Source organism: Bos indicus x Bos taurus, chromosome X (assembly GCF_003369695.1).
Source record: "Bos indicus x Bos taurus breed Angus x Brahman F1 hybrid chromosome X, Bos_hybrid_MaternalHap_v2.0, whole genome shotgun sequence".
NCBI lineage: Eukaryota > Metazoa > Chordata > Mammalia > Artiodactyla > Bovidae > Bos > Bos indicus x Bos taurus.
The window spans coordinates 95,547,881-95,619,969 of NC_040105.1; the positions used below are offsets into that span (position 1 = coordinate 95,547,881).

The window sequence follows — 72,089 nt, forward strand, 5'->3', positions numbered from 1 at the left end:
TCTTTTGGAAATCAAGACTTTGTGGTATCTCAGCAAAATTGGTAGGTTAATTCTGAGAAAACTGTCGTTGTTGGCTTTTGAAAGAGCATGTGGAGAACTGTTGCTCTCCTGAATCCTTCTGAAAAAAATCTGTCTTATACTTTCCTAACTGTTCAGAAGGCATAGGTCTTATCATGCCAAATGTGTTATGAATGACTAGAGAGCAAAGAGGATAACCTATCTGCCATGCTACACTGTCTAGCAGAGTGAAATACTGGGTTCTTCATATTTTGTTAATCATATTGGTTTAGCAGTTACCCTAAACTGACATGCCCTGATACAGAGACACTCTCAAAGAGGGAAGTAGTCTGGAGGAACAGGAAATGTAAAAGACCAACCTCAAACTATTCTGATTTGAAGAGAATGTGATTTAGCATAAAGTGAGTGAAAGTTACTCAGTTGTGTCTGACTCTTTGCGACCCCATGGACTATACAGTCCATGTAATTCTTCAGGCCAGAATACTGGAGTGGGTAGCCTTTCCCTTCTCCAGGGGATCTTCCCAACCCAGGGATCAAACCCAAGTCTCCTGCATTGCGGGTGGATTCTTTTACCAGTTGAGCCACAAGAGAAGCCCAAGAATACTGGAGTGGTTAGCCTATCCCTTCTCCAGGGGATCTTCTCAACCCAGGAATTAAACCGGGGTCTCTTGCATTGTAGGCGGATTATTTACCAACTGAGCTATCAAGGAAGCCCTTGATTTAGCATAACCAAAACATCAAAAGCTATTAGTGGGAACATGGGGGTTTAAATCACAGTGGTACATCAGACAGACACACAGGGCTAGAGCAACATTTCTGTGAAGAAGCAACCCTGCCCCAAGGGATAGATTTCAGTGGACACAGTGAATTTTTGGTCAGCATGCCACATGGGCCCCTTTGCAAAATAAACAAGCTCAAATCCCTGTGTTTTATTTGTAGCTAGCCACATTGCTGTTTTTTACTGTCTACTTTGGCAACTCAAACCTAGCTAGGGCCTGGACCCTAAATCCCTTACCTTTGGCAAGTGTCTTATTCTTGGCCCACTGACGACTGATGTGGGTATGAGCCTGAATTGTATTTCAGTAGCCAACATCTCTGTAAGACCAGCGGAAATACTGCTGTCAGTGGAAAATTCAGAATGGCAAATGATAGCAACAACGGGGAAGGATAAATATAAATAATATATTCATATCACTATTAGACAGAGCTCATCTCAGCACTATAGACTCGCTGATTTTTATTTGTTTACTTGTTTGGGTTGAGGGATTTATTTTGGTTTGGCTGTTTTCCCTTGGTTCAATGTGCTTTTCTCCCTCTCAGTCTTTTTAGCAAGGACAATAGGTCCCAGTGTCAAATAAGTGATTAAAAGAAAAAATAGGCATATGGGTGTGTGTGTGTGTGTGTGTTAGTCGCTCAGTTGTGTCCAACTTTTTACTACCCCATGGACTGTGGCCCACCAGTCTCCTCTGTAAATGGAATTCTCCAGGCAAAAATACTGGAGTGGTAGCCATTCTCTTCTCCAGGTGATCTTCCTAACCCAAGGGGGATCTCCAGGGGATCGAACCCAAGTCTCCTGCACTGCAGGCAGTTTCTTTACTCTCTGAGCCACCAGAGAAGCCAGACAAATGGGAGCTAAATATCAAAGCAGTAAGTATTCAAGTGACTATTCACTCATTAAGCTACAAATGCCAGAATTGACCATTAATCTGAATTGCTGTCCTTGGGTAAGTAGTTTTCATACAAGTTAGTTAAAGATACCAGAGGAGACTTAGAAGCAGGACTTTGGAATGAACCACAAACAATATTTTTTGCGTATACTTTCATACCTGGTTTTAAATATGGAGCCACTTTTCTGTCTTGTTAGGGAACAGCATGTTGTCAGCAAAATTAAGTCCTGGAATGAAACTTCTTCAAAAAAAGAAAGCCAAAATGAAATCATTTTTAAGGGTATAAATAAAATAGTTACACACATTTCCTGACAGTGTGAATGAGAAGGTCCATATTTATCTCAGTAAGCTTTCAGCGTTAGACTTTAGGAGCCAAAGTGACAGTTTTGGACTCAGCAGACAGTAAGCCTTATATATAAAGACTCAAAATAGATTTCCTTTGCCCCTAGTCCTGCCAAAGAGCCATTTTAGGTGCACAGGAAGGCGCTGAGCGCACTGGTGCATAGTGCCCTCTGCTGAGTAGGGCGGTGGGTAGCCCTGCTTCACCTGACCCCTTTTGACTGGGATCTAGATTCCGAAAGAATCTGAAAGGCGATACAGTCTTCATGATTTCACAGCAGATGTGCTTTTTGCCTTTTTTCCTTTTTATGCATGGAATCATTGAAAATTGAGAAGAAAATGCAAATAGCCTGCATTTGTATGAAGGAAAGAGATAATTGAGCTGTGGGCCATCAACAATGCTTTTGATCATTCTGGGATTAGAGGAATTCTTCATACTTGTAGAACCAGACTGTGTCAAAAGATAAGAAGTGCAAATATGGATTTAAGTAAGATAAGAAATTTCATCCTAAATTTCAACAGAACTCAAATCCAAGTTTTTGTATTGACATTCTGAAGAGCCTTGTAGCTGTGGTCTTTTGCAAATTCCTCTTTTTCTTCTACCTTCTTCTCTCTCTTCTTTCTTGCTTTCAATTAAAATTCAAAGGCCACTTATATGCTTTTGATACTGTACTGGGTTCTGAACAGAGAAAAATGGGAGAGGGTATGGGCTGTTTTTTAAAAAAAGAATTTTCAGGGTAAACTCATGTGTAAACAGTATGTGCCCTGAATGATATATTAACCTAAACAGGCATAGAATAAAATAGAGAAGACTGAAGTTTCATGTTTGGGTAAAAGGAAAATGGGATTTTAAAATATCTTCCAATTAGTAAGAGGAAGCTCTATAAAGGAAGTGGGTTGACTGCACAAATAGAGCACGAAGCCAATGTACCTGCGATAAGCAAAAGGGGAAGGGAGGATAATGGGAAGATAAAAGTGATATGAGATGGTGGTTAAAGATGGTTTGAGGAGGATTATTTGAATACAAGTTAGGCCCGATCTTTAATATAGTAAGTACTATTATCAACTTTCAGGAAAGGAAATGGCATTTATAAAATCTATAAGTGAAAAATCCACTTTGTGTAAAAGCATTTATTCTCGTTTCAGTCTGTAGCCTGGGAACTTGAGCAAGGAGGAGGTTGTAACAGCTATGTGAAGAAATAACCTATGGCCTGGACTAGAGCGTAATTGAGGAGTGGTTTAGGAGGATAAGCTGAAAGTATTTGGTGAGCTACTGGAGTAGAGGATAGGGATACATTAAAACAAATATAAGGTCACTTCTTGTGATGGGAAGGAAGGGTGGTGGAAGAAACAGAGGCAACTCTAGCTTCAGTGAGGTTGGTCTGAGTGAAGTACAAGGCATGATATAAGAAGTCCATCTGTTCATGCCTTGTTGTTGTTCAGGGGCTCAGTCATATATGACTCTTTGTAACCCCTTGAACTGCAGCACATCAGGCTTCTCTGTCCTTCACCATCTCCTGAAGTTTGCTCAAACTCATGTCTCTTGAGTCAGTGATGCCATCCAACCATTAATCCTCTGTCACCCCCTTCTCCTCCTTCCCTCAATCTTTCCCAGCACCAGGGTGTTTTTCAATGAGTCAGCTCTTCATATCAGGTGGCCAAAGTATTGGAGCCTTGTTTCAGCATCAGTCCTTCCAATGAATATTCAGGGTTGATTTCCCTTAGGATTGACTAGTTTGATCTCCTTGCTGTCCAAGGAACTCTCAAGAGTCTTCTCCAGCACCACAATTTGAAAGCATCAGCCTTCTTTATGGTCCAGCTCTCACATCCATATATGACTACTGGAAAAATCATAGCTTTGACTATATGAACCTTTGTCGATGAAGTGATGTATCTGCTTTTAAATACACTGTCTAGGTTTGTCATAGCTTTTTTGCCAAGGAGCAAGCATCTTTTAACTCTTTCTGACTTCAGTTTTGCACTTTTCTGGAGCAGCCGTGAAGAGATACCCCACGCTCAAGGTAAGAGAAACCTAAGTAAGATGGTAGGTGTTGCAAGAGGGCATCAGAGGGCAGACACACTGAAACCATAATCACAGAAAACTAGCCATTCTGATCACACAGACAACAGCCTTGTCTAACACAATGAAACTAAGCCATGCCCTGTGGGGCCACCCAAGATGGACGAGTCAGGGTGGAGAGGTCTGATAGAATGTGGTCCACTGGAGAAGGGAATGGCAAACCACTTCAGTATTCTTGCCCTGAGAATCCCATGAACAGTATGAAAAAGCAAAATGATAGGATACTGAAAGAGGACCTGCCCAGGTTGGTAGGTGCCCAATATGCTACTGGAGATCAGTGGAGAAATAACTCCAGAAAGAATGAAGGGATGGAGCCAAAGCAAAAACAATACCCAGTTGTGGATGTGAATGGTGATAGAAGCAAGGTCCGATGCTGTAAAGAGCAATATTGTATAGGAACCTGGAATGTCAGGTCCATGAATCAAGGCAAATTGGAAGTGGTCAAACAGGAGATGCCAAGAGTGAACGTCAACATTCTAGGAATCAGCGAACTAAAATGGACTGGAATGGGTGAATTTAACTCAGATGACCATTACATCTACTACTGTGGGCAGGAATCCCTTAGAAGAAATGGAGTAGCCATGATGTCAACAAAAGAGTCCAAAATACATTACTTGGATGCAATCTCAAAAATGACAGAATGATCTCTGTTCGTTTCCAAGGCAAACCACTCAATATCACAGTAATCCAAGTCTATGCCCCAACCAGTAATGCTGAAGAAGCTGAAGTTGAATGGTTCTATGAAGACCTACAAGACCTTTTAGAACTAACACACACAAAAAATGTTCTTTTTATTATAGGGGACTGGAATGCAAAAGTAGAAAGTCAAGAAACACCTGGAGTAAGAGGCAAATTTGGCCTTGGAATACGGAATGAAGCAGGGCAAAGACTAATAGAGTTTTGCCAAGAGAACGCACTGGTCATAGCAAACACCCTCTTCCAACAACACAAGAGAAGACTCTACACAGGGACACCACCAGATGGTCAACACTGAAATCAGATTGATTATATTCTTTGCAGCCAAAGATGGAGAAGCTCTATACAGTCAGAAAAAACAAGACGGGGAGCTGACTGTGGCTCAGATCACGAACTCCTTATTGCCAAATTCAGACTTAAATTGAAGAAAGTACGGAAAACCACTAGACCATTCAGGTATGACCTAAATCAAATCCCTTATAATTATACAGTAGAAGTGAGAAATAGATATAAGGGACTAGATCTGATAGACACAGTGCCTGATGAGCAACGAATGGAAGTTCATGACATTGTACAGGAGACAGGGATCAAGACCATCCCCATGGAAAAGAAATGCAAACAAGCAAAATGGCTGGCTGAGGAGGCCTTACAAATAGTTGTGGAAAGAAGAGAAGCAAAAAGCAAAGGAGAAAAGGAAAGATATTCCCATTTGAATGCAGAGTTCCAAAGAATAGCAAGGAGAGATAAGAAAGCCTTCCTCAGCGATCAATGCAAAGAAATAGAGGAAAACAACAGAATGGGAAAGACTAGAGATCTCTTCAAGAAAATTAGAGATACAAAGGGAACATTTCATGCAAAGATGGGCTTGATAAAGGACAGAAGTGGTATGGACCTAACAGAAGCTGAAGATAGGTATGGATCTAACAGAAGCTGAAGATATTAAGAAGAGGTGGCAAGAATACACAGAAGAACTGTACAAAAAAGATCTTCACGACGTATATATCATGATGGTGTGATCACCGACCTAGAGCCAGACATCCTGGAATGTGAAGTCAAGTGGGCCTTAGAAAGCATCACTACAAACAAAGCTAGTGGAGGTGATGGAACTCCAGTTGAGCTATTTCAAATCCTGAAAGATGATGCTGTGAAAATGCTGCACTCAATATGCCAGGAAATTTGGAAAACTCAGCAGTGGCCACAGGACTGGAAAAGGCCAGTGTTCATTCCAATCCCAAAGAAAGGCAATGCCAAAGAATGCTCAAACTACCACACAGTTGCACTCTTCTCACATGCTAGTAAAGTAATGCTCAAAATTATCCAAGCCAGGCTTCAGCAATACGTGAACCGTGAACTTCCAGATGTTCAAGCTGGTTTTAGCAAAGGGAGGGGAACCAGAGATCAAATTGCCAACATCCACTGGATCATCGAAAAAGCAAGAGTTCCAGAAAAACATCTCTTTCTGCTTTATTGACTATGCCAAAGCCTTTGACTGTGTGGGTCACAATAAACTGTGGAAAATTCTGAAAGAGATGGGAATACCAGAGCACCTGACCTGCCTCTGGAGATACCTATATTCAGGTCAGGAAGCAACAGTTAGAACTGGACATGGAACAACGGACTGGTTCCAAACAGGAAAAGCAGTACATCAAGGCTGTATATTGTCACCCTGCTTATTTAACTTATATGCACAGTACATCATGAGAAATGCTGGGCTGGATGAAGCAAAAGCTGGAATCAAGATTGCCAGGAGAAATATAAATAACCTCAGATATGCAGATGACACCACCCTTATGGCAGAAAGTGAAGAGGAACTAAAAAGCCTCTTGATGAAAGTAAAAGAGGAGAGTGAAAAAGTTGGCTTAAAGCTCAACATTCAGAAAATGAAGATCACGGCATCTGGTCCCATCACTTCATGGGAAATAGATGGGGAAACAGTGAAAACAGTGTCAGACTTTGTTTGAGGGGGCTCCCAAATCACTGCAGATGGTGACCACAGCCATGAAATTAAAAGACGCTTACTCCCTGGAAGGAAAGTTATGACCAACCTAGATAGCATATTGAAAAGCAGAGACATTACTTTGCCAACTAAGGTCCATCTAGTCAAGGCTATGGTTTTTCTAGTGGTCATGTATGGATGTGAGAGTTGGACTGTGAAGAAAGCTGAGCGCCGAAGAATTGATGTTTTTGAACCATGGTGTTGGAGAAGACTCTTGAGAGTCCCTTGGACTGCATCGAGGTCCAACCAGTCGATCCTAAAGGAGGTCAGTCCTGGGTGTTCATTGGAATAACTGATGCTAAAGCTGAAACTCCAATACTTTGGCCACCTCATGCAAAGAGTTGACTCATTGGAAAAGACCCTGATGCAGGGAGCAATTGGGGGCAGGAGGAGAAGGGGACGAGATAGGATGAGATGGCTGGATGGCATCACCAACTCGATGGACATGAGTTTGAGTGAACTCTGGGAGTTGGTGATGGACAGGGAAGCCTGGTGTGCTGCAATTCATGGGGTAGCAAAGAGTCGAACATGACTGAGTGACTGAAATGAACTGAACTGAACTGACTTCAGTTTTGCAGCCTAAGAAAATAAAAATTTCCACTGTTTCCACTTTTCCCCCATGTATTTGCCATGAAGTGATGGGAACACTGCCATGATTTTAGTTTCTTGAATGTTGATTTTTAAGCCAGCCTTTTCACTCTCCTCTTTTGCCCTCATCAAAAGGCTCTTTAGTTCCTCCTTGCTTTCTGCTTTAGAATGGTATCATCTGCATATCTGAGGTTGTTGATATTTCTCCTGATAATCTTGATTACAAATTGTGATCAAACCAGCACAGCATTTCACATGATGCACTCTGCACAGAAGTTAAAGAAGCAGGGTGACCACATACAGCCTTGACATACTCCTTTCCCAAGACTGAACTAGTCCATTGTTCCATGTCTAGTTCTAGCTGTTGCTTCTTGAACTGCATATGGGTTCCTCAGGAAGCAGGGAAGGTGGTCTGGTAATCCCACCTCTTTAAAAACTTTTCACAGTTTGTTGTGATCCACACAGTCGATGGCTTTGGCATAGTCAATGAAGCAGAAGTAGTTTTTTTTTTTTTTTTTTTTTTTTAATTCACTTGTTTTCTCTGTGATCCAACAGATGTTGACAATTCGATCTCTGGTTCCTCTGCCTTTTTAAAATACAGTTTGTATATCTGTAAGTTCTTGGTTCATGTACTGTTGAAGCCCAGCTTAAAGAATTTTGAGGATTACCTTGCTAGCATGTGAAATGAGTACAGTTGGACAGTAGTTTGAACATTCTTTGGCTTTTCCTTTCTTTGAGATTGGAATGAAAATTGACCTTTTCCAGTCCTGTAGCCATTCCTGAGTTTTCCAAATTTGCTGGCATATTGAGTGCAGCACTTTAACAGCATCATCTTTTAAGATTTTAAGTCAGTCAACTGGAGTTCCATCACTTCCACTAGATTTGTTCATAGTAAAGCTTCCTCAGGCTAACTTGACTTCACATTCCAGGATGTCCAGCTCTAGGTGAGTGACCACACCATCATGGTTATCTGGGTCATTAAGTCTTTTTGGTATAGTTCTGTGTATTCCTGCCACCTCTTCTTAATATCCTTTTCTTCTGTTAGGTCCTTGCTGTTTCTTTTATTGTGCCCATCTTTGCATGAAATATTCCCTTGATTATCTCTAATTTTTTTAAAGAGATTTCTAATCTTTCCCATTCTTTGTGTTGTTCACTTAAGAAGGTTATCTTATCTCTCCTTGCTATTCTCTGGAGCTCTGTATTCAGATGGGTATATCTTTCCCTTTCTCCTTTGCCTTTCACTTCTCTTCTTTTTTAAGCTATTTGTAAGGTCTACTCAGACAAACATTTTGCTTTCTTGCATTTCTTTTTCTTGGGGATAGTTTTGGTCACCACTTCCTGTACAATGTTACAAACCTCTGTTCATAGTTCTTCAGGCACTCTGTCTACCAGATCCAATCTCTTCAATTTATTTGTCACCCCCACTGTATTCATGCCTTGAACAAGGGGTAAAAATCTATGATGGGAGAGTGATACCATACTTTCTTCCTGTTTAATATGACTTAGGCCTATGTGAGTGGTAGACTTATGTATTTGGGTCTGTTTGCTATTTTGGTTTGTGTTTTCCTAAGCATGAGATGATTTGGGTGCTTTTTTCCAGCATGTCCTTGTATTTTCCTTTAAAATTCGTGATCTGCTTCATTAAGGGGATCCACATGTTCTCAGTATGAAGTTATCTCAGTGTGAAACATGTGAAGTCTAGGTATCGCATTTGAACAAGAAATGCTTCCTGAATTAAAATAATGTGAGTAGGAACTCTTAGCTCTCACATATGATATGAAAACTTCTTTTAAAAAATTGATTAATTTATTTTAATATGAGGCTAGTTACTTTACAATATTGTAGTGGTTTTTGCCATACATTGACATGAATCAGCCACAGAAGCACATGTGTCCCCGATCCAGAACCCCCCTCCCACCTCCTTCCCCATCCCATCCCCAGGGCCATCCCAGTGCACCAGCACTGAGCACCCTGTCTCATGTATAGAACCTGGACTGGCAATCCGCTCCACATATGATAATATACACGTTTCAATGCTACCTTCTCAAATCATCACACCCTTGTCTTCTCCCAGAGTCCAAAAGACTGGTCTTTACATCTGTGTCTCTTTTGCTGTCTCACATATAGGGTCATTGTTACCATCTTTCTAAATTCCATATATATGTGTTAGTATACAGTATTGGTGTTTTTCTTTCTGACTTACTTCACTCTGTATAATAGACTCCAGTTTTATCCACCTTATTAGAACTGATTCAAATGCATTCTTTTTAATGGCTAAGTAATATTCCATTGTGTATATGTACCATAGCTTTCTTATCCATTCGTCTGTCGATGGACATCTAGGTTGCTTCCATGTCCTGGCCATTGTAAACAGTGCTGCGATGAACACTGGGCACATGTCACTTTCAATTCTGGTTTCCTTGGTGTGTATGCCCAGCAGTGGGATTGCTGGGTCATATGGCAGTTCTATTTCCAGTTTTTTAAAGAATCTTCACACTGTTCTCCATAGTGGCTGTACCAGTTTGCATTCCCACCAACAGTGTAAGAGGGTTCCCTTTTCTCCACACCCTCTCCAGCACTTCTTGTGTGTGTATGTGTGTCTGCACACACATTTAGCATGTCATATACAACTGTAGTTAGTTGTGCATAAGTTTCTGTATATGGGCTTGTATATTTGGCATGTCTTATTTTTCTTGGACAATAAGGAGTATGCCTTCTACTTCCTTTGTATCCCCCACAGAACATAGTGTGTGTGTGTGTATATATATAAAATAATGTAGATTGCATCGAATAGAGCATCTTAGGAATTTAAAATTATAGGTCAATCTTAAAAACAAAAATTTTATTAAAAAATGATAGAGAATGTTGTAAAGTCCGTACAACCTCAGATTAATTTTATATCTTTTATATTTTTCTATTTCAACTACAAATTAATGCCTATTATGATAATTGAAGTATTCCAAAATTCTCAGATGACTTCTAAATCATTAATAAAACAGTAAAATACTTTTAGTGATGTTGCATTGTCAGATATGTTTTACTATGCTCTCATCCTGTGAAAATTGGTAATCTAAGTATGGTATGTATGGTAATTATGAATTAATGACTGATTAATCTTAACTCAACCTTGGGCAAATATGCTTCTATGTGCTTTCTCAGCTGTTAAACGGGGGAAAATGACTGCTGGCTCACAGGCATCCAGATGAAGATTTTACTCTTTTAAAATAGAATGTGCCAGACAGGTATTTCATGACACAATAACTTTGAAGTTTAGCAATGATGGGACTATGGGTTTCCCCGGTGGTGCTAGTGGTAAAGAACCCACCTGCCAATGCAGGAGATGCAGGAGATGGGGGTTCTATCCCTGAGTTGAGAAAATCCCCTGGAGGAGGGCATGGCAACAAACTGCAGTATTATGGGCCTGGAAAATCCCATGGACAGAGGAGCCTGGAGGGCTACAGTCCATAGGGTTGCAGAGTCGGACACAACTGAGCATACACACAGTGAAAGGACTACCTGCCAGTGAAACTAGAAGGGGTGGCAGATGAGTAGAACAGGAATTTTGAAACTAGAAATGGCTGGGACTCCAAGTTTAACATGACCCTCTAACCACTTCTTCTCTCCATTTTGGCCCTTTTCCCATTCCCAAGCAGAGTATCAAATGATTAGAAATTAGGCCTTACCCCTCCTTTAAGAAAGTGCCATACTGCTAGTTTCTTGTGGTTTTGGAGGAAAAACAGCATTCTATTGGACTCCTCACCTCAGTAATGTCCTATAATGCCTGTTTCTGTGAATGATATTTATGGGTCCCCATTTTCCAGGCTTATTGCCTTGGAAGTTACATAATCAGATCTGAAAGTTATAAAGTGTTGAATTTGTCCAAAATTGAGCTCTTATTCACAGGAGGAGAGCCTGGGACCATTTTTGCTAGGTTAGCTTTCTCCTTTGCTGAGTCTGAGCACTTGGAGTATTTTAGTGTTGGCCTGCTGTGACTCACTGCCTGTCCAGTGGCTTAAGAGATGCTTAACTAAGTCCACAATAGGTATCTCAGATAATGAAACACTGGGATATGCACAAAAGGACATGGTTTTAGGCATTAGTTATGGGGCCATTTTATCATCAGCCCCTATTTCCACTTTCTCAATGCAGCCCAGTAAAATACAATATTTGAGAATCTTTATGCTTTGCCCTTTCTTACACCCCAAACCTGATGAAGTGCAAGTTTTCATCATCTTCCACGTGAGGCAGATCTGCTCCATTCATTGCAGGAAATATTCTTAGCAAACACTTACCCAGTGTGTTCAGCAGCAATCAGGCCATTGATGATGATGTAGAAATTTATTAGAACATGAAGAGAAGAATTACCTACAAGCAATTCCGGAGTATTGGCTACCAGGAGCCAAATGCCTCATAGGCAGAAATTCATTGAATAGCATGCATTTGTTATATGTTGGGTGCCAGAAGTTTAAGCACTCGAGCTCAGACTTGCTATTAAACCCTCCCTAGCATGCGGGCCACCCACCAGTTGCAAGGCATGATGACACGACAGATAACCCGCCCTCCTTGGTAGCAATATGGATACGGGTAGTAACCTAGTAAAGGTTCACAGACGCGGCGACAGTAGCGGTTGCCTCGACGGCAGTAAATACAACAGTAACCTCTCTCATCCAACATGGAGTCGAATTCTATTCCATTTTCAGTCTGAAAGAAGAAGAAACCAGTGTTGGAGGGGAAGAGGTCTGCCAAGCAGGGGAGGAATATGAAACTATAGAAGTTGGGGCCTGGTGAGTAATTAAGTTCCTGAGCCTGATCTTGGAGATATATCAATGGACTAGATCAAGATTGATTTTAGTTTTCTTAATTTAAAATTTTTTTTAAAAACTTAGTTTTATTGAAATAGAGTTGACTTACAATGTTGTGTTAATTTTTTTCTGTACAGCAAAGTGATTCAATTATACATATATTTATATATATTCTTTTTCATATTCCTTTCCATTATCATTTATTGTGAAATATTGACAAGATTGATTTTGAATGAGCCTTTTAGGTATTCCAAGTTTCTTAAATACTTTTTTTGTTGTTGTTAAAACAATGACCAGTCTCCTTTCAGTGACTTTGATCTGAAAAATAGTGAGATTTGTGAAGGCTCTTTGTCTTTTTCCTCTAAACAAGAATAATGTGCACAGAACTCACATAGTCATTGATTGGGAGTTCTTCCTCACTTGCTGCTTGTCTGGCGTGACGGGTCTTCTCCACCTTCACTTGAGGGACCACCCACTGCTCGTTTTGTTCAATGCCTTTTTTTTCACTGGTAGGAAAGTGAAGGTCTTCACCATCCTCCTCAAAGTCCTGTAACTCTGAAACTAAGGTAATACACACAAAGTTGTGATGCAACCACTTTGCTTGGGGGACTAGCATTGGGGGATAGAGATTTTCATTGTGTCTTCTCACTGTCCTCATTTAGGTATGCATGAACCACTTTTCCAGGGTTCTGTAGCTGACATTTTAAGGTCTTCCAAAAGAGATCTGACCATTCCTATGTACACAGACACCTTTGCTCATTTGGCATCAGACACTTACTGTTTTGCTTTATTAGCATGTTAAATTAAAAATTGAGGGCAGGATACTTTGGTGTCTCCCACAATGATTTTACTCATGGTCGGTGCTCAGTAAATATTTTTGGTTGCCTGATTTGATATAGTGTCCTCTGTCCTCCTTCCTCATCCCTTCTCTTTTCTGTGTTAAATGCTTTTTTATTAAACTTTGTATTTAGAAATTATCTTAGATTTATAGAAGAGTTGCTAAGGCGGTACAGAGTATCTGTATATCTTTTCACCCAATTTCCCCTAAGGTTAACATTTTATATAACCACAGTACAATGAGCAAAACTAAGAAATTAGTATTGGTACAATAGGTTGTTGTTGTTTAGTCACTAAGTCATGTTTGACTCTTCGTGATCCCATGGACTTTAGCCCACCAGGCTCCTCTGTCCATGGGATTTCCCAAGCAAAAATACCGGGGTGGGTTGCCATGCCCTTCTCCAGGGGATCTTCCTGACCCAGGGATTGAACCCATGTCTCTTGTATTGCAGGCATTGGCAGGCAGATTCTTTACCACTGAGCCACCAGGGAAGCCCTTTATAGGTACAATAAAATTAACTAAACTACAAACTTTACTCAAATTTCATCATTATCTCCACTAATGTCATTTAAGAGAAGGATGTTGAAGCAGAAGTTGTAGTGTCCAATCCAGGAAACCACAATTGCTTTTTTTTTAAGGTCAAAGAGTACCAATAGATGCCCGCATTGATTAGATCCTTCTCTCTTGGGCAATATAGTGATCTATGCTGTCCAGAATGAGGGAGGCCAAATTTTATGCTAGTTAGGCAGAATAAGATGTCCAAGGACATTTGCCCTCTCTGTGGGCTGACTGGAAGTTGAGATCTGGAGTCTTTAACTCTACCTTTAGCATCCAATTGCTTTTATACTGATTCCTAAAATAGTCACAAAGAAATTGGTATTGCAGTGACCGTCCTTTCTTCTGAGGAGAATGCCACCATTTGACATAGAAAATCCTTCTTGAGACAATAGGGCATTATTTTGGCTCTTCTCTCCTCTGTTCTTGGGTTGGGCACATAGTGGTTTGAGCCATAGTTTGGTAGCTCGACTGCAATGAATATAGATGTACAAAGAGAGACAGATTAGCTTTTTGCTATCACTGCAAACATTGGGGTGGCGTTACCTTTGATGGGATATTTAATAGCCTGTCAGCATTAATTTATCTGATTTATAACTTGGCTGTGAAAAATCTCCTCCTCACTGGCTGTCAGCATATACAGTTTCATCTAAGAAGATACAAGCTTATCATTTGTTTTCCTAGAAATGTAGTCTCTGAATGCTGGTAACATTAACCCGTTACTGATTTTGGAAAGCAGAGGATGAAGAGGAGGAGGAGAAAGAGGAGGAGGGTGAAGCCATACCTGCTATTAGAGTGGGATTGATCCAATACATGGTCACATTATCACAAATCTCCAGAATTTTGGAATTTTTAAGAAAGTCTCGGTTTTCAATAGGTTTTTCTGCTGGGACCCAAATCACTGACTGTTCAAAGAAAGTTGTGGTAATTTCTTCATTCTGAGAGAAGAAAGTTGTTCAGGGTAGGGATAGGCAGAGAAATTAATAAAGTGAGTGAGAAATTATGGGATACTGGAAAACACCATATTTCAAGTCTGAATAATAATTATAGTCCCAGAGCTTCCTGTGAAGTAGCTCTGTGCCATGCATACAGTAGGTGCCTTTGGGAGAGTTAGCAACTGGTTCCTCCTCCTCCCCTCTAACTGTAAGTCTGCTCACTGAAACAGCAGCCTTCTCTGCTTAATTTCTCTTAAAGTCAGGAAGGCTCTCTGTCATTTTCTAGGTCTCTCACTGGGCCAAGTATGTTTTAATTTGGCCTTCTGGAACCTTGAGTGACTTATGTTTGTTTTATTTTAAATGGATGTTGTGTGTGCATGCTCAGTCACTTGGGTCATGTCTAACTCTTTATGACCACATGGACTGTACCCCACCAGGCTCCTCTGTCATGGAATTCTTCAGGCAGGAATTCTGGAGTGGGTTGTCATGCCTTCCTCCAGGGAATCTTCCTGATCCAGGGACTGAACCTGCATGTCCTGTGTTGCTTGCACTGCAGGCAGATTCTGTACCTGTTGACCCATGGGGGAACCCCTTGGTGTTGTGAGTGCCTGCCTTATTTTAGGCTTATGACTAGGATTGCAAGTTTAATTTGATCACAAGCTGAAAAACACTCCTATAATCCAAATTGGTGAAATCAGTTAAGTAGCACCAGGACCTAATATTTTGGCTTTCAAGATTGCCTGTTAATGGTATAGTTGTAGTACCAAAGATGTCTTTATTTTTTATTTGTTTGTTTTGAAGTCAAGTCTCTAACTTGTGACTACAATGCCCTGACTACTGGTTTTACTCCTTTCATTCTAGATGCTTGGAGTTTGTCTGACAGAATGGTTTTTATTTAGGCAATCTTTCTTTTTTATTGTCAAGAGCACTACCTACTTTTCTGTTTATAATGTTGGAAGTAGTTGTCGTGTATACCTAGCTCTTTTTAAACATATATATATATATTTAAATTTACTTGTTTGGCTGCATCAGGTCTTAGTTATGTCACACGAGATCTTTGATCCTCTTTGAGACATGAAAACTGTTAGTTGAAACATGTGGGATCTAGTTCCCTGACCAGGGATCGAACTCTATGCCCCTGCATTGGGAGTATGCAGTCTTAGCCACTGCACCACCAGGGAAGTCCGGTATACTTATCTCTTAATCTCCTGGGCTTTGACAATTTACCCATTTCTCTTAATTAGGTTTTTCCTTTTCTCTTTTGTTTCCCTCTAGTTTTATGGTTTCACTGTTTTTATTCTTTGAAATATGGCTATGTGTAATTTTTCTCCTAGTCATTTAAAACTCTTCATCTTAGCTCCTTTGTTCAGAAGTCTGTAAAGACCTTGGTATGCACTGAAAGGGACTGTATAGAATGAGGTTGGTACACTGACTAGCTTTGTTAGAAAAATCAGGGCTATTTATATAACTGTTCTGCATGTTTAACATGTGCAAACTATGGATGCAATGGTGAGGGAAGTACAGAATAAAAAGTTTTTGTCATTCAGGATCACAACTTTGTCTCATAAAAAAATCTGTAGCCTAAGTACAAACAAATAGGATTTTCTTGAAGATAAAGCAATTTCACTATCATGAGATGAATACTTAATGTTATTTAGACAATCTGGCAAAATTAACTGAAAAATAAATTATGGCCAAAATGAGACACTGTGGGCCTTGCAATCTCAAAAACGACAGAATGATCTCTGTTTGTTTCCAAGGCAAACCATTCAATATCACAGTAATCCAAGTCTATGCCCCAACCAGTAACGTTGAAGAAGCTGAAGTTGAACAGTTCTATGAAGACCTACAAGACCTTTAAGAACTAACACCTAAAAAAGGTGTCCTTTTCATTATAGGGGACTGGAATGCAAAAGTAGGAAGTCAAGAAACACCTGGAGTAAGAGGCAAATTTGGCCTTGGAATACGGAATGAAGCAGGGCAGAGACTAATATAATTTTGCCAAGAAAATGCACTGGTCATCACAAACACCCTCTTCCAACAACACAAGAGAAGACTCTATACATGGACATCACCAGATGGTCAACACCGAAATCAGATTGATTATATTCTTTGCAGCCAAAGATGGAGAAGCTCTATACAGTCAGCAAAAACAAGACCAGGAGCTGATTGTGGTTCAGACCATGAACTCCTTATTGCCAAATTCAGACTGAAATGGAGGAAAGTAGGGACAACCACTAAACCATTCAGGTATGACCTAAATCAAATCCCTTACGATTATACAGTGGAAGTGAGAAATAGATTTAAGGGCCTAGATCTGATAGATAGAGTGCCTGATGAACTATGGAATGAGGTTCGTGACATTGTACAGGAGATAGGGATCAAGACCATCTCCATGGAAAAGAAATGCAAAAAAGCAAAATGGCTGTCTGGGGAGGCCTTACAAATAGCTGTGAAAAGAAGAGAAGCGAAAAGCAAAGGAGAAAAGGAAAGATATAAACATCTGAATGCAGAGTTCCAAAGAATAGCAAGAAGAGATAAGAAAGCCTTCTTCAGCAATCAATGCAAAGAAATAGAGGAAAACAAAAGAATGGGAAAGACTAGAGATCTCTTCAAGAAAATCAGAGATACCAAAGGAACATTTCATGCCAAGATGGGCTCGATAAAGGACAGAAATGGTATGGACCTAACAGAAGCAGAAGATATTAAGAAGAGATGGCAAGAATACACAGAAGAACTGTACAAAAAAGATCTTCACGACCCAGATAAACACGATGGTGTGATCACTGACCTAGAGCCAGACATCCTGGAATGTGAAGTCAAGTGGGCCTTAGAAAGCATCACTACGAACAAAGCTAGTGGAGGTGATGGAATTCCAGTTGAGCTATTTCAAATCCTGAAAGATGATGCTGTGAAAGTGCTGCACTCAATATGCCAACAAATTTGGAAAACTCAACAGTGGCCACAGGACTGGAAAAGGTCAGTTTTCATTCCAGTCCCAAAGAAAGGCAATGCCAAAGAATGCTCAAACTACTGCACAATTGCACTCATCTCACACACTAGTAAAGTAATGCTCAAAATTCTCCAAGTAAGGCTTCAGCAATATGTGAACTGTGAACTTCCTGATGTTCAAGCTGGTTTTAGAAAATGCAGAGGAACCAGAGATCAAATTGCCAACATCCGCTGGATCATCGAAAAAGCAAGAGAGTTCCAGAAAAACATCTATTTCTGCTTTATTGACTATGCCAAAGCCTTTGACTGTGTGGAAAACAATAAACTGTGAAAAATTCTGAAAGAGATGGGAATACCAGACCACCTGGCCTGCCTCTTGAGAAATATGTATGCAGGTTAGGAAGCAACAGTTAGAACTGGACATGGAACAACAGACTGGTTCCAAATAGGAAAAGGAGTTCGTCAAGGCTGTATATTGTCACCCTGTTTATTTAACTTATATGCAGGGTACATCATGAGAAACGCTGGACTGGAAGAAACACAAGCTGGAATCAAGATTGCTGGGAGAAATATCAGTAACCTCAGATATGCAGATGACACCACCCTTATGGCAGAAAGTGAAGAGGGACTAAAACGCCTCTTGATGAAAGTGAAAGTGGAGAGTGAAAAAGTTGACTTAAAGCTCAACATTCAGAAAACGAAGATCATGGCATCTGGTCTCATCATTTCATGGGAAATAGATGGGGAAACAGAGGAAACAGTGTCAGACTTTATTTGAGGGGGCTCCCAAATCACTGCAGATGGTGACTGCAGCCATGAAATTAAAAGACGCTTAACTCCTTGGAAGGAAAATTATGAACAACCTAGATAGCATATTGAAAAGCAGAGACATTACTTTGACAACAAAGGTTCGTCTAGTCAAGGCTATGGTTTTTCCTGTGGTCATGTACGGATGTGAGAGTTGGAGTGTGAAGAAGGCTGAGTGCCGAAGAATTGATGCTTTTGAACTGTGGTGTTGGAGAAGACCCTTGAGAGTCCCTTGGACTGCAAGGAGATCCAGCCAGTCCATTCTGAAGGAGATCAGCCCTGGGATTTCTTTGGAAGGAATGATGCTAAAGCTGAAACTCCAGTACTTTGGCCACCTCATGCGAAGAATTGCCTCATTGGAAAAGACTCTGATGTTGGGAGGGATTGGGGGCAAGAGGAGAAGGGGATGACAGAGGATGAGATGGCTGGATGGCATCACTGACTCGATGGACGTGAGTCTGAGTGAACTCTGGGAGCTGGTGATGGAGATGGAGGCCTGGCGTGCTGTGACTCATGGGGTCGCAAAGAGTTGGACACGAGTGAGCGACTGATCTGATCTGATCTTTCTGGGGGGCAGCACCACATGTGGAAACTTGGTTCCCTGACTAGGGATTGAACCCATGCCCCTTTCAGTGGAAGTGCAGAGTCTTAACCACTGGACTACCAGGGAAGTCCCTGCCTTTAACTTTTTCAGAAAAGAAATCTTGTCATGTCAGTTTGGAATGTCATTGTTGGCTGGCCCAACTCAAAGTCTTACATTATTTTCTGTAAAAAGCAGTATGTGATACTGGATATAATAGCTTTTAATCTTATTCATTCTCCTTTCATCTTATTCTTGCCTCCTATAGTAGTCTCTAATATCCTAGAAGTTGCTCTGTTCCTCGGATGCATCCAAATTGAGTGTGTGTTATTAACTCAGTCATGTCCGACTTTTGTAACCTCATGAATTGGGGCACGCCAGGATCCTCTGTCCATGGGATTTTCCAGGCAAGAATACTGGAGTGGGTTGCCATCCCCTTCTCTGGGGGATCCTCCCGATCCAGGGATTGAACCTGGGTGTCTTGCATTGCAGGCAGATTCTTTACCGTCTAAGCCACTAGGGAAGCATCCAAAATAGGCTTATTTAAAAAAAAAAAAAAAAGACTCCCAAACTTTTCACTTGCCATAGACCTTGGGAGCAGAGCATCGTCTTTGGGGGAAATCCTTTTCTTGGAAATTCTAGGAACTTCTGTAACTTCTGTAAGAGTCTGTAACTTCTCTGGAAGTTACTGGTTCTGTGGGAACCAGCGACAGCCATGAGACTTGGAAAATGGAAAGTAAAAATGATCCCCACACCACCTCATCCCTGCAAATAATAAATAAAAGTAAAAGAAAAAGGTAAATGGGTAGATGAGAATTAAGATGGAGAGAGTTGGGCAAGAGAAAATGTAAAAGAACCTAGGAAAGAGAGAAGAAAAAGAAAGAGGTATTTATAGTATATAGAGCGGTCTCTGTGCTATTGGGATAATTTCATTTCAGATTTGCCAGTTAAGCACTAAGAAAACCAACCCAGCCCATTTGTTTCTTCTGGCTATAGTCACAATACATCCTTAGCTAAGGTTCCCCTCCTTCCTCCACTGACAGCAACATACCATAATTATTGTCAGAATATCATGGAAAAATGAAGAGTCTCCTGGGCTTTATTGATGGCTGTATTTTAAGCAATAATCCTCCATCTCCCACTAGGCCTACAAGGGCCACTAAGCTGTTGCCCTGATGCACTAGGTTATCTTACCCTGACCTAGGGGTGTGCTTTCAGAGAATTTGTATTACACTGTACTTCTAACCTTCTTTGCTTTTTCTTTTCTTAGTGATATTAAGGATAGATTATTCCATTAGCAGCCCAGCATAAAATGGTAAGATGAATGAACTGAAATATTTTTTAAATTTTTAAAAATATTTATTTACCTGGATGTGCTGGGTCTTAGTAGTGGCATGTGGGATCTAGCTGCCTGACCAAGGATGGAACTCAGGCCCCTTGAATTGGAAGTGTGGAGTCTTAGCCACTAGGCCACCAGTGTTAGTTGCTCAGTTGTGTCCCTCTCTTTGCAACTCCATGGACTGTAGCCTGCCAGGCTCCTCAGTCCATGGAGTTCTCCAGGCAAGGATACTGGAGTGGGTTGCCATTTCCTACTCCAGGGGATCTTCCCAACCCAGGGATCCAACCTGGGATTCCCACATTGCAGGTAGATTCTTTACCATCCAAGCCACCAGGGAAGTCCCTTAATTTTAATTTTTTTATTGAAGTATAGTTGATTTTGGGCTTCCCTTGTGGCTTAATCATAAAGAACCCACCTGCCAATGCAGGAGACACAAGAGATGTGGGTTCAGTCCCTGGGTCAGGAAGATCCTCTGGAGAAGGCAATGGCAACCCTCTCCAGTATTTTTGCCTGGGAAATCCCATGGACAGAAGAGCCTGGCAGGGCTACAGTCCATGTGGTCACAGAGAGTTGGACATGACTGAGTGCACAAGCAATAGCAATATAGATGATTTACAATGTTGTGTTACTTTCAGGTGTACAGTAAAGTGATTCAGCTATATATTTAAGTTATCACAAGATATTGAGTATAGTTCTCTGTGCTATGCAGTTGGTTGTCTATTTTATATATGGTAGTGTTGAACTAAAATCTTTATTTCTTATTTTAAACTTTTATAATTTGCATTGGGGTATAGTTGATTGACAATGCTGTAATAGTTTTAGGTGAACAGCGCAGGGACTCAGCCACATATATACATGTATCCATTCTCCCCAAAACTTCCTTCCCATTCAGGCTGCCATATAATACTCAGAAGAGTTCTATGTGCTATACAGTATGTCCTTGTTGGTATCTATTTTGTATATAGTAGTGTTGAATTAAAATCTTTAGAATAGGTGAATGTCAAAGTGTGACAAAAGCAGCAAGGATCCCGAGTGGCCCTGGGGCTTTTGTTTTGGCAGGATTGATTTTGTTCTTCTAGCTCACCACTCTTACCAGAAATCTTTGGTTTGGAAGCAAATGCACATAAGCCATGTTAATGGCTGCTATCCTTAAGTTAATTTTTAATTTTTATTGAAGTATAGTTGATTTACAATGTTGTGTTAGTTTCAGGTGTACAGCAAAGTGAATCAGCTATATATATATATATATATATATATATATATATATAAAAGTTGTTATAAGATATATAAGAGTATACACCCTTATGTTCATAGCAGCACTATTTACAATAGCCAAGACATGGAAGCGACCTAAATGTCCATCAACAGATGAATGGATGGAGAAGATGTGGTACATATATACAGTGGAATATTATTCAGTCATTAAAAATGAAATAATGCCATTTGCAGCAACATGGATGGACCTAGAGCATTTACTTAGTGAAGTAAATCAGACAGAGAAAGAGAAATATCATGGCATCACTTATATGAGGAATCTAAAAAAATGATACAAATAAACTTATTTTCAAAATAGAAACAGATTCAGACTTAGAGAATGAATTTATGTTTACCAGGGGGCACGGAACAGTTAGGGACTTTGGGATTGCCATGTACACACTGCTATATTTAAAACGGAAAACCAACAAGGACTTACTCTATAGCACAAGGAACTCTGCTCAATATTCTGTAACAACCTAATTGCGAAAATAATTTAAAAAGAATAGTTATATGTATATATATAACTGAATCACTTTGTTGTACACCTGAAACTACACAACACTGTTAATCAACTGTACTACAACATAAAATAAAAAGTTAAAAAAAAAACTAAAACTAAAAAAAAAAGAAAAGTACAGTGTTGGACCTAAAAGCATCAACTTTAGTTTTTGAAAGGTCTGAGTTCAAGATCCCAATCTGCTCTTCTCTAACTGTGTAACACTGGGCAAGTTACTTTTTGGTTCACATCTGAAAATGGGGACAATAATAGTACCTGTCTATAGGATCATTGTGAGAATCAAATAAGAGTAAAGCATTTAGTACAAAGTCTGACACATAATTAGTCCCCAACAAATTATGGCTTTTACTACTACTGTCATTCTTACATACCTCATCTATTTCTTCCTCTGGTTCAGAAAATTCAGGAATCACTTTAATCTGAGTTTTGATGAAGCATTTTTGAAGACCTACAAAGTAAATGCCAGTGTATCCCTATAAAACAGACAAAAAAATAAGAAAACTTTCTGAAGTAGCCACAATTAATGAGTGTCATGATTTGTTAGGGCCCCAGGCTGGCAAAATTTGAATTCAAAAGGAAAGCTTTCTCTTATAAATTAAATGGAGGCTACAGGTTATTTTTAACTTGACTCAAGTGTTCTAATATTTTAAGTGGGAAGCCTTAGGGAGAAAACATCCAACTTACATTTTTAAAGTCATGTACTTCCAATGTTTCATCAGTGCCATTTCCACTTCTGAATATTTCAGTTTTGGTAATGGGATCAATTTCCATGTAAATCTTCTTCTTCTCTCCATTGCTGTAGAAAGTGTGCTCCATGTCATATGTCTGGGAGAACAAAGGAAAACAAGCTGTAAGATACTCAGTATGACCACCAATGCAGGTAGATGTAAGAAACTTGGGTTTGATCCCTGGGTCAGGAAGATCCCCTGGAGGAGTGAATGGCTACTCACTCCAGAATTCTTGCCTGGAGAATCCCATGGATAGAGGAAGCTGGCAGGCTGCAGTCCACAGGGTCACAAGGAATCGGACACAACTGAAGCAACTTAGCACACACACACAGATGTCTGTTCATGGTGATGGTGGTTTAGTAGCTAAGTTGTGTCTGACTCTTGCGATCCCATGGACTCTAGCCTGCCAGTCTCCTCTGTCAATGGGATTCTCCAGGCAAGAATACTGGAGTGGGTGGCCATTTCCTCCTCCAGGGGATCTTCCCCATCCAGGGATGGTCTCCTGCATTGCAGTCAGATTCCTTACCACTGAGCCACTAGGGAAGCATGTTCGTTCATAAGACACTTTAATTGGGTAATATCTGGGGCACATTCTTTTTCCAGAGCCTTTGTAGAGAGGTGCTGTCTCAGCAGCTTGCTGTTGGGAATTCTCTGAGACTTGAGATTAAAGTGAGGTGTTTTTTGGCACTAGAGCTGATACGGGGATCCCTTCAGAGTTAGTATTTTGTATTCAAGCCAAGTTGTTGAACTAATTACTAAGAATTCCAACAGTTTTTCTTGGCACCCTTGACTAAATAGCAAATGATATTTTGCAAAGCAGTCTATAAGGTGTTTTTCCCTTATGGTAAGAAAAGGAACCGCCAAAGACCTCTACTGCTTCTTTAAACTGCCACTTCCCTTTCTAAGTACTCAAAGGTCACCCACTTTCTTCCTGTGAAATTCAGTAGGGCTGAGAAAGAGATTTGAACAGATTTAGAATGCTTAGGTATTGCTCTTTATCTCCTTATCTACCAAGAGATTTAATATTGCCTTACCAGTCTTGGTTATGTCCTTTTTAAGCACTGAAGACCATTGTCTTTGGCGAATATTAAGTAAAAGTCTTACCCTGACCTCAACTGCTTCCTTTTGCCCTTTAAACTCCAGGAAACATTTACTGCCTTCCCCTAACCTTCTCTGTTATGGGCTAACAAAATCTATTCAGTTTATTACTGAATTCTCTTTTCCAAACTAGATTCAGCTGACTTTAAGTCTTCAGGTTCTCCTGCATATAGAATTTAATAACCATGAATTGTAATATGCACTATGTAATATGGTATCTTCCAAGAAGAGCACCTTGGTAAAGCTAAATATCAGGTTACTCCTGAATGGTTGAAACAAAACCCCAGACTCTCTGCTAACCTCTAAAAGAGACCGTCCTCTTTCTAAGGCCCATAGAATATCCCAGTCTATTAACAAGCCCATTGCTTATAATTGAGGACGTGTTACGTTGTTGTTGTTTAGTTTCTATGTCGTGTCTGACTCTGTGAGAACCTGTGGACTGTAGCCCGCCAGGCTCCTCTGTCCATGGAATCCTCTAAGCACGAATCCTGGAGTAGGTTGCCGTTTCCTTTTCCAGGGGATCTTTCCAACCCTGGGATCAAACCTGGGTCTCCTGCACTGCAGGCCGATTCTTTACTGCTGAGCCACCAGGGAAGCCAGATGTGTTTACAGCTAGAAGCATAAGAAAAACCCGAAGGAATTTGCTATCACAAACCAGGGCAGCCCTGATGGTGTCATATGGAAGTCTATCTTATCCCTGTTGTTAGGAGGCCTTTTGCTATCACGTTTCTTCATATTCATTTTTCTTTATGAAAAGCATTTGGTAAACTGAAAGCCTGAAAAAGCAAGTCATCCACAGAGCCAACGTTGCTTTCTAATGATTCTGTTCCCAGTGGCAGTCTTTTAGAGCTTGCACTGGGTTGGGTTGTTTTTTAATGTCTGCCAGTGTCTGTGACTGAATGTTAGATTAACCTGGTCAAATTTTCCCCACCTCAAGTAGAAAAACATGTTGGAAGGGCTTGTAGAAGCACTGTTACCTCAAGTGTGAAAAGTTGATTTAGTTACTGAATAGGAAAGCAAGAGACAATGATATTGACCTCTTTGCTGCCCTACAGTAACTTAGACATGGTCAGAGCTGAAATAATTGTTGAATACATTTTTATCACCAATGGCAAATTCTTGGCTTCCTAAAGAAATTTGAGCATTGGCAAGGTCTTTTAAGAGACAACATTTTAAAAGGGGAAGGAAAACACTATTTAGAACTTTCCAGCAACTGCAGAGTTAACACAGTGAGTCTGACTTGGTTTGTGACAGGTAGCAAATTCCCTTAGACTTGTTATTTGCTTCTAGTTATAAATTTGTTCTGAGTTGCAGCTCTGCGGCCAGCCTGAGAAACTTCTACCTTATGGCAACAAATTGAGCTCTCAGTGGGCCTGACCTAAGTAGAGGAGAGAGGCATCTAATGCAGATTCAGCCTTGTCAGATCTCTCAACAGGGTGGAATTTCTTTAGAAATACTATCCATTGCTGAGACAAATGTCGACACCACCAGTCACTGGGGGTGGGGTGGGGTGTTTGTTTCATCAGTAGCACAACTGATGGATTATTGCACGGAAAAATGAGGTTAGAGACTAGGGGCTGTTGGAACGCTGCCTACCTGGGCAAAAGAGAAAATACAGGCTGTATTTTCAATCATTGGGAGAAGACTATGGAACCATACTGGTGACATTTAGGATTTCAGTGTACTTCTGTGGAATGAATTTTCCTGCACTGTTGGCAATGCACTTCACTTGGACACCTTGCTAGATGAAAACTATTGGAAACTGCCACGCTCAGCAGATCCTGATTATTTTCAGCATTCTTTCAAAGAGTTTTGTTGTTGTTGTTGGGGGAGGAGGCATCCATTCTGATTGTAATTATTAACCAGCATGTTGCCTTTTTGTTAATAATGATAGTGGGATCAGAATGACTTCATTTGTATGTGAATTCTGGGTGGGAGGTGGGGGCTATATATTCACTCAGATGGAATTCCATTATCAAAGGTGTCCTTTTGGAACAAACTTTGTCTAGAAGATGATGCTGGTGGCCCACTTTGGACTGCTTAGGGATGAGTTTGAGCAAATCCAGACATGCTGTCTTGTCCGAGTCCCCATGGAGCACATTGCTTAACTGGCCCATATGAAGACTGAGCTCATGCCTCTGGCTTTAGAAGTACTTTTCTTTCTACTAAGCTCACTGGCTAAGGGGCTAAGAAGGGTCTTTCTGGAGATGAAGGAATAAATGATTTTGTCCACTCTGGGTGTAAACTAAAGCAGAGACAGGATGACTTGTCTGAGAGAAGTGTGAGTGGGCTCCTCATACCTCATTTCAGACTGCCTCTAAGTCAGCTTTATTCCAGGAAGGACAGAGCAGGGTCAGAGTATGATAAGAACACTTCTGCCAAACTGGCAAATTAGGGCAAGTTAATCTTTGGTGCTTCTAGTTTCCCTTTTCTGTACTTTTTATATCCTGTTCCTTTTGCGCCTTTCTATGCCTTCCTCCTCTTCCCATCTCCCTCTATTCCTCTGTCTCCTGTCTAGACATCTAGGAATTTCGTGATTTTTCTGATACTTTATATCAAAGAAATCTATCTGGCAAATGATTTCACACGAAGATATTAGTGATGGGCATTTGTTTAAAAAATTGAGTTTGATACTTAACTCAAAGGAAAGAATTACTACTGGTGGATTTTAAACACAATGGCAACAAGAATAAGAGATATTTTAAGGGCATCTTTCCTGCACCACTCAAATGGGCTCCAGCTCCATCCACAGGTAAGGCTGATCTCAAATACCAAGGACCAGAACACTGGAGTGGGACAGGTAAACCAATGGGATGAGATATGACTCAGAAGTAAAGTGAGATATATATGTGGTGAAGTCCAAGGAGTGAGAGATATAAGAGGAGTGCACTGATAAAACATGGAGAAAACACAGACTCATTTCTCTTCCTTGCCCAGGAATTCTTTCCTCAGTGCAGTTAAATCCTCCACTCAGGCAGCAAATGAGCCCTAACATCCCTCTTTCACAGTTTGCTGTGCTTTCAGGCCTCCATTTGTGACAATCTCTGAGATAAGAAAAAAAAAAGCTTTTTATAAAGAGTGAAGCTGCCTGAGACCTCAGTGTGATAGATCTGTTTGGGGGCAAGTAGCTTTAGCTTGTCCTGAAAAAGTATTTGAGCACATTTGGCTTAGGTTTGTTTTTTGAAGCCTGTGATTAATCTAGCTGTTCTTCTCTCCACCGTCCTTCTTTACTGTCTGTTTATGAGGTACACCCTCCAAAGGTGAAATACATGCTCAGAATAGCTGGCTAGCAGATGTTAGGCTGGAAGGAAGGGAAGGGAATGTATTGTGCCGTATTATTACCGAACTAGCTTGTGGGAATTAAAGGGCCTCTGGGTATTTCCTTAACTAACACAGAGCAGACACATTGTTTCTTATGCAAAGTTGGACTTCTGTATCTTCAATCACCAGTTCTCACCCCTGGAAAAAAAATTGACTAGGCAGCACAGACATTCCTCTTTTTCAAAAAGAAAAAAAAAAACAAAACCCACATTTCTTTCATCTAGAGATTCAAGCTGACTTGGAAGTTTTTCCTACCCACTACCCTTACCACTCCTTATTCTTAAATGCAGATGAAGAATAGTGGAAAAAATCTCTAGACCAGTTTCTAGTCCTAGCCTCAGCTCTGCCACTTACAAGCTGTGTGACTTTGGACAAGTCACCAGATGTCTCTGGAGGCTTGGGTCCCATCTTTATCTCTCACCCCTTGCCATATGCAATGTTGAATAGTTGACAAAATTAATTGTCTTTCTAAATTGAAGTATAGTTGATTTTATCCTCTAGGGTAGGAAATGGAAACCTGCTCCATTATTTTTGCCTGAAAAATTCCATGGACAGAGGAGTCTGGTGGGCTACAGTCCATGGGGTCACAAAGAGTCGAACACAACGACTGAGCCACCGGCTGATAGACTGGTAGCTACGACTAACAATGTTGTGTTAGTTTCAGGTGTGCAGGAAAGTGATTCAGCTTTTCAGATTCTTTTCCATCATAGATTATTACAAGATATAGAATATATATATATACAAGATATAGAATATATCCCTATGCATACAGTAGGTTCGTGTTGTTAATCTATTTTATATACAGTAGTTTGGCAAAATGAATTCTTTTCAGATTTGATAGACAGAGGTCAAGTTGAACTGTTGAACTACTACTACCTGTTGATTCCTGAGCTACTTCCTTACAGTAGCCACAGCCCCTCTCTTAGCCACTAAAGGACAGCTCCCTTTGAAGACCTAGGGTTTTTCTGGCTGGTACCATGTGATTTGCCAGCAATGCTGCCTTAGGAGAATAAGGAGACTGAATACAAATGTGTTCCTAGGAGCCAGAGTCCTAACCTATGTGATTGATGCGGACCCTCAACAACACAGAGTAAGAGCTGACTCAAGAGAGTTTCTAGACAACGGTGGACTTCACTTTTGCATGGTTTGGGAGGAAAATAAAATTTTAAAATGCTGACATGGCACCATCTGGTAAAGTTCAGTTCCCCTGCTAAATAGATTCCAGCTCCATCTTTCACTTGAGAGGATGAAATGCTTCTCCAGACCCACATTTCACCCACCAAACTGGAAAACCCGGGGAACTCAGGGAAGAAAGTTGTATCCCCTGTGTGCCTACAAGGGGAATGAATAAAGTTGGCCCTGGCCAATATTAGTATTAGAGAAATAGCCTCAAAAAAGCCAGATCCTGACTTATCAGGAAAGTGCTTTTTCTGAGCAAAGGATTTTCAGGCTAGAATGCTGTTGTGTTTGCAGTCCTGAGTGAAACTCTTTGAATTGTCATCTGCAGTTGATGTGAGGGGGAGGGCAGACAGATGCCCACCTATCCTAACCATTCTCATTTCATCCTGTTTATATGCAGGAGCTGAGGGGACATCTCCAGGAATCTGCGGATTGCCATGTGGGTCTTAGGACTTAGGCTTTCCAAATAGCCCTAAAATCACCAGGCAGTTCCTATATATGGCAGGAAGGGCAGCCTTTCATTTATTTAATTAATTATTCTTCTGCCTCATTCTACAAAGGATTGGAGGGAGGATAGGCTACAAGGTCTGTGCTATATCTATCAACTGTTGGTTTAAAAGCTGGGATTTTTCTGCCTTGTTTTCTCCATATTGAATAAATTAGCTGGAGAGTTGATTTCTCCTTGTTTCAAGTTCTATGTGTGATACAGGGAGCCTTAAGCAAGAATGTATCTCTAGGGAATCTGCTTCAAAGATGACTGGGCAGTCACTGCATGGAAGTGGAGCCTTGTGATGCCCTCTTGAAACCTCTGGGACTGAATAGGTACCCTCTGCTCGGTTTAAGAAAGCTGAATATAGAACTCAATGGACTGGCTTTCATTCAGCTCGAGTGGCTTCTATACGTGGCTGTGGGTTGGGGATCTGTAGCCTGTAAGGGAGTGAAGCAGTTCTCTCAAAGTTAGTCTTCCTTGTTTCACTTTATTTTCATCCCTTCCTCTCTCTTTTCTGTGTGCATGTGCTCATGCCTGAGGTGTGTGGAGAGAAGGAGTCCATCATAGCTTACTTCCCATTTCAGATCAAAAATCTGGATCTTTTGTCCACATCAAGGTGGGAGGTAATGGGAGGAGGAGGGGAGAACTTACTGGCATGGAAATGTCAACACCAGATGTGGAATGTTAAATAAACACTTTATTATAAGCAAATGTCAAAAAGCAAAATAAAAATGAGGTGTGGTTGGAGGCTAGAGGAGCAAACATTAAAAACTTGGAGGGAGTCCTGGGATGCCAAACACATCACTGTCATCCATGAGCATAACAGCATCACCAGTTCTCTCCACCAAGGTCCCCACAGTCTCCATAGGTCCCACAGTCTTGTAAAGGAAAGTCCAGAAGATCCTGGGTTTTCATCTGCTAACTGATGATTCTTGCCAGACCATACTCTTAAGGGGAGCCTCTTTAATTTGTGCAAGATGCCTGGATCATTTTCCTCTGCAAATCTTCTTCCAAGACTAGTCTGACTTCTCTTCAGTTCCCAGCATTTATTAAGTCCTCTCTGAGGCAGCCTTATTAGCAGCCCTAGCCATCGGAAACCTAGATGCTCCCTGGGGCTCTTTGTCTGGGAATTGAAGGTAGTGGACTTAGTGGAGCATCCACATCTCCAACTGGGTCCTTGGTTTGCAGTGGACCTAACCTGGTCTTCTGGGGCAAGGCCTGGACTTCAATATCAAAGGCAATAAATCACAACTCCCCATTGGAATGAAGAACAAACAACTTTTGTTCACAGTAGAAAAAAGTTACCTCAGGAGACACCTATGTATTATCTTTTACCAGATTGCTTTGCGTTCATTTCTGAGAATTCCTTTGCTAAAAAGTTACATACTCAAATGGATTACTTCTTGAAAGATTTGGTTCTTGATAAACTTTATTTACTAACATACCCCACCTCTTCTTTGCCCACAGTGACAAGATTTGACATTTGGTTTGAGGAAATTACAGGATTGCATTAAAAAGCAAACTGGAGTGAGAAGCAAAGATGATATAATACAAAAGCAGAGGTGACCATGGGCTCTGTTAGTGAGCTTGACACCTTGTTAGATAAAAGCGAGGTCCCCACACAGTCATTTATAATTACACTGAGACAAATAGCACTGCAATTTTAGGAAAATACAAAATTTTTCAGAATAAGATTTGCAATTACAATGGCTACAATAAAACCAGAAAAGTCATAGAGCCCCATATTTAGGCACATACATATTGGTGGCTGAAAGGGCTAGTGACTGACTACACCCAGTTAAGTACATTATGGTCATGAAGGACAAACAGTTTATTCTCCTCTTGTGCTCATGCTCAATCACTTTAGTCGTGTCCAACTCTTTGAGACCCTAGGCTGTAGCCCACAAGGCTCCTCTGCCCATGGGATACTTTAGGCAAGAATGCTGGAGTGGGTTGCCATGCCCTCCTCCAGGGGATCTTCTCTACCCAGGGACTGAAACTGTATCTCCTGCATCTCTGCAATTGCAGCCAGATTCTTTACCTCTGAGCCACTGGGGAAGACCAATTCTTCTCTGTCCCATCTGTAATTGTCAAGAGGACCCAAGATTCAATTTGTGGGGCAGCGTGTCACCTTGGGAATGAGTTATGTAATAGCAAAATTGGATCAGAATGTATCTTGGCACTCTTATTTATTTACTATTTCTTTCCTGATCTTAATTACTTTGCCAACTTTGCTAGCCTCAACGTTAGATGGCTTCTCTAGAAAAACATGTGAACAGAAAGTAGTTGAGAAGCAGAGAACAGTGAGAATGATAAGAGAAAGGGCTAACTATATGCAATGGATGATGCAAAAAATCCTTTCTGGAGCAAGGTATAAAAAAAAACAAGCAAAGAAAGTTCACTATTCTTTCTCCTGTTTAAACTTGATAAGGTAGCCCCTGGGACTAAATGAAAGTCAGTATGGCAGCAGAGGTGAAGAATCCAAAGGGTGTTATGTCTTACTTCTCTGTTTTTTTTTTTTTTTTTTTTAGACATTTGTCCAGTTGACTTCTGGCTCAGCTGGTAAAGAATCCGCCTGTAATGTGGGAGACCTGGGTTCAATCCCTGGGTTGGGAAGATCCCTTGGAGAAGGGAAAGGCTACACATTCCAGCATTCTGGCCTGGAGAATTCCATGGAATGTATAGTCAGTGGGATCGCAAAGAGTCGGACACGACTGAACGACTTTCACTTTCACTTTTCACTTTCCAGTTGACTTTCTATTTTCTATACCCCCAGTGTCCTTCCTTATTAATCCATATTATTTTCTCTTTGCTCCTATCACTCCTTTGGCTCCTAATGGTTCATGCTCAGTCACTTCAGTTGTGTCCAACTCTGTGACCCCACGGACTGTAGTCTGTCAGGCTCCTCTGTCCATGGGATTTTTCAGACAAGAATACTGGAGTGGATTGCTATGCCCTCCTCCAGGGAATCTTCCTGACCCAGAGATCAAACCTGCACCTTCTGTTTCTCCTGCATTGCAGGTGGATTCTTTATCACTTAGTCACTGGGGAAGCCCCCTAATGGTTCATAACAACCCATTATTTTCTTCTTCCCTTCCCCATTATTTCATCCTGCCTCCTAGATGTGTGCCTTTCCCTTCCTATGTCTGCTAGCAAATAATTAATAACAGTGGTAACAACAGCAACATCCTACACCCTGAAAAAAAATGTGATAAAACCAGAAAATCATCTTCACACTTTACAGCTTGTAAATTTATTAATTCTCTTTCAAATGGAAATTGTTGGCATGAAGGGGCTATGATTTCCTTTGAGTCACAGCTAAACTTGCTCATTGTGTATGAGCCCAGGGGTGACAATAACACTAAGGTACACTAATATCAACTACAGTGGCCTGCTAAGCTTCACTAAATAACCCTAATATCAGAAGCATTCTGAGACATCTGTGATTAATGACTTGGTGTCACTTTTCTACCTTGTGGCATTACTATCTCACTGGGACAGCAACAACTGTGGCTAAACCCTAACATAACACTAACCTGTAGTGAGAAGCTGAAAAGCTCTAGTTTTTTTTTTTTTTTTTTTTTTTGAGTCACAAATAAATGTGAATTCAGGTACGAGAATTACTCCTTCTGAAAAGGAGCTTGCTGCCTGTCCTCACAGGAGATGCATTAAGTCAGAAACGTAATCCCTGAAAATCTTTTGCTGCCATTTCTGGTGGTTTCTTCTTATGTGGTAGCATAATTACTTTTCCATCAGTTTCTGCCCAGATAATTGAAAGAAAGATGAAAACTATTTTTTCTTACAGTAAGAATTTTTCTTCTAGGAGGAACTTTAACTCCTTAAAACCAAGCATTAAAAAAGAATGGATAATTCTACATCTTATCATTACTAACTGAAATACAGAGAAAACTTTGTTCTCCATTGCCAAAATAATTAGGCAGAAAAAGAGTGAACCGAAATCTTGGTTCAGTTTTTCACGTCACCAAAAAATAAATGTAAAACAAACAGTGATTTTCATTTTCAGAGTAATATACATGTCAACCACTAATTAAATTCAATAAACTCAAAACAGAATCTTTGGATAATAGTGTTCATTTACTTACTTTTTTGGGTGTCTCAGGCCAGAAGTGCTTACTCCCCCAAAACAGGACAATAAGAGTTAAGGCGAGGATACCAAATACCAATCCACAAATCTTAAGTAATTTACATATCTTCTTGGATTTAAAAGCTTCTGCCTAAGCAAAATACAAAGAGAACAACAACAAAAAATAAACAATAGCCCTTAAAAATGCAAGCCGTTATTCAAAGTCACTTTTAATTTCACTTTTTAATGTTCACATAGCAATACGATATCTCTGTAAAGCCATGCTTTTGCTCAAAAGGGGAAAAAATATGAATCAACTTACATTTAGAATGTGACAGTCCTCACAGTTCTCTGGAGGATTCTTTGCCATGATCTCTCGGCACACAGCACTCTTTCCCTGCTTTGAGAGGACTGAGAGACCACTGCTGAGGTGGAGTTGCAAGTGAGTCGACTAACAGATGCCAGAGGAGAAGCTGAATTTATATGGCTCAAATATGTCATACCAGAGCCTGAGGGAGCCCAGGGGGCTCCTGTGCTGCGATTTGTTGCATCGATATACCCATATATGTATATAACTTCTGTGCACAGAATTCCATCCAGAATGGCAAAGACAGAAGGTTATAATGAAAACTATTGTCCTGGGGGTTGGTTTGGAAGGGGACCAAGCCTAGGACACTTTGAAATGATTTTTCACTATGAACTTAAAATATCAGTGGCAATGCATGCTGCATACTCCAGAAATAAGCAAACAAAACAAAGAAAGGAATGGAGACCTAATTTCAATTCCATTTGATCTAACAAATATTTACTGCAAGGATATTAAATGTCAAGCACTGTGCTTAGTATAGGAGATTCAGAAATGAATAAGATAGTGCCTTCTTCTCTATATTAAAGCTCTTTGAGGACTAAGATCAATATGTAGTCAACAAATTATAATTAAAAACAAGATTTAAATGGTTAATTACAAGTTTTCTCTCTCTTTTCATTCTGTCTCTCTGATTATTTTCTTTTCCTACACTGTCTTCCTTAGTCTGTTCCTTAATGTTGATATTCCTTATGATTCTATCACTGATGATCCTCTCACTATATATACCCTTCTTAGATGATCTCATCCACTTCTACAGTTTAAAATATAACTTACATACCAATGATTTCTAAATCTATACTTACAACTCCAATCTGTCTTTTGAATTTCAAAGTCATTTGACTATCTCTACCTCGATGGATCTCAAGAATCTCAAAATGCAACATGTCCCACATCAAAATCTTCTTTCATTTCTCTGATAATGAGTGATGTTGAGCATCTTTTCATGTGTTTGTTGGCCATCTGTATGTCTTCTTTGGAGGAATGTCTATTTAGTTCTTTGGCCCATTTTTTGATTGGGTCGTTTATTTTTCTGGAATTGAGCTGCAGGAGTTGCTTGCATATTTTTGAGATTAGTTGTTTGTCAGTTGCTTCATTTGCTTTTATTTTCTCCCATTCTGAAGGCTGTCTTTTCACCTTGCTTATAGTTTCTTTTGTTGTGCAGAAGCTTTTAATTTTAATTAGGTCCCATTTGTTTATTTTGCTTTTATTTCCAATATTCTGGGAGGTGGGTTATAGAGGATCCTGCTGTGATTTATGTCGGAGAGTGTTTTGCCTATGTTCTCCTCTAGGAGTTTTATCGTTTCTGGTCTTCGAGCCAGTCAGAATGGTTGCGATCCAAAAGTCTACAAGCAATGAATGCTGGAGATGGTGTGGAGAAAAGGGAACCCTCTTACACTGTTGGTGGGAATGTAAACTAGTATAGCCACTATGGAGAACAGTATGGAGATTCCTTTAAAAACTGGAAATAGAACTGCCTTATGACCCAGCAATCCCACTGCTGGGCATACACACAGAGGAAACCAGAATCGAAAGAGACGTGTGTACCCCAATGTTCATCGCAGCACTGTTTCTAATAGCCAGGACGTGGAAGCAACCTAGATGTCCATCAGCAGATAAATGGATAAGAAAGCTGTGGTACATATACACAATGGAGTACTACTCAGCCATTAAAAAGAATACATTTGAATCAGTAATAATGAGGTGGATGAAACTGGAGCCTATTATACAGAGTGAAGTAAGCCAGAAAGGAAAACACCAATACAGTATACTAACGCATATATATGGAATTTAGAAAGATGGTAACAATAACCCTGTATGTGAGACAGCAAAAGAGACACAGATGTATAGAACAGTCTTTTGGACTCTGTGGGAGAGGGAGAGGGTGGGATGATTTGGGAGAATGGCATTGAAACATGTATAATATCATATGTGAAACGAATCGCCAGTCCAGTTTTGATGCAGGATACAGGAAGCTTGGGGCTGGTGCACTGGGATGACCCAGAGGGATGGTATGGGGAGGGAGGTGGGAGGGGGGTTCAGATGGGGAACACATGTACACCCATGGCGGATTCATGTTGATGTATGGCAAAACCACTACAATATTGTAAAGTAATTAGCCTCCAATTAAAATAAATTTAAATAAAAAAAACCTTTCAACACCACTTTCTTCCAACCTACTTTTTTTCCCACAATGTTAATCTCAGTTGGTGGCTGCGTTAGTTTGCTAGAGCTGCCATAATAAAGTACCACAGACTGTGTGGCTTAGACAACAGAAACTTATATTTCTACAGCTCTGAAGGCTAGAAGTCCAAGATCAGGGCCTCAGCATAGTTGGCTTCTTCTGAAGCCTCCTCCTTGACTTGTAGATGGCCTTCATGTTCACGTGGTACTCCCCTTCTATGCATATATATGTCCTAATCTTCTCTTCTTATAAAGACACCAGTCATATTGGATTAGGCCATCCAACTTCATTTTTCCTTAATTACTTCTTTAAAGGCCCTGTCTTCAAATACAATCACATTAAAAAATAATGGATATTAGGGCTTTAACATATGAATTTGGATTGTGGCGGGGGCACAATTTAGTTTGTAACACTGGAACCATTACTCACTCAGGCTCTAAAACCAAAAATCTATGGTTTGTCCTAGACTTCCCTCTCTGTCACATTCCCTTATCCAATCAGTGACTAGGTATTTCTTATTCTAAATTTGTAAATCTATCAAGGCCATTCTTTTCTCCCTATATTGACTTCTAAAGCCTTAGTTTAGGTTGTCCTCTTCTCTGATAAATCTCAAATCCATATCTTTTATCCAGTCTGTTTAGGGCTCCAGACTCATGGGTCCATCTAACCTGCTAGATATTCCCACTTGGATATCTCAGAGATGCCTCAAATACCACATGTCCTCTGCTGTGTCATGCTCAGTCACTCAGTCATCTTCAACTCGTTGCAACCCTATGGACTGCAGCCCTCCAGACTCCTCTATCCATGGGATTTTTCCCAGTCAAGAATACTGGAATAGGTTGCCATTTCCTCCTCCAGGGGATCTTCCTGACCCACATGTCTCAAACTGAATTAATTATCTCTCCTTCCAAATATACCTTTCTTTCTATATTCTCTCTCTCACTAAATGGCATGATGATCAGTTTCTAGAATGGAAACCTCCAAATGATCCTTTATTTCTTCCTCTCTTGCCTAATTAGGCCTCCATAACTAGTGAATTATTAAATCCAGTCATTTTTGCCTCTGAATTATCTTCCCAGTTTTATTCTTTCCATCCTCAAGTTCCACTGTCTTAGTTGAGGTTCTCATAGTTACTTTTATTGTTGCAATAGAGTCTTTACTGGTCCCCTTACCTTCAATGGTCTTTTCTAGGACTCAGATTTGAGGATAATCTCTGCCATGATTAAAACCTTTCTGTGTTTATTCATTGTCTATAAACATCAAAACTCATTATGGTGACATCATAGGCACTTCAAGGTCTTGACTGTGTCTAATACCCCCAGCCTTGCTTTTGGACAATTTCTTCTGTAGAAATGGAGACAACTGGGTGTCTTAGCTGGGCAGAGCTATGGAATATATATGTGTGACTTCACCCACATCCTAATGTCTCAAAGGAAAATATTTTTCTAATTTGTTGCAGACATGAACACGCATGAATTGATTATGGAAGTTATGAAATATCAATCATGGTTCTATTTGTTCTACAATTCTTTGGCCAAACTTAAAACAAAATGAATCTATGAGAGCAGTCTTATGAAGAAATCCATGTTTATTGTGTTAGATTTTTTTCCCCCTCAACAATGTTACTCACACTATGCTTCTAATACCTTCCTTACACTTTGTGCTTTATTGATTCTGAGCACTCTTTGCTTTTTTACCCTGCAATGCATTTTCTTTTTTTTTTTTTCATTTATTTATTTTTTTTTACTTTACAATATTGTATTGGTTTTGCCATACATCAACATGAATCTGCCATGGGTATACACGTGTTCCCCATCCTGAACCCCCTTCCCACCTCCCTCCCCATACCATCCCTCTGGGTCATCCCAGTGCACCAGCCCCGAGCATCCTGTATCATGCATCAAACCTGGACTGGTGATTCGTTTCACATATGATATTATACATGTTTCAATGCCATTCTCCCAAATCATCCCACCCTCTCCCTCTCCCACAGAGTCCAAAGGACTGTTCTATACATCTGTGTCTCTTTTGCTGTCTCACATACAGGGTTATTGTTACCATCTTTCTAAATTCCATATATATGCGTTAGTATACTGTATTGGTGTTTTTCTTTCTGGCTTACTTCACTCTGTATAATAGGCTCCAGTTTCATCCACCTCATTATTACTGATTCAAATGTATTCTTTTTAATGGCTGAGTAATACTCCATTGTGTATATGTACCACAGCTTTCTTATCCATTCATCTGCTGATGGACATCTAGGTTGCTTCCACGTCCTGGCTATTAGAAACAGTGCTGTGATGAACATTGGGGTACACGCATCTCTTTCAATTCTGGTTTCCTCTGTGTATATGCTCAGCAGTGTGGTTGCTGGGCTACAGTCTTTGCTTGGGTTTCCCTTCTTCCCCTTGTCTACCTGAAAATTCTCATTTAGTCTTTAAAATACTGCCTAGATGTTACCAGTTCCTGACAGACTTCACTGATCTCATCTCTACAACTTCATTGAGTTCATAGGCCTTTCCCTTGTTCTATTTTTGTATCTTGCTCATACTTCAAATGTTGCACTTGTTACACTGTATTATAAGTAGTTTCTGCGTTTTTCTTCTGAGTAGACTTTGAGATCCTTTAAAACATGAAATAAAATAAAGGTCCAATTGATATGCCATAGAAGCACAGAAAGAGGAATGATTAATTCTGATTCAGGAGAGCAGGGAAAATGACACAAAGCACCTGAAATTTCAGTAGGTTGTTCACTTACTAGCACTCTATGTGGCAAGCACTGTTGTAGGGGCTAGATACATACTCAGTAGTGGACAAGACAAACACAGTCCCTGACATTATAGAGCTCAGAAGCTATTTAGGGAGACAGAAGTTAAACTAAAGGGGGAAAACCCTTCAAATAAAAAAAATATATATAAATAACAAAACAGGCTAAGAAGGAAAAGTTCAAGGAATATTATGAAAACACCTAATTTAGATTGGGAGGGGGTGGTCAGGGAAGCCCACACTAAAGAGAAGTCCCTTAAGCTCAGATCTAAATAATGAGTGGAAATTAGCCTGTGAAGAGTGGGAAAGAGATTATTCCAGGCAGAGGGGTCAGCAAATCCAAATACCTTGAAGCAGAAAAGAGATTGTGTTTGAAAAATAAAAGGAAAGTCAGTGTGGTGGTAATATAGTGAATGTGGAGGAGAGTTGCTTGAGATAAGTCTGAAGAGGTAGGCAGGGACTATATCATACAAGATTGTATCTATTAGGACTCTTAGGCTGCATGTAACAGAAACCAAGTTATGGTGGTTTAACAAAATAAAAACTTTATTTTTCTAACATAAAGGAACCTCAATGTCAACAGTTCAGGACTCATAAGTTTCAGGACTCAAGCATCTATCTTTTTGTTCTATGATCCAGTGAGCATGGCTTCTATCTTCAGGCTTCCTGCTGTTCTACTTCCAGGAAGCAAAAGGAAAGAATGCAAAGGACAAAAAAAACCAAAAAACAAAAAAACAAACATATGACAGTTAAGTCTGTCTCATTCCATCAGGAAAGTAAGTTTTCCTGGAAGCCCCATTTATCTATTAGATAGAACTGGGTTGGATGGCCACCTTTAGCTACAATAGAGTATGAGGAGGTTTCATTTTCAATTTAGTCTATTACTACTCCTAAAAAAATCTACTGGTTTTATTAGAAAAGGGGAAAACACATTAGGTAGGCAATTTGCAGTTGCTACCACAAAGTGTGTGGAATTTCTTAGTTTATTCTAAAAACAGTGGGAATTCATTGAAGGGTTTTAAGCAGGGGAGATACACAGTTCCTTTTATGTTGATTAGCATCTGTTTGGCTGTTGTGAGAAGGATGAATTGTAAGGGGGGCAAGAGTGGTTTAAAGGTTGACCAGTTAGAAGGTAATTGCAAGAGCTTATGATGCCTTGGATAAAGGAAGTGGTAGTAGAGATGGAGATAAGTAGACAGTAGAGAGAAGTAGAGGTAGCATGCTTTTGGTGAGAAATTGGATCCACAGGGTGAGAGAAGGAGAGGAATAAAAAATGATTCATGTGTTTGTGGATTATGCATTTGGATGGAGAGTGCTATCATCTATTAGATTATGAAACATGGAGGACCAGATTGGGGTGATGAGTATGATTTTGGACATGTTGAATTTGAGGTGCTTATGAAGCATAAAAAGGGGATATCTTGTTGGCAGTTGAACATATGTGTCTGGAATTCAAAAGACGGGCCCTGAAGTAGAAATAGAGATTTGGGAGCCATTTACCTGTGAATGGTATTCAAAACTATGGGAGTTGATGACATGGTTTAGAAAATGAGTACAGAACAGGAGAGAAAGGCTTAAGGCTGACCACTGGGAATCTTCAAGAGTTATTTATTTAAAAATATGCTTTTACAATGGTTTTTGCATTTTATTAAAAAATGCATGCAGTATTCATTATAAAATAAGCCAGCAATATAGAGAAGTACAAAAAGGAGGGAAAAAATACCTCCAGAAACCTGCAGGAAATAGAACTAATCAGTATGTGCCTTAATTTGCTTATCTGAATAAAAGAGGATAAAAATAGTAACTATAAGATTGCTGTGATAATAAGATAATCCATTTGAAGTGCTTACTTTGCTATCTGGCAAATAGTAAATAGTTCATAAACATTAATTACTAAGATTAATGAACATTATTCTGGACATCGCTTTTATTATAAAGGATTAAGGAATGGATAGATATAAAATTTTAATAGAAATAATATACATGCTCTTTCAAAAAGTCAGAAGTTGAACAAAAGACTAATAGATTAAAGTGAAAGTAAAGAAACTGACAAATTTCAGATAAATGTTTCTTCCCTCTCAAGAAATAGTAGTCTCTGAAAGACTTTTAAAGTTAAGATTAAAGATTTGGAAAATACAAAGAAGTTATAGTTACTATATTTTTATCTCCATGTTTCAGTTCTTGAGAGTGTTAGACTGATTCCCTGGCTAGTTGATTAAGGATATGGGTTCTGAAGACAGCCTGCTTGGGTTAAGCTCAGTTCTGCAACTTACTAGCTATAAGGTAGGCAAATAATTTAATCTCTATTTGCCTCAGTTTTCTCGTTTTTAGAACGAAGACTAAAAAGTGCCTACTTCATAAGGGGGAGAATGGATACATGTGTATGTATGGCTGAGTCCCTTTGCTGTCCATCTGAAACTATCACAACATTTTGGCTATATTTCAATATAAAATAAAATGTTAAAAAATTTCCTACTTCACTGGATTGTAAAGAATAAAAGAGTTAATACATACATAATACTTGACACAGTGCCTGGTACATAATGAACTATTATTATAAATATGAGGAAATAAGTTATCATTATATAGTGTGATGAAATACACTTTTCCTTCCATCTCATGATTTTTGTTAGCTATATTATTATTTTTACCTTCTCATAGTTTATAACATTTATATTCTGTTCTCCACCTAGAATTCTCTAAGTTGTTCGGTCCTGCTTCTGTGTTTAAATGAATTCAGTGCCTAACACTACTCCTTTTATTACAGCTTCTTTATTCCTGAGTTCTTTGTTTTCATGTATCTCTTGGTTGTCTAGGTTTTATAAGATGCTAGTTATTTTTTTTAAACCAGCCCTCATGAGTGTTGCATTTCTTGAACTTTGGCAGGCTTGAGAATATCTGTGTGTTGAAGTGCAAACTGATAGGATAGAAAATTCTTGGGTCACACTTTGGTTCCCTCGGGAGTTTGTTGATTATCACTCCACTGTCTATGGCACTGTGGGCTACACTGGTCTTTTCATCATGGCCTCTTCCATTCGTCCATTGGCTGGATGGATTTCATTGCAGAAATTCCAGCATTAGGAGTCAAATGATGGAGGAGGAGGAGCTGTCAAATGAGATTGAAATAGTGTAGCCAAGAAAAAGGGAGGAAAACACTGAGGTGTCACAAAAGCCAAGAGAAGGTTAGGTTTGACAAAGATGGCAGTAGTGAATTCTGTCAGAAGCCTCTACAAGGTCAAAAGCCTGTCAAAAATAGGATTTGGGTGGATACAGAGAATGTGGAAGAGCATTTGGGGCTGCAATAATAAATGAAAATTTTATAGGTGTATAAGTATGTGTTTGGATTGTGGGAGTACTGAGTAGTCCATTGTGGGTGGAAAATTGATTTCAGGGGAAAGATGAAGTTATGACAGACCATGTTGCCCAGATCTCTTTTTCTATCAGGCCGCTTTGTTTTTTGTTTTTTTTTTTTTTTTCCTTCTGCCTGTCCACCTAGCTCTTCATCTGGATTAAAGAAAGATATCTCTGAGTTAGCTTTCTCTTGCTCCCTTCTTTAGTGTCTTTTTTTGTTGTTTTTCCATTGTTGTTTTCCATTTGTTGTTTTTCCATTGCTCAGTCTTGTCCGACTCATTGCAACCCCATGGACTGCAGCACACCAGGCATCCCTGTCCTTCACCATCTCCCGGAGCTTGCTCAAACTCATGTCCATTGAATCGGTGATGCCATCCAACTGTCTCATCTGCTATCATTCCCTTCTCTTCCTGCCTTCAGTCTTTTCCACTTTCCCAGCATTAGGGTCTTTTTCAATGAGTTAGCTCTTTGCATCAGGTGGCCAAAATATTGGAACTTCAGCTTCAGCATCAGTCCCAATTATGATTATTTGGGATTGATTTCCTTTAGGATTAACTGGTTTGATCTCCTTGTGGTCCAAGGGACACTCAAGAGTCTTCTCCAACACCACAGTTCAAAAGCATCAATTCTTTGGTGCTCAGTCTTTTTTATGGTCCAACTCTCACATCTATACATGACTCCTGGAAAAACCATAGCTTTGACCAGATGGTCAATGTCTTCTATATTTCTTTATTTTTTGGAATTAAAAAAAATGGGATTTTCAGTAATGTCCTGTCCAAAAATCAATAAATCAATTCAATAAATATTGAATATCTATTGAGAATGCTGTAGTATATAAAACAGTATAATGGTGAAGACAGGGAATGCAACTATCACAGCCCAGTGTGTGCTAAGTGCTATCTTAAGGCAGTATGGGGTGCTTTGGAATGCAGAGGAAAGCCTGCTCTGCAAGGTTACAGGGAGGTTTAGTTCAGTTCAAGGGAAGGGTACTTAGGGCAGGCTTCCAGGAGAAAATGATGGAGGAATCAAAACTTGCAAGATGAATAGGCAGGCAAAGCTATCAAGAGAAATAGTGTTTTAGGCAGAAGGAAATCATGGATAAAATCTTGAAAATGTGAAAGAGAATGGAACGTTTGAGCAACTGAAAGAATTTTAGTGTGGAAGGAGTGTTTAAAATTTTTTCTGTTACAAAAGAAGTACATCTTCACTGGGAAATAATCAATCAAAAGTAAGAAGTAAAAAAAAAAAATGAAAGTTTATTCCTTACCTCTACAATCCACAAATTAACCATTAATAGTTTAGTGAGTATTATTTTAATATCCTTTACTCTTCAGTACGTCAAGGCTGTATATTGTCACCCTGCTTATTTAACTTATATGCAGAGTACATCACAAGAAATGCTGGGCTGGAAGAAGCACAAGCTGGAATCAAGATTGCGGGGAGGAAATATCAATAACCTCAGATATGCAGATGACACCACCCTTATGGCAGAAAGTGAAGAGGAACTGAAAAGCCTCTTGATGAAAGTGAAAAGGAGAGTGAAAATGTTGGCTTAAAGCTCAACATTCAGAAAACGAAGATCATGGCATCTGGTCCCATCACTTCATGGGGAATAGACGGGGAAACAGTGTCAGACTTTATATTTTTGGGCTCCAAAATCACTGCAGATGGTGATCGCAGCCATGAAATTAAAAGACGCTTACTTCTTGGAAGGAAAGTTATGACTAACCTAGATAGCATATTCAAAAACAGAGACATTACTTTGCCAACAAAGGTCCGTCTAGTCAAGGCTATGGTTTTTCCTGTGGTCATGTATGAATGTGAGAGTTGGACTGTGAAGAAAGCTGAGCACTGAAGAATTGATGCTTTTGAACTGCGGTGTTGGAGAAGACTCTTGAGAGTCCCTTGGACTGCAAGGAGATCCAACCAGTCCATCCTAAAGGAGATCAGTCCTGGGTGTTCTTTGGAAGGAATGATGCTAAAGCTGAAACTCCAGTACTTTGGCCACCTCATGTGAAGAGTTGACTCATTGGAAAAGACTCTGATGCTGGGAGGGATTGGGGGGAGGAGGAGAAGGGGACGACAGAGGATGAGATGGCTGGATGGCATCACCGACTCGATGGACGTGAGTTTGAGTGAATTCTGGGAGTTGGTGATGGACAGGGAGGCCTGGCTTGCTGCGATTCATGGGGTTGCAAAGAGTTGGACACAACTGAGCGACTGAACTGAACTGAACTCTTCAAGTGAAAATTCACACTCACATACACATGTATGTGTGTATATATACTTTATTAATAGTCTGAAAAATATATCATCTTATAAAATATTCATATTTGTCTTCTATGTGAATTGCCATTTAAAAATATATCACAGATATCCTTACTTTTCAATACAAGAACCGTATTGACAATTGAACAACATTCCATAAACAATGCAATAAAAATTTCCATCTACCTGATGAATGATTAAGTAAAATATAGTATAGACATGCAATGGAATATTGTTAGGCAATAAAGAAGAATGAAATGCTTCTACATGGTACAACGTGACTGAATCTTGAAAACATTACCCTAAATAAAAGAAGTCAAATGTTGCTATGAACGAACATTCATGTAAAAGTTTTTGTGTGAACATATGTTTTAAAATTCTCTTGAGTATGTCCTTAGGAGGAGAATTGCTGGACCATTTCATAATTTTATGTTTAAGTTTCTGAGGGACCATCTAACATTTTTGGGCAGTGACATGAGTTTGCCCAAACTCATGTCCATCAAGTCGGTGATGCCATCCAACCATCTCATCCTCTGTCATTCCCTTCTCTTCCTGCCTTCAATCTTTCCCAGCATCAGGGTCTTCTCCAGTGAGTCTGTTCTTCACATCAGATGGCCAAAGTATTGGAGTTTCATTTTCAACATCAATCCTTCCAATGAATATTCAGGACTGATTTCCTTGAGGATAGACTGGTTGGATCTCCCTGTAGTCCAACAGACTCTCAAGAGTCTTCTCCAACACCACAGTTCAAAAGCATCAATTCTTCTGCACTCAGCTTTCTTTATAGTCCAACTCTCACATCCATACATGACTACTGGAAAAACCATAGCTTTGACTAAACAGACCTTTGTTGGCAAAGTAATATTTCTGTGTTTTAATATGCTGTCTAGGTTGGTCATAGCTTTTCTTCCAAGGAGCAAGTGTCTTTTAATTTCATAACTGCAATCACCATCTGCAGTGATAGTGGAGCCCAAGAAAATAAATTCTGTCACTGTTTCCATTGTTTCCCCATCTATTTGCCATAAAGTGATGGGACCAGATGCTATGATCTCAGTTTTTTGAACGTTGCGTTTTAAGCCAACTTTTTCACTCTCCTCTTTCACTTTCATCAAGAGACTCTTCTTATAGAGCCTTTGCTTTCTGCCATAAGGATGGTGTCATCTGCACATCTGAGGTTATTGATGTTTCTCCCTGAAATCTTGATTCTAGCTTGTGCTTCATACAGCCCAGCATTTCTCATAATGTACTCTGCATATAAGTTAAATAAGCAGGGTGATAACATACAGCCTTGGCATACTCTTTTTCCAATTTTGAACCAGTCTGTTGTTCCATGTCCAGTTCTAACTGTTACTTCTTGACCTGCATACAGATTTCTCAGGAGGCAGGTAAGGTGGCCTGATATTCTCATCTCTTTAAGAATTTTCCATAGTTTGTTGTGATCCACATAGTCAAAGGCTTTGATTTAGTCAATAAAGCAGAGGTAGATATTTTTCTGGAATGCTCTTGCTTTCTCGATGATGCAACGGATGTTGGCAATTTGATATCTGGTTCCTCTGTCTTTTCTAAATCCAGCTTGTACATCTGGAATTTCTCTGTTAACATACTGTTGAAGCCTGGCTTGGGGAATTTTGAGCATTACTTTGCTAGCGTGTGAGATGAGTGCAATTGTGTGGTAGTTTGAACATTCTTTGGCATTGCCTTTCTTTGGGATTGGAATGAAAACTGACCTTTTCCAGTCCTGTGGCCACTATTGAGTTTTCCAAATTTGTTGGCATATTGAGTGTAGCACTTTCACAGCATCATTTTTTAGGATTTGAAATAGCTCAACTGGAATTCCATCACCTCCACTAGCCTTGTTCGTGGTGATGCTTCCTAAGGCCCACTTGACTTCACATTTCAGGATGTCTGGCTCTAGGTGAGTGATCACACCATCTTGGTTATCTGGGTCATGAAGATCTTTTTTGTACAGTTCTTCTGTGTATTCTCACCACCTCTTCTTAATATCTTCTGCTTCTGTCAGAAGAAGAAGCTTCTGTCAGGGCTTCTCTGATAGCTCAGTTGGTAAAGAATCTGTCTGTAATGTGGGAGACCTGGGTTTGTTTCCTGGGTTGGGAAGATCCCCTGGAGAAGGGAAAGGCTACCCACTCCAGTATTCTGTCCTAGAGAATTCCATGGACTATATAGTCCATGGGGTCACAAAAAGTTGGGCTCAACTGAGCGACTTTAACTAAGGAGACTTATGTGCTTATTAGCCATTTGTATATCCTTTAAATGTCTATTCAAATCCGTTGATCATTTTAAATGGTGTTATTTGTCTTTTTATTTTTGAGTTAGAAGAGATTTTATGATCTATTATAGATACCAATCCTTTGTTAAGCATACAATTTGCAAATATTTTCTCCCATTCTATGGATGACCTTAATAGTTATTGATAATGTCCTTTGATTCACAAAGGTTTTAATTTTCAGCTTACATATTTTTCTTCTGTTACTTATGCTTTTGATGTCATATCTAAGAGTACCTTGCCAAATCCAAGGTGAGAAAATTTATCCCTATGATTTTTTCCTAGGAGTTTTACAGTTTTAGCCATTTCATTTAAGTCTTTGACTCATTTTGAATTAGTTTTTGCATGTGGTGTGAGGTACAGATCTAAATTCATTCTTTTGCATGTGGATATCCAGTGTATATAGCACCATTTGCTGAAAAGATTGTTTTTTCTCATTTAATGGTCTTGGCACCTTTGTCAAAAATCAACTTACCAAAGAGGTTTGGGTTTATTGTAATTCTATTCCATTGGTCTAAATGGAATATCATATCCATGGATATGATGGATGGTCATCTAAATGGTCTATCCTTATGCCAGTTTTACATTGTTTTGATTATTGTAGCTTTTGTAATAAGTTTTTATATCAGAAATTGTGACTCCTTCATCTCTGTTGTTGTTTTTCAAGATTGTTTTGGATGTTATGTGTCCCTTGAATTTCAATATAAAATTTAAGATTAGCCTTTAAGTCTCTGCAAAAGAGAATGTTATAACTTTGATGGGGGTTATTTTTGATTCTGTAGACCTATGTGCAGTACTGCCTTCTTAACAGTATTAACTCTTCCAATCCATGAACATAGAATGATGTCTTTTCATTTATCTAGGTCTTCCTTAATGTCTTTCAATTATGTTATCTAGTTTCCAGTGTACAAGTCTTGCATTTTTGGGTTAAATTACATCCTAAGATTTTATTCTTTTTGATACTATTGTAAATGGAATTATTTTCTTAATTTCATTTTATATCATTCATTGCTAGTGTATAGAAATACAACTAGCTTTTGTATATTGATCTTATATCCTGAAACCTTGCTGAACTTGTTTATTAGTTCCAATAGTTTTTTTAGTGGCTTATTTAGATTTTTCTCCATTATATGGTCATGTCATCTACAAATAGCTTTATTTGTCAGTTTTATTTCACTTTCTTCCTTTCCATTTCTGCTGCCATTTATTTCTTTCCTTTCCTAATTTTCATGGCTAGATCCTCAGTTTTGGACAGGCCAAGTTAGAGGTGCTTGAGCATTATTCAAGTGGAGAAGTCAAGGAGATGACTGACTATTCAGGTCAGGAGAGAGATCTGGTCTAGAGATTAAAATTTAGTAGATGTTAAATGAAGCCCCTTGAAAAGATGACCTTGCCCAAGAAGAATGTTTAGAATGAGAAGAGGGCCAGAACAGAGGAGATCAGCATCCTATCAGGAATGGGAATAGGAAGAAGGTATCACAAAGGAAACTAAGTAGTCACTGCCAGAAAATTAAGAGCTAAATCTTGAGAACTTGATGTCATGCAAGTCAAGTGAAGCAAGAATTTCAAAAAAGTGGAGGTGGTCATTACTTTAGAGTATACGAAATGTTTCAAATGCTGCTGTAAAGTTTAGTAAAATAATGTCTATGGTAGATTAAAATGCTCAAGGGGCAAAGATAATTAAAGGTGATGATGAAGATGCTAAAGATAGAGGGGATAATTAGCAGCCTATATCTATTTCAGTCAGTAAATACTATTCTTGGATTTGGATTATACCTGAATCTTTTGTGTATTGCTTTTGACTTTTTAATGTGAAAGAAAACTCACTGTAGAGCACTCTTTTCTTGGAAGACCTTGTTCTAATGGGCCATATACGAACGGGTGCCAGATAGAAGCAGTCTGATCTATTCTCTCTACTCCAGAGTTTCTTACAGTATGTTCTGACTTGCATTAGAATCACCAGCAATACTTTTTTAAAGATACAGATTGGTGGGTGTAATTACAGACCTACTGAATCACAATCCCAGGAGCCATACCCTGGAATCTGTGTTTTAACAAGTTTCCTCAGATCATTCTCATGCATTCCTAAATTTGAGAAATATGAGTTTATTTGTCTGCCTCTGTGTTCATGGGTGCATAGCCTCACAGAATGTTTGCCAAGTGTCAAACATTCTGTTATGTTACGAATGACGTTATCAGTGTTTGGCTGAAAGAGTGGTGTCCATTTTCTGTAGATTATGGTCAGACTCTGTCTTTCCATACTCTTCACTTCTTAAGGTCCTTGCTTCCAGCTCATCCTATATTCCCTTTGATTGGTAACTACACCAATAAACAAAAAAGTACAGCTTAGGGGTGGAATTTGACCATCTAATCCAAGTCTTTAGGTTCTCTGTAAAATGACGAACCTATACCAAATGATATCTAAATCCATTTCTAGGTTGCTAACAGCATCTCATACTTCTCAGCTTCATACCTCTTTGGACTTTTCTTTGTGTAGAGTCCTGACCGAAGGTTGGTCTCTTTTCTTTCTTCTCTATTTACTCCATGTGCTCACTCACAGAGTGTGGTTTCTTTTATTTATTTTAGCATGAAGAAAAGTTGGGACTAAAATGATCTTGGCAATTTTCTGCTCTAATCCTCATTTTTAAAGGCAAGAAAACTGAAGGCCAGTCATGAAACAACTTACCCAAAGTAACATAGCTAATGATCCATCTAGAATCAGGGCTTTTACAGGGCTCTTCTCACTATAGCAGGGATAGTTGTCCCTAGAGAAGACAAAGGAAAAATTTTTCATATGTTCTTCAAGAAAGACCAAATCTAGGGTGCAAAACGAAGAACTGAAGGAAAACAGTAAGTTTGTTTTTAAGCTTAGCCTGTTAAAGAGATTTAACTTTCAACCACTGTATTAGTTTTCATTCCCCCCCTCCCCTTCTCTGCCAGTAACAATAAAATGACTGCTGTGGCACTGTAAGCAAGGCAAGGTATTATACTTAAATCTGAGTTTAAATGATTTACAATTGAGTGGGAAGACTGGTGTCCTGAATTTACCAAACTATTTCTGAAGGCCACAGACAAGCCATGTGACCTTCATCAAATCACAATGGGTCTCTGTCCCTCAGTTTCTTCATCTTACAGGACAGACTCTGCTCAGAGTGCTTAGGCAGAGACCAATGAGAAAGAAGTAACAAAAAAAAGAAAGAAGTTACTTATATTCCAGGAGAATCACCTCTGGACAAATTAGTGACTGCCTTTTACAAAGAATAAAATTGAGCCATAGAAAGGTAAACGGACTCTGCATTGCCTTATACTGTGGCTTGACTAATATTCACTTTTGAAAACTTTAAAAAATCTTCAAGATTAATAGAATATCATATTTTAAGATGTGAGAAAAACCTAGAGTAAGAGAAAATGTTTTTCTTCCTACTGATCTTTTTCTTTCTAAATAAGCCTTTTGGATATTACCAAAAGTATCATTCAAAAGTGAGCGTGAAATAGAGACAGGAAAAGAAAGCGATCATTCAAAGAGAATTTGACAAAAAAACAGTGATCATAGGGAGAAAAAAAGAACCTCAGAGAAACGTGGTAAAATCAAGCAACTCGCATGAAAAGAACATGTGGTGCTATGTAGTAGTAGGTGCCAAGGAGGATAGATGGAAAATAGCATAGGCCTTACCAAAGATGTATTTTTTTTTTTTTTTAAATTAAGAACAGTAGGAGATAAATGGGCAGTCTCCAAGGTGCTCTGGAAAATCAATCACAAACATCTAGAAGCAGCTGACTTAATTCATTCTATTTCTATTACAATAAATCTGACTGGCATATAAAATTCGTGTGCTTGGAAATACTAGCATGAAAAATAACTTTTGGGCTCTTGCTTGAATTTTTACATGAATAAAGAAAACTAGGAAACCACCAAAAAATACAGAGAATCCAACTATTTCCTTCTCCAGAGAATATTTCAAGACCCAGATCCAACCCAGTATATGGATAGTAGTTGACTATATAAAATAATTAGTAAATTTTGATTATCCAAAATTAGGGGTCTGCCTTTTATACATGAAGATACAGAACTTCCACTAGGACAGGTAGTTGGAATGCTTTACTGGGGGTGGGTTTTGAACTGACCCATCTGTACTAACACTGCCTCCCTCGTGTTCAATGTTAAGAGGCTGGGCATGGAACAGAATTAATTGAATGGCCCACCCAGGGTTTTAGCCGATGACTGGGGCCTCATCAGCACTTTGATCCAGCTAACTGATTCTAATGAAAACTCCACTGAAGTGGCTGTAATGTATTCAAAAGCCTTATATTATGTGTGTGTGTGCTCAGTCACTCAGTCGTGTCCTACTCTGTGCAACCCTATGAACTGTAACCCACCAGGCTCCTCTGTCCATGGGATTCTTGAGGCAAGAGTACTGGAGTGGGTTGCCATGCTCTGCTCCAGGGGATCTTCCTGACCCAGGGACTGAACTTGTGTCTCTTGTGTCTCCTGTACTGGCAGGCAGATTCTTTACCGCTGTACCACGTGGGAGCTACTAAAAAAGAACAATTATCTTTTATAACACAAGATCTGTGATAACCTAGAGGGGTAGGATGGGGGAGGGGAGGGAAGCTCAAGAGGACGGGGATATATGTATAATTATGGCTGATTTGCATTGTTGTATGGAAGAAACTAACACAACATTGGCAAGCAATTTTCCTCCAATTAAAAAATAAATCAAAAAAAGAAACCTCCATAAGCTTAATTGATGATAGGCAAATCACTTCCAAATGGTCAAGCTCTTTTCATGGATGTTGCTGGGCATTTGGTGGGCTCAGCAGGTACTTACCAAGTATACTAGGGACTTGTATCCCTCAATTTTGGAAAATTTTCTTGCACTATTAGATAATTTCATGCCCTTCATTTTCACTCTTTCCGAACTTTTATTAGGTGGGTATTATACTCTCTGGCCCTCAAATTTTATTATCTTTCTCTTCTTTTTACCTCTTTATCTTCTGGTTTTGCTTTTTTGAAAAAAATACACTTTATATTTTAGAGCAGTTTAGGGTAAGAGCATCAGTGAATGGAAGGTACAGAGGTTGCCCATGTACCCCTGGCCCTTATGCATGCATAGCCTCCCACACTCTCAAAATCCCCTACCAGAATGGTACGCTTATGACAGTTGATGAACTTACATGGACACATCATAATCACCTGAAGTCCATACTTTACATTAGGGTTCATGTTTGGTGTTGTATACACTATGGGTTTTGAAAAATGCCAGTGACATGTGTCTACCACTATGGTATCATACAGAATAGGTTCACTTCCCTAAAAATTCTCTCTGCTCCACCTATTCATCTCTCCCTCTTCACTAACTCCTAGAAGCCACCTTTCACTGTCCGTATAGTTTTGCTTTATCAAGAATGTCCCATGGTTGGAATCATATAATATGTAGCATTTTAGATTGGCTTATTTCACTTAATAATATGCATTTACTATTCCTCCATGTCTTTTCATGGCTTCATGGCTCATTTATATTTAGTGGTGAGTAATATTTCAATGTTTGAATCTACCACAGTTTATTTGTACATTCACCTACTGAAGGATATCTTACTTGCTTCCAAGTTTTGACAATCTTGAATAAAGCTGCTATAAACATTTGTATGCAGGTTTCTGTGTGGACATAAGTTTTTAACTCCTTTGAGTAAATAATGAGGAGTGCTGGATTGTATGGTAAGAGCATGTTCAGTTTTGTGAGAAACTACCAATCTGTCTTACAAAGTGGCTGTGCCATGTTGTATTCCCACCAGCAATAAATGAGAGCTCCTGTTGCTATACATCCTGGTCAGCATTTGGTGGTGTTGGTGCTCTGGATTTTGGCCATTCTAATAGTTGTATAGTGGTATTTCATTGTTGTTTTAATTTTCATTTCCCTGGTGAAATATGATGTGAGTAACTTTTTATGTACTTACTTCCCATCTGTATATCTTCTTTGGTGAAGTGTCTGTTAAAGTTGTTGGCCCATTTTAAAATCTTGTTTGTTTTCTTATTGTTGTGTCTTAAGAGTCTGTGTATTTTAGATAACAGAACATTATCAAATGTATTTTGCAAGTATTTAATCTTAATCTGTGGTTTTACATTGAAGTTTATAATGCATTTTGCAGTACTTTTTATGAAGAGTGGAAGATCTGTGTCTAGATGTTACTTTGGATGTGGATGTCTGATTACTCTAGCACCATTTCTTGGAGTGACTGTTTTTGCTCCCTTGTACTGTCTTTACTCCTTTATGAAATATCAGTTAACTGTATTTATCTAGGTCAGTTTATGGGCTCTCTATTTTGTTCCATTGATCTGTTTGTCTATTCTTTTGCCAGTGCCACACTGTCGTGATTACAGTAAGTCTTGAAGTTGGATAGGTTCAGTCATCCAACTTTGTTCTTCTACTTCAATATTTTGCTGGTCATTCTGAGTCTTTTGCCCCTCTGTAAAAACAGTAGGGTAAGTTTGTCAATATTCACTAAATAAAGTCCTGGTGTTTTGATTGGGGTTGCATTGAATCTATAGATCAAGCTGAGAATAACCAATATTTTGGCTATTTTGAGTCTTCCTATCCATAAACATGGAATATTTCTCCATTTATTTAGTCCTTGATTGATTTCTTTCATTAGAAAGATTTGTAATTTTCTTCATATATATCTTGTACATATTTTGTCAGATTTACATCTAAGTATTTCATTTTTTGGTTTTAATGTAAATGGTATTGTGTTTTTAAAAAGGAATGCATTTGAGTCAGTTCTAATGAGGTGGATGAACCTAGAGTCTTTTATACAGAGTGAAGTAAGTCAGAAAGAGAAAAATAAATATCATATTCTAATGCATATATACGAAATCTAGAAAAATGGTACTGAAGAATTTATTTGCAGGGCAGCAATGGAGAAACAGACATAGAGAATAGACTTATGGACATGAGGAGAGGGGAGGAGAGGGTGAGATGTATGTTGAGAGTAATATGGAAACTTACATTACCATATGTAAAATAGATAGCCAATGGGAATTTGCTGTATGGCTCAGGAAATTCAAACAGGGACTCTGATCAACCTAGTGGGGTGAGATGGGGAGGGAGATAGGAGGGAGGTTCAAAAGAGAAGGGATATATGTATACTTATAGCTGATTCACGTTGAGGTTTGACAGAAAACAACAAAATTCTGTAAAGCAATTATCCTTCAACTAAAAATAAATAAATTAAAAAAAGAAGTAGTAGCAGTGGGTGGGTTGGGAAAATCATCAAAACAGAGGAATCTAAAATAAAACATAAGAGATTTTAAAAATGGTATTGTGTTTTTAATATCAAATTTAACTTGTTCATTGATGGTATATAGGAAAGTGGCTGACCTCTCTGTGTGAATCTTGTATCCTATATTTTCCCTATCATTGCTTATTAATTCCAGGAATTTTAGGTCAATTTTTTTGGATTTTCTTCATAGACTGTCATTTCATCTGCAAACAATGAAAGTTTTACTTCTTTCTCTATAAGTTTACCTTTTAGATCCTTTTATTGTCTTATCGCATTAACGATCAATAGAATTTGCAGTTCAATGTTGTAAAGAAGTGATGACCATATGTCCTTGTCTTGTTCCTCATCTTAGCCGAAGAGATTCTAGTTTCTTACCATTAAATATGATGTTAGTTGTAGGTTTCTTATAAATGTTCTTTATTGAGTCACCCTCTAGTCCTACTATGCTGAGAGTTTTAATCATGAATGATTCTTGGATTTTGTGAAATGCTTTTTCTACCTCTATTTTTTAAATTAATTAATTAATTTTAATTGGAGGTTAATTACTTTACAATAGTGTAGTGGGTTTTGCCATACATTGACATGAACAAGCCATGGGTGTACATATGGCCCCCATCCTGAACACCCCCCGCCACCTCCCTCCCCATCCCATTCCTCAGGGTTGTCCCAGTGCACCAGCTTTTAGTGCCCTGTTTCATGCATTGAACTTGGACTGGTGATCTATTTCATATATGGTAATATATATGTTCCAATGCTATTGTCTCAAATCATCCCACCCTCACCTTCTCCCACAGAGTCCAAAAGTCTGTTCTTTATATCTGTGTCTCTTTTGCTGTCTCACATATAGGGTCATCATTACCACCTTTCTAAATTCCATATATATGCATTAATATACTGTATTGGTGTTTTTCTTTCTGACTTACTTCATTCTGTATAATAGGCTCCAGTTTCATCCACCTCATTAGAACTGATTCAAATGCATTCTTTTTAATAGTTGAGTAATATTCCACTGTGTATATGTACCACAGCTTTCTTATCCATTCGTCTGCCAATGGACATCTAGGTTGCTTCCATGTCCTAGCTTCTGTAAACAGTGCTGTGATGAACATTGGGGTAAACGTGTCTCTTTCAATTCTGGTTTCCTCCTACGTCTATTGATTTTGTTTGATTTTTCCTTTTTTAGCTTGTTGGTGGGTTACATTAATTGATTTTCAAATGTTGAACCAGTGTTACATACCTAAGATAAATTCCACTTGGCCATTGTGTAAAATCCTTTCTATATTGGATTTCAATTCTCTATTGGATTCAATTTGCTGCTATTTTGTTGAGGATTTTTTTTAAATTTTATTATTATTATTTTACTTTACAATATTGTATTGGTTGAATTGATGTTCATGAGAGATATTGGTCTGTAGCTTTCTTTTCTTGTAATGTCTTTGTCTGGTATTTGTATTAGGATGTTGTTGGTCTCACAGAATGAGTTAAGAAGTATTCCTTCTGCTTCTATCTTCTAGAAGAGATCATATAGAATTGGTACAATTTCTTCCTTTAATGTTTGGCAGAATTCAACAGTGACCTCTGGGCATAGTACTGTCTGGTTTGGAAGGTTATTTATTATTGATTCCATTTCTTTAATATGTATATGGCTATTCAAATAGAGTGTTTGTTCCTGTGTAACTTTTGGCTGTTTTGCTTTTTAAACAGAAGATTTGCTCTACTTTATCTTCTAACATCTTAATGAAATTGATTTTTTTTAATTCCAAAAGTATCTTCTTATTTTTTATTCTTTTTTCAAAGAATTCTGCTCTTGTACTATGGATATGATAATTTCTTAATTTTCTAGGGATATTAATGTAAGCTTTTAAAAAGTCTCTTTTTTTTAATGGAAGCTGAAGAATTGATGCTTTTGAACTGTGGTGTTGGAGAAGACTCTTGAGCATCCCTTGGACTACAAGGAGATCCAACCAGCCTATGCTAAAGGAGATCAGTCCTGGGTGTTCATTGGAAGGACTGATGTTGAAGCTGAAACTCCAGTACTTTGGCCACCTGATGTGAAGAGCTGACTCATTTGAAAAGACCCTGATACTGGGAAAGATTGAGGGCAGGAGGAGAAGGGGACGACAGAGGATGAGATGGTTGGATGGCATCACTGACTTTATGGACATGGGTTTGGGTAGACTTACTTTTTAGATAATTCATTGTTAGTGTATAGGAAAGCAACTGATTTTTTTCTGTGTTGATTTTCTTGTAACTTCGTGCAATTCATTTGTTAGTTCTTGCAGACTTCCAGCTATGTGGCCTTTAGCATGTTACTTAATCTTCTGTGCCTTAGTTTTCTCATCTGTAAAATGAAAATAATGGTAGTATCTAATTCATAGGCTTGATGTGTAGATTATATGAAGTAATTAATATAAGCACTTGGCTTCCTGTCTGCCAATGCAGGAGACTTAAGAGATGTGAGTTCAACCCTGTGTTGGGAAAAGCCCTTGGAGAAAGAAATGGTGACCCACTCCAGGATTCTTGCCTGGAGAATCCCATAGACAGCAGAGCCTGGTGGGCTACAGTCCATAGGGTTGCAAAAAGTTGGGTTGCAAAAAGTTGGGTCACACAAAGTTGGACACAACTGAAGCGACTTAACATAGCCCATATTAGCACTTAGAACAGTATCTGTCTCATGGTACTCATTCAGTAAATGTTGGATATTATATATTTTAAATTGTATAGAAGATGTAACTAGGGCAAAAAACTATAATTTCACAAGTATCGTGCTTCAATGAAGCAAAGTAAGAAAATTTACTTGATTTAAAGAAACATATTAAGTGAATTATAGCACAGATAATTGGACATAGCAAAAACTGAGAGTTGATAGATGACTGAAGTTTGGAAAACTTGAAAGCACTATATTGTAAAGCTTTAAAATCAAGTTTTCCCCCTACATTCTTGATTAATGTTTCAAAAGCCTTAGTGAAGTTTTCATCAGAGCTTCCCTTTCCTGCAACAATTGATGTAAGAACTAATTTATTAGAAAAAGCATTTGAACTGAAAATAAAGATAGAAGCCCATGACCATGACTTCCTGCATACTATCTCCCACAATACACACACACACACACACACACACAAACACAAACATGTCTGCACTTAGAGGGAGAGCCATTTTGCTTTCTTGATGTTTGGGATGGTCAGTACTGAAGCTTTTAAAGTACTCTGCACCTCCAGACTGAATAGCTGTAAGAAAGTGTGATAGGGTCAAGCCTTCAGTTAAGAAGGGTAAGAATGTGGAGGGATGGGGGTGTAGGGTGATTAAAAGTAGAGGAAAATGCAGTGACATACATAGAAGGGAGAAGAGAGATGGGGAAAAAAAAAAAAAACTGTCCTTAACTTTTTTTAAACTATTGTTTCAGGAAAGTTTTACACGTGTCTGGATACTTAGGTCTTGTTTTAATGATTACAATGTGAAAAGTCCTGTCCAATCACTAATATGAGACTCTGTTGTTCAACACACCCTTGGCCATTGGATATCATCTTTTGAAGATGCCTGACACTTGTGTCTGATACCTTGAAAGTTAAAAGTGAAAGTCGCTCAATCATGTCCGACTCTTTGTGACACCATGGACTGTAATCTCTGTCCAAGGAATTCTCCAGGCAAGAATACTGGAGTGGGTAGCCATTCCCTTCTCCAGGGGATCTTCCCAACCCAAGGACTGAACCTGAGTCTCCTGCATTTCAGGCAGATTCTTTATCATCTGAGCTGAGTCCTTTATGTGTCATAGTTGTAACTTTTGTCATATATACCTATCATTTTCCCTTGTGGCTCAGTGGTAAAGAATCCGCCTGCAATGTAGGATACCCCAGTTCAATTCCTGGGTTGGGAAGATCTGCTGGAGAAGGGAAAGTCTACCCATTCCAGTATTCCTGGGCTTCCCTTGTGGCACAGTTGGTAAAGAATCTGCCTGCAATGTGGGAGACCTGGGTTCAATCCCTGGGTTGGGAAGATCCCCTGGAGAAGGGAAAGGCCACCCACTCCAGTATTCTGTCATAGAGAATTCCACAGACTGTATAGTCCATGGGGTCGCAAAGAGTTGGACACAACTGAGCGACTGAACTGAACTGAAGAGACATGGATTCCATCCCTGGGTCAGGAAGATCCCCTGGAGAAGGAAATGGCAAACCACTCCAGTATTCTTTCCTGGGGAATCCCATGGACAGAGGAGCCTGGTGGGCTACAGTCCATAGGGTTGCAAAGAGTCAGACACAACTGAAGCAACTTAGCACCAACACATTGATGAAAATTTTTTGTGTTATGGAAAATTTTGCTCCCTGCAGGAAATTACTGTGTAGACTCAAATAATGAACACTTGGATAATAAGAACCTTTCTGAACATCCAATAAATTCCATCTTTATTTAATTAGGATTATTTTACCATAAGCATCAATCTATGATTTAAAAACTGATTTATTATTCAGTGTACCAGTGGTAGCAATATTTTTAAACCAATAGAAGTCAGTGTTGTAGGTCTTAATAATGTATGAGAAAGAAAACTTCTGATATCAATGAACCAGACTGATCAAACGCTTTAACTTGAAATGAACCAGACTATGTCCTACCTAGAAACGTTGCAAAATGGGCTTACATTGGTTGATTGAAAAGAAAAGACACTCAAGAAAGCACTGCAAGGTAGGTATATCAGGCTTTACAAATGTCAAGAATTCTGAAGGCCCTGAGACTTATTTGCATGCCAGTTTCAAGGATATTGGCAGAAGATATGAAACCCCTGGGTCAGAAACAGAGGACTTCATTACTTATTGCACAGCAATCAACATGAGCTTTATGTTCATATCAAGCACCCTTGCCACACCTACTCCTCTTCCCTCAAGATGATGAAGAGGGGGCTTAGTGAAAGCTGTGCACACGGTGGGTTTGCATCACAGCTAAGGAACCCTGAGCTTAGGGAAATTGAGTCATTCATAATTGGCTGCACATTAACCTGTTCAACTTTTACTTTATAGGGAAACATTGTTTATTATCCTGGAAGTTTTAATCACCTCCTCTTCACTCCGTTGGTGAGAGGGAGTTCACCCTAGAGTTATGGATGTGGCCAAACAATCTGGATTTAGAAAAGGCAGAGGAACCAGAGATCAAATGGCCAACATACGCTGGATCATAGAGAAAGCAAAGGAATTTCAGAAAAACATCTACTTCTGCTTCACTGACTGTGCTAAAGCCTTTGACTATATGGATCACAACAAACTGTGGGAAATTCTCAGAGATGGGAATACCAGATTACCTTACCTGTCTCCTGAGAAACTTGTAGGCAGGTCAAGAAACAACAGTTAGAACCAGACACGGAACAATGGGCTGGTTCAAAATTGGGAAAAGAGTACATCAAGGCTGTGTATTGTCACCCTGCTTATTTAACTTGTATGCAGAGCACATCATGTGAAAGGCCGGGCTGGATGACTCACAAGCTTAAATCAAGATTTTTAGGAGAAATATCCATTTGGTATTTTTGGGGGAACTCCAAAATCACTGCAGATGGTGACTGCAGCCATGAAATTAAAAGACACTTGCTCCTTGGAAGAAAAGTTATGACCAACCTAAACAGCATATTAAAAAGCAGAGACATTGCCAACAAAGGTCCATTTAGTAAAAGCTATGGTTTTTCCATTTGTCATGTATGGATGTGAGAGTTGGATTATAAAGAAAGCTGAGTGCTGAAGAACTGATGCTTTTGAACTGTGGTGTTGGAGAAGACACTTGAGAGTCCCTTGGACTGCAAGGAGATCCAACCAGTCCATTCTAAAGGAAATCAGTCCTGAATATTCACAAGAAGGACTGATGCTAAAGCTGAAACTCCAATACTTTGGCCACCTGATGTGAAGAGCTGACTCATTGGAAAAGACCCTGATGCTGGGAAAGATTGAAGGCAGGAGGAGAAGGGGATGACAGAGGATGAGATGGTTGGATGGCATCACTAACTCTATGGACATGAGTTTGAGTAAGCTCTGGGAGTTAGTGATGACAGGGAAGCCTGGTGTGCTGCAGTCCATAAGGTTGTAAAGAGTCAGACATGACTGAGCAACTGAATTGGGGAGAAATATCAACAATCTCAGATATGCAGATAATATCAGTGAAGAGGTATTAGAGAGCCTCTTGATGAGGGTGAGCGAATGGCAACCCACTCCAGTATTCCTGCCTGGAGAATTCCATGGACAGAGGAGCCTGGTGGGCTACAGTCCATGGGGTCGCAAAGAGTCAGACACAGTTGAGTGACTAACACTTTGATGAGGATGAAAGAGGAGAGTGAAAAAATTTGCTTAAAATTCAACATTTAAAAACTAAAATCATGACATCTGGGTCCATCACTTCATGGCAAATAAATGAGGAAAAAGTGGAAACAGTGACAGATTTTATTTTCTTGGGCTCCAAAATTACTGTGGATGGTGACTACAGTTATGAAATTAAAAGACACTTACTGCTTGGATTAAAAGTTATGAAAAACCTATACAGCATTTTAAAAAGCAGAGATATCACTTTGTTGTATGGTTTTTCCAGAAGTCATGTATGGATGTGAGAGTTGGACCATAAAGAAGGCTGAGCACCAAAGAATTGGTGCTTTTGAATTGTGATGCTGGAGAAGACTCTTGAGAGTCCCTTGGACTGCAAGGAGATCAAACCAGTCAATCTTAAAGGATACCAGTCCTGAATATTCATTGGAAGGACTGATGCTGAAGCTGAAGCTCCAATACTTTTGGCCACCTGATGAGAAGAGCCGAGTCATTTGAAAAGATCCTGATGCTGGGAAAGATTAACGGCAGGAGGAGAAGGGGCAACAGAGGATGAGATGGTTGGATGGCATCACTGACTCAGTGGACATGAGTTTGAGTAAACTCCGGGAATTGGTGAAGGACAGGAAAGCCTCATGTGCTGCAGTCCATGGGGTTGCAAAGAGTCAGACACGACTTAACGACTGAACAACAACAACAGCAAATGTGACACCCAACATTGCACAGAGGAGAGCTATAGCGCTTTATTAGTCACACACATTCACAGCTCAGGGTAGGAGAACATGACCTGCTCTGCAGGGCACACGGGATTGCATACAGGAACACAGTTAACAACCAGGGGCTGTGGGAGGCAAGCTTTGTGGTATCAAGAGGATGAGGTGTCCCCAGGCTTCTTTAGGAAGATGTGATTATACTGGACAATAAACAAATCTGAATTTTACCCTAGAGGGGGATACTATCTTTGTCTTTCATGGATATTTGCTATATGAACATTCTTGCAAGAGCCTCTGCTTGCAAGACATGTGGAAATGTGAGAGACTCATGCATAATTGTCTTCCAGTACAAAGACAATAGTATTGCAGAACAACTGTATTTTGATGATGGTAGTAAAAATTCTGTAAGATTATGATAGCTATATGTTAAAATGAGAACTTACCTGATCAATCAGAGTCAATAATTTTGACAGTTCCTCTTATGATGGATGAAGTCAAATCATACAAATGGACCCTTTCAAATTGTATTAAAGGCTAGAATAGATTTGTGGGGGAAGGCATATCCAAACTTCTGTATTCTACTTGACCACTAACACGTGTTTAACAACTCCAGGTTTGATATGGTAAGCCTAACTTTCTAGTTAGATGAATAAAATAATGAGGGAAAAAAAGAATAATAAAAACAAATCATATTGTGAGTAACTTTAAAAAATTGTAAAATTTTACTTTTACCTTTTTATATTGTTTCCTTTCAGCTGAAGCTCCAACACTTTGGCCACTTGATGTGAATAGCTGACTCATTGGAAAAGACCTTGAAGCTGGGAAAGACTGAAGGCAGGAAGAGAAGGGCAACAGAGGATGAGATGATTAGATAGCATCACCGATTCAGTGGACATGAACTTGAGCAAATTCCAGCAGATAGTGGAGGACAGGGAAGCCGGGCATGCTGTAGTCCATGCGGTTGCAAAGAATCGGACACGACTTAGTGACTGAACAACAACAATTGTTTCCTTATTACAATAAAACAAGTGTAATAAACAACTTTTACTATACAAATTATAAACAGAGTCAGAGGTAGAATAGACTTCTCTGCAGAAATGTTGCCTTCTTAGTGGGGCAGGAAAACCCAGCGTAATAATCCTCTTTCCATTCCTAGCTCAAATACTACCTCTTTTGAGAAGTCTTTTCCATTTCCCCCTTCTAAAATTAACCTCCTCATCTCCTGTGAATTAAAAGGATTTTTATAACATTTATTAGCATCTATCACATTCTCTTATACTATAATTTTTAAATATCCTCTTCCTGATACGGTTTCTGCCTTCAAGCAGCTTACAGTCCAAAATAGATATTTCTTTACTTTTAAAATTTATTTTTCTTTTATTTGTATGTCTCTCATAGTTCTCTATAGAAGGCAGGTAAATTCTCTTTGAATATAATTGGACAAAATAAATGGAAATAATACTATGCTATATGTCTGTAGCACTTTTAAAACTTGTTAAAGCTCTGTTATATCAAGGATTTCATTTCATGCTTGCAGTATCCTTATAAACAGAGGAGGGCTTGCTTTGCTAACCTTATTTGACAAATAAGAAACCTGACACATGAGATAAGTGACTTGCTCTAAATAATGAGTCTTGTTGGGAATGTAAATCAATACAAGTTTTATGTAAAGTAATTTCAAAATCTATATTTCCTTCTTCTTTTCCTTCCTTCCTTCTTCCTTTCCTCCTTCCTTTTTCATATCTATCTATCATCTATCTTAAAAATATTCTTACTTTTGATTCAGTAAGTCCACTGATAGGAATACTTTGAAATAGATTATTTTGTGTTAATTATAATAAATGAAATGTGGAAGCAGCTTAAAATGCCAAACAAGAGGAAAATATTTAAATGCATATGGTAAGCAATACAATAGAACATTTTATTTTAAATAATTTGATGTATTTATTTTTTGCTTATTTTTCTCCTCATATGTATACATGGTTAAAAATAATAACTCAATGTTGTGCTGATATAGGATATATATATATATCAATTAAATAAAATTGAGAGTCCAAAAATATGCCCTAATATTTGTAATTAATTGACTTTGAAAAAGAAGCAGTGACAATTCACTGGGTCCACTCAAAGAGCAGTCTTTTCAACAAACAGTGTTGAGACAACTGGCTATCCACACACAAAAGAATGAATTAGGATTGTTTACATTATCTCCCATAAAAATATTAACTCATAGTGGATCATAGACCTAAATGTAATAAAGACTAAGAATATAAAACTCTTACAAGAAGACATAGGAAGAAATCTTCATGATCTCAGATTAGTCAGCGTTTTTCTTAGATATCATATCAAGAGCACCAGCCGTGAAAGAAAAAGACAACGCAAAGACTGCAAGAAAACACTTGCAAAGCCATAGGCAGTTGACCCTTGAATAAAGTGAGGGTTAGGGGCACCCACCAGATGGTCAATACCGAAATCAGATTGATTATATTCTTTGCAGCCAAAGATGGAGAAACTATACAGTCAGCAAAAACAAGACGGGGAACTGACTGTGGCTCAGATCATGAACTCCTTATTGCCAAATTCAGACTTAAATTGAAGAAAGTAGGGAAAACCACTAGACCATTCAGGTATGACCTAAATCAAATCCCTTATGATTATACACTGGAAGTGAGAAATAGATTTAAGGGACTAGATCTGATAGACAGAGTGCCTGATGAACTATGGACGGAGGTTCGTGACATTGTATAGGAGACAGGGATCAAGACCATCTCCATGGAAAAGAAATGCAAAAAAGCAAATGCCTGTCTGAGGAGGCCTTACAAATAGCTGTGAAAAGAAGAGAAGTGAAAAGCAAAGAAGAAAAGAAAAGATATACCCATTTGAATGCAGAGTTCCAAAGAATAGCAAGAAGAGATAAGAAAGCCTTCCTCAGCAACCAATGCAAAGAAATAGAGAAAAATAACAGAATGGGAAAGACTAGAGATCTCTTCAAGAGAATTAGAGATAGCAAGGGAACATTTCGGAGAAAGCAATGGCAACCCACTCCAGTACTCTTGCCTGGAAAATCCCATGGATGGAAGAGCCTGGCAGGATGCAGTCCATGGGGTTGCTAAGAGTCAGACACAACTGAGTGACTTCACTTTCACTTTTACTTTCATGCATTGGAGAAGGAAATGGCAACCCACTCCAGTGTTCTTGCCTGGAGAATCCCAGGGATGGGGGAGCCTGGTGGGCTGCCGTCTATGGGGTCGCACAGAGTCAGACATGACTGAAGCGACTTAGCAGCAGCAGCAGCAGCAGCAGCAAGGGAACATTTCATGCAAAGATGGGCTCAATCAAGGATAGAAATGGTATGGACCTAAAAGAAGCTGAGGATATTAAGAAGAGGTGGCAAGAATACACAGAAGAACTGTACAAAAAAGATCTTCACGACCAGATAATCACGATGGTCTGATCACTCACATAGAACCAGACATCCTGGAATGTGAAGTCAAGTGGGCCTTAGAAAGCATCACTATGAACAAAGCTAGTGGCGGTGATGGAATTCCAGTTGAGCTATTTCAAATGCTGAAAGATGATGCTGTGAAAGTGCTGCACTCAATAAGCCAGCAAATTTAGCAAACTCAGCAGTGGGTAGAGGACTGGAAAAGGTCAGTTTTCATTCCAATCCCAAAGAAAGGCAATGCCAAAGAATGCTCAAACTACCACACAGTTGCAGTCATCTCACACGCTAGTGAAGTAATGCTCAAAATTCTCCAAGCCAGGCTTCAGCAATATGTGAACCGTGAACTTCCAGATGTTCAAGCTGGTTTTAGAAAAGGCAGAGGAACGAGAGATCAAATTGCCAACATCCACTGGATCATGGAAAAAGCAAGAGAGTTCCAGAAAAACATCTCTTTCTGCTTTATTGACTATGCCAAAGCCTTTGACTGTGTGGATCACAATAAACTCTGGAAAATTCTGAAAGTGAAAGAAAGTGAAGTCGCTCAGTCGTATCCGACTCTTTGCGACCTTATGGACTGTAGCCCACCAGGCTCCTCCACCCATGGGATTCTCCAGGCAAGAATACTGGAGTGGGTTGCCATTTTCTTCTCCAGGGGATCTTCCTGACCCAAGGATCGAGCCCAGGTCTCCTGCATTGCAGGCAGATGCTTTAACCTCTGAGCCACCAGGGAAGCAGCCAATTTCTGAAGGAGATGGGAATACCAGATCACCTGACCTGCCTCTTGAGAAACCTATATGCAGATCAGGAAGCAACAGTTAGAACTGGACATGGAACAACAGACTGGTTCCAAATAGGAAAAGGAGAACGTCAAGGCTGTATATTGTCATCCTGCTTATTTAACTTATATGCAGAGTACATCATGAGAAACGCTGGGCTGGAAGAAGCACAAGCTGGAATCAAGATTGCCATGAGTAATATTAATAACCTCAGATATGCAGATGACACCACCCTTATGGCAGAAAGTGAAGAGGAACTAAAAAGCCTCTTGATGAAGTGAAAGTGCAGAGTGAAAAAGTTGGCTTAAAACTCAACATTCAGAAAACGAAGATCATGGCATCTGGTCCCATCATTTCATGGGAAATAGAATGGGAAACAGTGTCAGACTTTATTTTTCTGGGCTCCCAAATCACTGCAGATGGTGACTGCAGCCATGAAATTAAAAGACGCTTACACCTTGGAAGGAAAGTTATAACCAACCTAGATAACATATTGAAAAGCAGAGACATTACTTTGCCAACAACAGTCCATTTAGTCAAGGCTATGGTTTTTCCAGTGGTCATGTATGGATGTGAGAGTTGGGCGGTGAAGAAAGCTGAGCGCCAAAGAATTGATGCTTTTGAACTGTGGTGTTGGAGAAGACTCTTGAGAGTCCCTTGGACTGCTAGGAGATCCAACCTGTCCATCCTAAAGGAGATCAATCCTGGGTGTTCATTGGAAGGACTGATGCTAATGCTGAAACTCCAATACTTTGGCCACCTCGTGAGAAGAGTTGACTCATTGGAAAAGACCCTGATGCTGGGAGGGACTGGGGGCAGGAGGAGAAGGGGACGGCAGAGGATGACATGGTTGGATGGCATCACCGACTCGATGGACATGAGTTTGGGTAAACTCCGGGAGTTAGTGCTGGACAGGGAGGCATGGCATGCTGTGATTCATGGGTTGGCAAATGTCAGACATGACTGAGGGACTGAACTGAACTGAACTGAACTGAGGGGCACCCATCCTCTATGTAGTCAAAATTCCATGTATAACATTGTTGGTTCTCTGTTTATGCAGTTCCTCAATATCTGTGATTCCACATCCATGGATTTGACCAACTGCAGATTGTGTAGTACTATAGTATTTACTATTGAAAAAAAATCTACGTATAAGAGGACCCATGCAATTCAAATTCATGTTGTTCAATGATCAACTGCATAAGACAAGGAAGTGGTATCCAGAACATGAACTCTTAAAACGCAATGATTAAAAAAAAAACCAAAAAATTTTTTTAAATATGGAAAGATTTTGAATAAACATTTTCCCAGAATAGATCTGTGAATGGCTAACAAAGACATGAAAAGATGGTCAACATCATTAGGCATAATGCAAATCAAAACTATAAAGTGATGTCACTTCATAGTCAGTAGAATGGCTATTAGGTATAATAATAAAAAAAAATAGATAACAACAAGTATTGGTGAGGATGTGGAGAAGTTGGAACTCTCATACATTATTTTTTCAAATTTTAATTGGTGGATAATTGTGTTACAATATTGTGTTGGTCTGCCATACATCAACATGAATCAGCCATAGGTATACATATGTCCCCTCCCTCTGAAGCCTCCCTCCCATGTCCCACCCTATCCTACCCCTTTAGATTGTCACAGAGCACATGATGTGAGCCTCTTGTGTCATACAGCAAATTTCCACTGGCTATTTTACATACGGTAATTTATATGTTTCCATGTTACTCTCTCAATTTATCCCACCCTCTCTTTCCCTCTCTGTGTCCACAAGTCTGTTCTCTATGTCTTCCTCTCCATTGCTGCCCAGCAATTGGGTTCATCAGTACCGTCTTTCTATATTCCATATATATGTGTTAGTATATATTTGTTTTTCCCTTTCTGACTTACTTTACACTGTGCAATAGGCTCTAGTTTCATCCACCTTACTAGGACTGACTCAAATGTGTTCTTTTTTATGAATAGGTAATTTTCCATTATATATATGTAGCACAACTTCTTTATCCATTCATCTGTTGATGGACATCTAGGTTGCTTCTATGTCCTAGCTATTATAAATAGTGCTGCTATGAACATTGGGATACATGAGTCTTTTTGAATTATGATTTTCTCAGGGCATATGCCCAGTATTGGGATTGCTGCATCATATGGTTCTGGCTTGGAAAATCCCAGGGATGGCGGGGCCTGGTGGGCTGCCGTCTATGGGGTCGCACAGAGTTGGACACGACTGAAGTGACTTAGCAGCATGGTAGCTTTCAAGAGTGTTCTGCTTCTTTTTCTCTAAGAGTTTTATAGTATGCAGCCTTACATTTAGGTCTTTAATCCATTTTGAGTCTATTTTTTTTTACAGTGTTAAGAAGTGTTCTGGTTTCATTCTTTTACATGTAGCTGTCCAGTTTTCCCAGTACCACTTACTGAAGAGGCTGTCTTTGCTCTGTTGTATATTCTTGCCTCCTTTCTCAAACATCAGGTACTCATAGGTGTGTGGGTTTATCTCTAGGCTTTCCATCTTGTTCCATTGGTCTATATTTCTCTTTTTGTGCCAGTTTACAGCCTTGAGTACTGTAACTTTTTAGTACAGTGGGTCACAAATCAAGTCTTGGCAAATTCAAGAAAATTGAAATCTTATCAAGCATCTTTTCTGGCCACAATGCTCTAAGAGTAGATATCACCTACAGGAAAAAAAAAAAAAAAAAAAAAGCCGTGAAAAACACACACATGGAGGCTAAACAACACTCTTCTAAATAACCAACAGGTCACTGAAGACATCAAAAAGGAAATTAAAAAATACCTAGAAACAAATAACAATGAAAACACCATGACCCAAAACCTACGGGATGCAGCAAAAGCAGTTCTAAGAGGGAAGCTTATAGCAATACAAGTACACCTCAAGAAAATAGAAAAACATCTAATAAACAATTTAACCTTACACTTAGAGCAACCAGAAAAAGAACAACCCCCCAAAGTTAGTAGAAGAAAATAAATCATAAAAATCTCATATATTATTGATATGTAAGTAAAATGGCACAACTTTTATGAAAAACAGTTTGACAGTGTTTCAAAAAGTTAAACATATTTAACCCCATGATCCAGCAATTCCACTGCTACTTAGCTACTCAAGAGAAATGAAAACATGTCTACACAAAAATTTGCACATGATTATTTATAGTAGCATTATTTATAATATCTAGAAAATGGAAAGAAGGCAGGTGTCCATCAGCTGATGAATGAATAAACAAAATGTGGTATATCCATGCAATGAAATATTATTTAGTCATAAAGGGAATAAATTACTGATGAAAAATATACTAAAATTAGATTATGGTGATGGTTGCACAACTCTGTAAATATATAAAAACATGGAGTTATATACTTTAAATGGGTGAATTTTATGGCATGTAAATTATATCTCATTACTGCTACTAAAAATGTTATCATATGGACTTCCCTGGTGGTCTAGTGGTTGGAAGTTCATCTGCCAGTGTAGGGAATGTGGGTTCAATCCCTGCTTAAGGACGATTCCACATGCTGCTGGGCAACTGAGCCCATGTGCTGATACTACTGGGCCAGTGTTCTAGAACCCATGCAGAGCAACTACTGAGCCTGAACACCATGATTACTGAAGATCACATGTTCTGGAACCCATGTGCCACAATCAGAAGCCCAGACACTGCAACCAGAGTAGCCCCCACTCATTGCAACTAGAGAAAGCACAAGTGCAGCAACAAAGACAATGCAACCAAAAAGAAATAAATAAAAATTTTAAAATAGCATCAAACAATACATGCTTTCTATAGTGACTTTATTCAATTATAAATTTATTGTTAATATATTTCTTGCTAATGTATTTCTACAATATTTAAAATCTTTATTTCCTATCAATTATAGAAGTAATGGATATTCATTGAAAAAAACAATATAGAAATGTCTAATATAGAATATCAAAGTGTTCACATAATCTTATTATTTCTTCAGAATTCTATTAACAGTAGTTACAATGATATATTTAATGGCTGCTTAGTAATCTGCTGTATGGCTCCATCATAATTTACTGAGTTAATTTCATATTATTTTCTATTTAGTATTAAATTAGAAACAATCTCTAATAAATCCCCTTACTATGAGTATCTTTGTGCACACAGTGATGCAATTGTCCAAATATCTTGTTAGAATAAATTCTTACAAATGTATTTACTCATTAAAGTGAATGAATGTACATTTTTTTAGTTTTAGTGTTATATACTGCTAAATTTTATTAAAAAAATAAATGCTTATTTGTACTCTAATCAACAGCATTTGTGGAGTACCTAGTCTCCCTTATCTTTTCCCAACTCTGGTTATTATTTTTTCTTAAAACACCTTTGCTAGTTTTGTAGCTGAAAATGGTATCTTATTTTAATCTAAAATTATTTTTGATTACTAATTAAGTTGAACACATTTTCATGGACCTTTGGCTGTTTACATTCCTTTATTAATTGCTTGTTTTAAGTCCTTTGGTCATTTAAAAATGAAAGTGTTATCTTTTTCTTCAAGACTATTTGCTCGCTTGCTTAGTAACTCAGTAATGTTCGACTCTTTGCGACCACATAGACTTTAGTCTGCCAGGCTCTTCTGTTCATGGGGATTCTCAAGACAAGAATACCGGAGTGGGTGGCCATGATCTCCTCCAAGGGATCTTCTCAACTCAGGGATTGAACTCAGGTCTCCCACATTGCAGGCAGATTCTTTACCATCTGAGACATCAAGAAAACCTAAGAATACTGGAGTGGGTAGCCAAACCCTTCTCCAGGGGATCTTCCCTACAAGAATAGAACTGGGGTCTCCTGCATTGCAAGAGGATTCTTTACCAGCTGAGCTACCAGAGATATCCAGTAGAACAAATATACTCAGTGCAGTATTGTATATATTCAGTGCAAAGTGTGTTAGTCACTCAGTAGCGTCCAACTCTTTGCAACCCCATTGTCTGTAGCCTGCCAGACTCTTCTGTCCATGGAATTCTCCAGGCAAGAATATTGGAGTGGGTAGCCATTCCCTTATCCAGGGGATCTTCCCCACTCAGGGATTTAATCCGGGTCTCCTGCATTGCAGGCAGATTCTTTATTGTTTGAGCCACCAGGGAAGCCCCAGTAGAATAATATGCAGCCAATAAAAAGATTTTATGAAATTTTTATAATAGTTTCAATTTTAAATTAAAAAATAGAATACTGTATCTTTTCTATTTTAAGTTTCTTTTAACTTTGTATTTTTCCTGTTTTCTACAATGAGCATATATTACTTTTATAATTAAGGGATTTTATTTTTTTGGCTGCACTACTTGGCTTATGGGATTGAACCTGGGCCCTTGGTACTAAGAGCACAGAGAACTAACCACTTAACTGCCTGGGAATTCCTGAAATTTCTTTTTCTTTCAAAGCAAAGAGCTAGTTTGTGGCAGAACCAGGACTAGAGTCTTCGTGCTCTCCTGCACTCTGTGTTACACATCTACAAAGGTATGATCAGAGGTAGAAGAACCAAAGTGCATTCAGGTATTAAGAAGAGTGTTGTAGGAGGATATTCTTATTCTTAAGAGATGCATGATGAAAAACTTAGGTTTCAAGTGTAATGGTATCTGCAACTTAAGAAATGTATGCCAAAGTATTTAGAATGTCATGAAGTCTGAGGAGAGAGAAAGGAGGAGGGAGGGAGAAAGGGGAGGAAAGAGGGTGAGGTCCAAGGGATGGAGGAAATGTGGTGAAATGTTAACTGGTGAAGCTAAGTGAAGGATATGTGGCTGCTCATTGTAGTATTCTTTCAACTTTTTGTGGGCTCAAAATTTTTCAAGATAAAGAAGTCGGGGAAATTGTGGGAAAAAAAAGAATGGGGTAATCAGGTTGCAAATGTTTCAGAGAAATGAATTGGTATGAACCCTATAGAACAGAAGATCGTTGGAAATCTTTAAAAAAATGATTTTTAAAAGGGGTGTGGAAGCAGGGGGGCAAAGTCAGATGCAAAGGGTTGGCAAGTGAGTGGGAGGTGAGGCAGTTGAGTCAATAGTCTGAACTTCAATTATGAGAATATTTGAGAATATTGAGAATAGTCTGAACTTCAATTATGAGAATCAGTCACTCAATTGTGTCCAACTCTTTGTGACTCCATGGTCCACCAGGCACCTCTGTCCATGGGATTTTTCAGGCAGGAATATTGGAGTAGGTTGCTATTTCCTACTCCAGGGGATCTTCCTGACCCAGGGATCAAACTCATGTCTTCTACATTTCCTGTACTGCAGGTGGATTCTTTACCACTGAGCCATCCAGGAAATCCCTCTGAGAATATGAACAATGAGGAAAAAAGAGATGGGAAACTGGTTTGAAAAGCAATAGAATTTTGGAAACTTTATATTATTAATTTTCACATTATTATGGATTTCTATTAAAATGAGTTAATATTTGACCATCTATCACCCCTCCACACATTTGGATTTCTTGATATATAAAAGGGTGAATTAGAAAACCAAAGGAAGTAAAAGAATAATACACACAATGCTACCATCTAGAGTATCTACTGAAAATTACACCCGTTGTTTACCATCAATTCAGGAGACTTGCTCAGAGACTAGTTTTAGGCCTTTGAGTTTCTGTGTGTGTCTGTTGGTTTGTGTAAACCATGGAGGCTGCTGCTGCAAGGTCGCTTCAGTCGTGTCCAACTCTGTGCAACCCCATAGACGGCAGCCCACCAGGCTCCCCTGTCCCTGGGATTCTCCAGGCAAGAACACTGGTGTGGTTTGCCATTTCCTTCTCCAATGCATGAAAGTGAAAAGTGAAAGTGAAGCCGCTCAGTCGTGTCCGACTCCTAGTGACCCCATGGACTGCAGCCTACCAGGCTCCTCCATCCATGGGATTTCCTAGGCAAGAGTACTGGAGTGTGGTGCCATTGCCTTCTCTGAATCATAGAGGAGGGTCAGCAATATTCTTGGTGAAGCCCAGTGTTTGGGGACCAATATTTTTATCCCTTGATGAAATATTTAGAATCTCCATAAAGTTCTAAAATTTGATTTCAAACTAGGAAAGCCATTTTGGCAATGTTTACATCAATAGTGCTTTGGAAATGAAAGAGAACATTTAGAAGGGGAAGAAGAGGTCAAAGACAACCATAAGTGTAAGAATTAAGGGGGTTATTGTGCTTATCTGAGAGAAGGGTGAAATTACTCTTGAAGTTTATTTTTTGCTTCAGAAAACTTCATCAATCTTTTTCATTAGTCTGTTACTGGATAATGGTGGAGGTGCACATATGGGAATGCACTCCTGGGGAAGGGTAGACAAAGTAATTGAGGGTAGGCAAGAGCTGACTCTTGACGGGTGTGTAGGATTTCAGCAATCAAAGGGGAGGGGGGTGAACTGCAAAAATTCCAGGCTGAGGGATCATTGAGAACAAAATGAGAAAATCACAGGGCCTGTTTGGAAAACAGGGATCTGTTCCCATATGACTAGCGTATGAAATTCACTAGGAGAAAGAGTGGGA

General features: G+C 39.1%; 1 protein-coding gene across 1 annotated transcript; it reads right to left on the reverse strand.

The window, feature by feature from the left end:
- Window positions 1-11,707: 11,707 nt before the first annotated feature.
- Window positions 11,708-33,922, reverse strand: TNMD (tenomodulin). The gene is made up of 7 exons (XM_027534785.1): window positions 33,189-33,922; window positions 32,886-33,017; window positions 22,651-22,791; window positions 22,338-22,439; window positions 14,364-14,517; window positions 12,578-12,747; window positions 11,708-12,085 (listed from the first exon to the last, which is right to left on the reverse strand). The coding sequence occupies exons 1-7, from the start codon at window positions 33,234-33,236 to the stop codon at window positions 11,876-11,878; spliced, it is 957 nt and encodes a 318-aa protein (XP_027390586.1). The 5' UTR covers window positions 33,237-33,922; the 3' UTR covers window positions 11,708-11,875.
- Window positions 33,923-72,089: the final 38,167 nt, after the last annotated feature.

Excerpts from the sequence above, each read along its gene's own strand:
- TNMD (XM_027534785.1), bottom strand. The coding sequence starts at position 33,236 with ATGGCAAAGAATCCTCCAGAGAACTGTGAGGACTGTCACATTCTAAAT. Across the intron at positions 33,018-33,188 it reads AGGACTGTCACATTCTAAAT|GCAGAAGCTTTTAAATCCAA; the intron begins GTAAGTTGATTC and ends TATTTTGCTTAG. Across the intron at positions 14,518-22,337 it reads CAGAGGAAGAAATAGATGAG|AATGAAGAAATTACCACAAC; the intron begins GTATGTAAGAAT and ends TTCTTCTCTCAG.